This window comes from Prionailurus bengalensis, chromosome A2, assembly GCF_016509475.1.
Source record: "Prionailurus bengalensis isolate Pbe53 chromosome A2, Fcat_Pben_1.1_paternal_pri, whole genome shotgun sequence".
Lineage (NCBI taxonomy): Eukaryota > Metazoa > Chordata > Mammalia > Carnivora > Felidae > Prionailurus > Prionailurus bengalensis.
Window position 1 is genome coordinate 109,092,405 of NC_057348.1, and position 72,089 is coordinate 109,164,493.

General features: G+C 38.0%; 1 pseudogene; it reads right to left on the minus strand.

The window, feature by feature from the left end:
• Window positions 1-23,665: 23,665 nt before the first annotated feature.
• LOC122488279 lies at window positions 23,666-57,282 on the minus strand (annotated as a pseudogene).
• Between the last annotated feature and the right edge of the window lie 14,807 nt (window positions 57,283-72,089).

Sequence of the window (72,089 nt, forward strand, 5' to 3'; positions counted from 1 at the left end):
CTCAAGTTTTGCGATGACCACAACAGGTCTGAATGGCCACATCCGCTGAGAGATCTTTACTGGGAGAAAGAATGATAGCAAAAAAGGATGCTCTACTCAAAGTGGTTGGTCTTTTTTTTTTTTTTTTTTTTAATATTTTTGTAATGTTTATTTATTTTTGAGACAGACAGAGAGCATGAGCAGGGGAGGGGTAGAGAGGGAGACACAATCCGGAGCAGGCTCCAGGCTGTGAGCTGTCAGCACAGGGTCTGACGCGGGCCTGAACTCAAGAGCCGTGAGATCATGACCTGAGCCGAAGTTGGACGCTAAACCGACGGAGCCACCCAGGCGCCCCAGTGGTTTGTCTTTTTATTTCACCATAAGTTCTCATTTTAACTGACCAAGACATTTAGGGTTATCCTTGAAATGCTTGCTTTTGCTACTTAGCGTAAATGTATAGAATCTGGAAAATGAATTTATAGTGGAGCATCGTTCTTGAAGGAGCTGCCATTGCTTTTTAAAAAAATTTTTTTTCAACGTTTATTTATTTTTGGGACAGAGAGAGACAGAGCATGAACGGGGGAGGGGCAGAGAGAGAGGGAGACACAGAATCAGAAACGGGCTCCAGGCTCTGAGCCATCAGCCCAGAGCCTGACGCGGGGCTCGAACTCACAGACCGCGAGATCGTGACCTGGCTGAAGTCGGACGCTTAACCGACTGCGCCACCCAGGCACCCCTGCCATTGTTTTTTGAAGCAGCTGTCCAGAAGAAAAAATGCCAGGATTTCAGAATTTCACATCACATAAAGCGTTCCCCTGAAGGGCTTGCCTCTGAGATTGCCCTTCTTTGGGAAGACTTTAATACAAAACAAAGATAGAAAGATGACTAGTCATTACGTTTTAGAGTTTGAAAAATTTTAAACAAATTACCAAGGAATTTTTATGAAGATTTTAGACTGGTATTAACACGAGTGAAGCAAGAGACAGGAGTGTCTATGATGATTGGGTGGTTTGTACAGGTTATTTGCCAAATAGAAGTACAAAAGCAAATCAAGTTAACCTGCTCTTATGGTACACATCGCTTTACTCTGAATTTTTTCTTAGGAGACCAAAGAGTTACATGACTAATGTAAATAAAATTCTTAAGTGCCCCTTTAGGATTAATGCAATGGGAAGAAGTTACTTCAATATGATAAAAGATAATGTTTTTAGGTAGACAGGTGATTTTAAGATGTAGTTGAAAGCCCACTCTTGTTAGTATTTGGAACCTTTAGCGCTTTGAAATCTCCAGGTTTCCCTTGTTAAACATGGAAGGTCAGGTGGAAGTATTAATCACAAACATCTCGAGAGCCAAAGTTGCTGAAGTAAGGCTTTCCCCAGAGCCGTTCTACAAGGAGGGGCTCTGGATAGTAGTTGATGTTGAAGGCAATATGTAACTCCGGAAGAGGTCTTCAAGAGAAGCGAAGAATGCTACCGAAGGTAACCGTCCTCTTTACAATTTTCTTGTGCATATAGTGTATAAAGTAAGAATACTGGGTCATTTAGAGCAGGGATTTTATCGGGGGAGTGTGTTGAGGATATTGGAGTCCTGCTCTCCTGTGCCTCCTCTCATGTCCCCTACAATTCTCAGATGGAGCCTCACTGAGTCACCAAAAGCTGGCAGAAACTTGTCCTTGGGGTTGTTGGGGGTGGAATCTCAATGCTGGAAAGGGTGAGTGAGACTGCCTACGATTTTTCTATACAAAGTTAACTGAAAGCATGTGAACTGCCCTTCTTTTATAAAGGACATACTCTGAAGACTTTTGGTTGTGACACGATGTTAGTTTTGATTAAATACTGCATTTTTCACAATCTACAAATCCAAAGCAGAGTAGCATGGCATTTCAGGGTGTTGACTCTGGAGCCAGATGTGCTGGGTTTCACTACTGGCTCCACTAATTACCTGTGTGACTTTTTTTTTTTTTTAAACCTACTTATCAAACATCTTCAGGCCCTGGCTAACCCAGAAGTAAAATGAGGATAACAGTATTTGCGATCAATTAAGGAGATGGTCCAGGAACAGAGTTCAGCACAGCCCTAGAGTGCAGGAGCGGTTCTGTTCATGTCTGCTTTCATCATAACTGAAAGTACCAAAATAATGGCTCTTTCTCGGGGTGTGACTTGTGCTTTTGGATTAAAACCACAGCATTGGTTTTGGGTCTTTCATCGCACGACTTCATCAATTTTATAAACCGTCTTGGGTACTGAAATAACATTTCACTGGGCAGAAATGTGTTTGGAGGGTAGAATTGGAATCTCATAAACTTACTGTAAATAAACAACTCTTGCATTCTGGCAAGGCTTCTTGGTAAGTGCGTGACGAGAAGTTGTGATGTTTCCTTTGCAGTCTTGGAAATCCCGCAAGTAAGGGAGGGAAAGGCTAGAACCTGAATTGGCTTGCCATTGCTCTTGTAATAAAGTCCCACATATGGGGTGGCTCGAACAACAGAAATTTATTGTCTCTAGCTTTGGAGGCTAGAAGTCAGAGATCAAGGTGTTGGCAAGCCTGGTTGCTTGTGAAAGCTGTGAAGGAGAATCTGTTCCATGCCTCCCTCCTAGCTTCTGATGGTTCGCTGGCAATAGTTGGTGTCTCTTGGCTTCTGTTGTATGGCCAAGACTCTGCCTTCATCTTCACAGAGTTGGCTCTGTGCACGTGTTTGTGTCCAGATTTCCCCTTTCTGTAAAAACATCAGTGATACTGATTCAGGGGCCCACCCTACTCCATTATGACCTCCTCTTAATGAATTATTCAGTGACTATTTTTTAATGTTTATTTTTGAGGTAGCTCAAGTGGGGGAGGGGGAGGGAGAGGAGGACAGAGGATCTGAAGCAGGCTCTGTGCTGACGGCAGAAAGCCCAAGGTGGGGTTCAAACCCTTGAGCTGCGAGATCATGACCTGAGCTGAAGTCAGATGCTCAACTGACTGAGCCACTCAGGTCCCCTTTAGCAATTATTTCTAAATGAGGTCACATTCTGGCAAACTGCGGGTTTAGGACTTCAACCTGTGAGTTTTGGGAAGTAAAATTTTACCTGTACCAGTATCCTATCCTGGAATACTATGGTAGAGTTATAAAATTTACAGTAGCCAGTACTCAACAAAAATCAACTTGCTTGATTTCAAAGCTGTGGGCAGCATGTTTGTTTGTTCTTTTACCAAAAAGTGTTGATAAATTGGTGTTTGTCAAGTTAATCACTGCAAACACCAGGGGAGTTACACATTTAATAGCATCCTGTTGTTGATGCTTGCCCAACACTGAGACAATTTATTTTGTGAGTGGGTGTTGTGTGTGTGTGTGTGTGTGTGTGTGTATGCACGATTATGCAGTGGAGGGCAGGGGAAGACAGACTTAGGCTTTGTGCTTTCAAAGTCTTTCCATTTAGAGAGAGAGAGAGAGAAAGAGAGAAGACCTTGCATGAAAAACAATTTTTAAACACAGCAGAAAGGGCTTATGTGTCCATATTAGGATGTCTACGAATGTACAGACTGTGTAGTTTATATCAATTTATGTGCAGTATGTTCTAAGGAGTAGAACTGTAAAATATGAAGCAAATTGTACTGATTTCCATAATGGTGGAACACAGTCTTGTATCATTCAAGGTTCACGAATTCTGCATCTTGTGTAAGGACAGCTATACTTACAGGTGGGGCCATCCCTTCTCTGCTCACACATCATCCCATTACACCACTGAGTGAGTTAGTGGCCATCACCTGTCTGATCACTAGACTAGGAATTCCCCAGGAGAACAAAATTGCCTTATTTTCACCTAGTCCATCTTTTGGGCTGCAATACAAACACAGTAACTGATGAAACATAGAAATTAAATGTTTGAATAACTGGGAAATCTTAAATACTATAAAAGGAGGGTTTTTTTGAACTCCAATTGTGAAATTGATTTGAAATAGAAAAGAAAGGTCACCATTTTAGGCAAAAGAACAAAACAACAAAGAAAGGGAAAACAGTGGAGAAGGAGCATCTACTTTTTTTTTTTTAAACGTTTGTTTTTCAGAGAGAGAGAGGACAAGAGGGGGAGGAGCAGAGAGAGAGGGAGACACAGAATCTGAAGCAGGCTCTAGGCTCTGAGCTGTTAGCACAGAGCCCAATGTGGGGCTCAAAACCGGGAGCTGTGAGATCATGACTTGAGCTGAAGTCGGTCTGAAGTCTGTCTGAAGTTTTAGCTGAAGCTAAAACTCCTGAGCCACCCAGGTGCCCCCTTAGTAGTTTTAAACTGGGGTTGCCAATATTAGCAAATGAAAGTACAGGTCACTGATATAAGTTTGAATTTCACATGCACAGTGAATAAATTTTTAGAAGTATGTCCCAAATATTGCATAGACCTACTTGTACTAAACAGTCGTTTATTTCTAATTTATATTTAACGGGATGTCCTTTACAACCGTATTCTAATATCTTTTGGAGTATGGCATGTTTTTACTGTTTTATTTCTTTGAAATGCAAATAAGAGCTCAGCTCATTTATAAACCTGTCTGTACATACAGAATTGTGCACACTATTTCAGGTAGTCAATGTTAGTAATAATTAACATTTAGTGTGTTGAAGAAGGAATGAAGAATATTTTGGAGGTTATAAGGCTAAAAGTAATGGAAATAAAGTTATACATAAATATATGTATTCTAAGCCTAGTCTTTCATTTCAAAGCTAGGGATAACATTAGAAGCAATAGAACCTAAACCGCTAATTTTATAAAGGTTAAGAAATGAGATGAGATAGAAACATCAACCAGGATATAGAATTTAATTGTTAAAGTAGGTAGGGTATAGAAGGAAGCTAAATTTGTTATAGGCCACACCAGTAAAACTAATGATCAAATAATTATATGTATATGTATTTGAATATTAATATATTTATACTTATATTCATAATTATGTGTATTAAACTACAAAGAAACATTCATTTTTATGATGAAGAATAATTTATTGCTTAATAACATTTTTGCACCAATTGAAGAAAAGTAAGTGACTATCCGGTTTCATTTTTTAATTTTTAATTTTTAATTTAATTTTTTTTGGTTTTTTTTCATTAAAAAAATTTTTTTTTAAACGTTTATTTATTTTTGAGACACAGAGAGACAGAGCATGAACAGGGGAGGATCAGAGAGAGAGGGAGACACAGAATCGGAAACAGGCTCCAGGCTCTGAGCCATCAGCCCAGAGCCCGACGCGGGGCTCGAACTCACCGACCGTGAGATCGAGACCTGGCTGAAGTCGGACGCTCAACCTACTGCGCCACCCAGGCGCCCCTAAAAAAAATTTTAAAACAGCAACTAAGTTGTCAACTGATCTCTTTGTGTGTTGCAGACAACCATTCACATTTTTCACCTCTCTACTCTTGTATGCATCAATAGAATCAGCTATATTACTTTAGCTTTCATGTTAAATTTTTAAATCCAAGAATGTCATTTCACTCTGATATCTTAACATTTATTTTTAATAATGTTTTGCAAATAGGACACATGGATATCTAGTACTCATGGTCTTGTAATGCATTTATATCCAAGTAGATTAGTCGATAAAAGTCTACTTCAAAGAACAGAATAGGGATCAAATAAAACCTGAAAAAACTTATGAAACATTGAAACTAGTAAATACCTATATTAGATAAAGGTGTACTTTCATATCAAATTCAAATTATTTAATACAATTCAGCCCTATAGGTTAGGAAAATTTCTGCCCGTGGGAAGCATTCTTTCTTGGGAAAATTACTCCCAGCTGATGATGAGATTTCCATTAGTAATTAGAATTATTCCCAGCTGATCATGAGATTTTTTTTTTCCCATAAAAAATTAGAATTTTGGAGGGTGTTATTTAAAGGAATGAAAGACATGGTAGTGATCCTCCTGAAACTTGGTGTGAAGAATTGAGTTGGTGGTTGGATGTTTGACAATTTCAGAATGGATATAATCCTCTCCCGCTAGGCAATTGAAGAAAGTTTTTAATATTCCAAAGGCAGGTACATTTTTCCTAAAATTATCAAAAGTAGGAAATATCCACCCAATAATTAAGATAAATACGTAGTTAAAATTTTAAAACATACTTTAATTTGTTGTAATCAGTTTTTAAGCATCTACTTCAAAATAAGAAAAGACGTCATGGTTAACTCTGCCATACGCTGCTAAAGGTTCAGATAATAAGCAGAAAGAGAAGCCCTCGTTTGCTTTGGCAACATGTGGATCATTTAGGACGCGTAGTAGCAGGTTTGATACCGTGGAGGGGCAGAGTTAAGATGAGATTACTTGGTGGAGTGAATGAGAGGTGACAAAGAAAGAGCCAGTGTTGACCTCTCCTCTTCGGGTCTGTTTCTACCACAGCCCTCAGCTCATGACATGCTTTCTTTACTACCAACGCAGGCAGAAGTCACACTACTGAATTGTCATGCTCAGATCTTGACATTTGTTCTCAAACATTTACCTTCGTAAGAATGTTGCAAACACCTAAAAATCTATCTAAATGGTTGTGCTACAAAATCCATACCTTTGCACATTTAATATTAGTCAATTAACCAAAGGTTTTCAGGGCACCTGGGTGGTCCAGTTGGTGGCATCTGACTTCAGCTCAGGTCATGATCTTGGGGTTCGTGACTTGAAGCCCCACATCAGGCTCTGTGCTGACAATGTGGAGCCTGTTTAGGATCCTCTCTCCCCCTCTCTCTGTCCCTCCCCCACTTGTGTACTCACTCTCTCTCTGTCTGTCTCTGTCTCTCTCAAAAAATGAACATCAAAAAAAAAACCCACAAAGTGTTCTTCATGACTTTTGACCTTGTAAAAGTAATCCTCTACAACTCTGAATGTTTTAATGCTTTGTTCATGTTTTTTCTATCACTGAAATAGAATATTATCTATTTACTTTTATCAGTAAAAAGAAAGTATCAAATATTACCTTCATCTGAAACTGGCCCATTTACATTAAGAGCTATAAGAACATGGGAACTTACCCACAACATTAAAGAAGGTTATGCTAATGGCATACGTGTAAATTTAGCAATTAGACCATTCAGAGTTGATAATCAATTTTGTTTATGTTAAACAATTTTATCAGAGGGGTTTTGAGGGAGTATCTGTCTTAACAGATCATTTTGTACCATTATTGCTGGATCTGACTGGCATTATTCTGTTACTACATATACTTGATAGTGATAAAAAGATCGAATTACTATTAGTTCGAGGAAATCACATGTGACCTTTGATACCACAAGAATGGACTGGCTCTCTTAAGGTTTAATTCCAACCCGTGCTCTATTCTTTTTGGTGGTCCCAAATTCAAACGTCATAAAAAGTATTGGATTTCTCTGTTAAAAAAAAAAAATTAGGAGGTGTCTCAGAAATTCTCCACCACGACCACTAACTCCAGTGATGGTGTTTTGTGAGTGGCCGGTGAGTGGGGCAGTACTGACCCTTCTGTCACAGTCCAGTACTAGCTTGTGGCCCTGTTTAAGATAACTTGTGAAGACTTAGATACTGTGAGTCCTGAGGTTCACATGTATATAATCTATGAGAGTATCTTCCAGTTATATCAGCTCTGATTGTTAAAGAAAGGTCTGCCAAGAAAAAATAAGCCACTGATGCGGTATTTAAAACATTCCTAAAATTGTTCTTGCCTCTTATTCTAAACAAATGTTAGGCCAGTATATAAGCAAAATCAGTTTTCATGCATGTGAATTCATGACGCGTTAACCTGCATCCTCTTCGATTGTGTCCTGACTCCTTCACTACAATTTGGGAACTAGACTGAAAGTACATTGGGATATTGATTTGATAGCATCAGTTAATGTAACATATATTTGAAATTTGCACATTACAGACACAGTGAATTTTGATTATAGAACTTAAAATAGCTGTTGATGACTGGGTTAGTAATATCTTCTCTCCAAGAAGAAGAGCACTTGAACTAGCATTTAAAAATGTAAAAAAAAAAAAAAAAAGCGTGATGCTACTGAGTTCGTAAAACTGATGGAATGAGACATCACATACATAACTACAAACATGATTCTACGCACATATTGTCCATCAGGTGATAAATTCTTATCAGCGGTCTCATGCTAGTGGGAGAAGGAAAACATGTTATTGGATTGGATTGTTTTTGACAATTTATTTTGAAAATATTTTATGTGAACAAAATTTTAAGTAGATTGTATATTTTGACCATTGACAATTATAATTGTCATTCTGTATTAACCCACACTTTGTATCTTTTTGGGGGGGTTTAATAATAGCAAAACATTTTTCAAAATTTCCATTGAATTGTGATATTAAGAAAAGATTGTAGAGGTCATGTATCATGATATTCAGCATGATGTTGTTAATCTGAGCCATTTCTTGTGTTTCTTAATTTTGGGCAAACATTTTTTTTAGTGCTGTGGAGAGAAACAAAATGCCAGTTAGTTTTCAGGATAAGGATACTTTCAATATAACAGGAAAATAAAACTAGTATTTTGCACTTGTTTGCATTTAAACTTTGACATAAAATTCTAAGGACATGCAATATCAATACATTGAATAGATTGCTAACAATCATTGTAGTCTTGAGGAGGCTTAGTAAAATGGTCGTATTTTAGCGTTTGCCATTTTTCGGTGGTGGTGGCGGGGGTTTGGTGAGGGTCTTCTTAACAATTCTTATGAGGTTACTTTTTCCAACTCATGTTGGAAATCCCATAAGATATAAGGAGCTAAAATGATCTTGGGCAGTATCGACAAGCCGCCAAGTGGTGAATAACCATTAGTGCCTTCTTATTGAACCGAGAGTATAGAATTAAGCAATTTGAGTCAAAATGTACAAGGAAGTTCGATTTTAAATTTTTGTACTTCATATAAGACATAAAGTAAAATTTGATTGGCACATGATAGCAATGTAGTCTGTTGTAGTGGTACTCAAAACATGGCCCCAGAACTGGGAGTTAACACCACACAGCTCATCAGAAATGCAAGTTCCCTGGCTCCATTCCAGACTCACCCAATCAGGATCTCTGGAGGAAGGATCTAGGGATCTATAGCTTCACAAGCTCACCAGGTCATTCCATTTATTTATTTATTTAATTTATTTTTTTTATTTGTTTATTAATGTTTATATTTTTGAGAGAGGGCAAGCAGGGGAAAGGCAGAGAGTGAGCAAGACAGAGGATTCAAAGCTGGATCTACAATGACAGCAGAGAGCCTGATGTGGGGCTCGAACTCATGACCCCTGAGATCATGACCTGAGCCAAAATCCAGAATCAGACACTTAACCAGCTGAGCCATCCAGGCACCCCTCACCAGGCACCCCTCACCCCTATTTTTTTTTTAAGTTTATTTTATTTTGAGAGAGAGAGAGAGAGACCTAGAATCAGAGGCAGGCTCTACACTGTCAGTGCAAAGCCCGATGCAGTGCTTGAATTCTGAACCATGAGATCGTGACCTGAGCTGAAGTCACCATCTTAACTGACTGAGCCACCCAGGCACCCCAGTCATTGTTTAGTACACTGTAGTACAGCTAAAAAAAAATAAGAGTCAAATCTGTCTCCAGAGATGAAAGGATATGAACAAAATAATCATTTTCACTGAACATCTGGTGTAGGATTTCAAGAGTCAGAGTTTTTATTTGGGGTTTTAAAAAAGTTTTTATGGAACAGCTGATGATTTTCACGTTTTCATTCTTGTAACAACTCACAACATAGAAGCAGTCTCAGTAACAGTTATTTCTCTAGACATTTTTGAGTATCCATTTGATTTGATTTTAGCCTTCTGAAAAGTTTTTTTTTTAAGTTTATTTATTTGATGGGGAAAGGGCAGAGAGAGAGAGAGAGAGAGAGAGAGAGAGAGAGAGAGATGCTAGGGACAGTAAGGGTAAGATGGTTAGCTGACTGACCCAACCAGGCATCCCTGAAGAATTTTTATGGTAGCTAACAGACTATCCTTCTCTTTAAGGTAACACAAAGATGAGAATTTTAACGATAGTGAATGATAAAGAAAGAATGATTTGCATATATAAGATGCTTTTTATTTTTTAAAAATTTACATGTATTTTGAGAGTGAGAGAAGAGGCAGAGAGAGAGGGAGAGCGAGAAGACCAAGCAGGGTCTGTTGCTGTCAGCACAGAGCCCAAGGAGGGACTCGAATTCATGAACTGTGAGATCATGACCTGAGCCCAAATCAAGAGTTGGACACTTAATCAACTAAGCCACCCACATGCCCCAAAAATGTTTCTTTATTTTTGATGGCATTCTGGGTACAAAAAGGGACTCTGGAGTATATATATTTTAAGCATAAGTCTTCAAAAATAACAGAAGTAGTCATAAATGACTTGTCATTTAGTAACCCTATTTTTTTTAATTTAGTCTAAATTTTTTTTAGTTTATTTAGTAACCCTAATTTTTTTTAAATTTCTAAATAAGAAACTTTGAATTCTTGATAATTAATTCTGTAACTTGGAGCAAAAATAAGTTTTAGTTAAGAATGAATCTTACAACTTAGCTTTTCAGATTTATGATGTAGATAGGAAGCTAGCATTTGCGGGGGCGCGTGAGTGGCTCAGTCCACTGAGCGTGTGACTTCGGCTCAGGTCATGATCTCACAGTTCTTGAGTTCAGGCCCCACGTTGGGCTCTGTGCTGACAGCTCAGAGCCTGGACCCTGCTTCAGATTCTGTGGCTCTCTCTTTCTACCCCTACCTTGGTCAAACTTTCTCTCTCTCTCTCTCTCTCTCTCTCTCTCTCTCAAAATAAACAATAAAAAAAATTAAAAGAAAAGAAAGCTAGCATTTGCCAACAATTTCAAACTTACTGGTGAAAAGCCTGGAAATCTGATGAATGACATATTATTCCTGCCCCCCCCCCTTTTTTTTAACCAAGCCTAAGAATATATATTGACGTTTTAGGCAAATAGAGAACTCAGACCTCCCAAACATTCAGTAGTAACCTTTCTACTAGATAATTCTTTCTCAAGTTAAGCTTTGGTAGAAACAAGTGTCTTGAGGCACAGAACAGTGTGATAGCATGGGGCTGTCTGATTCCTGAACTTGAGCTACCATTTCTTCCCATCACCTGCCCCATAGCCGGGAACACGGTGTTGTGTCTTGTGTCTTCTATACAAAGAAAAGGCATTGATGTAACTCTTGGAGAACTAATTTCAGCATCAGATTTCTGGGCAATTGGAGTCCAAGAAAAATTTATCAAGACCACGTCCTACTCACTCTTAAGAGTTCAACTGTGAATGGGTTGTTCAGATATTTAAACCTAGGCTCTATTTCATTTCAGGACAAGCAAGAAGTGCTTCTATTTCTGGTAGATATTGAAGTAGAGAAGTCTAAAAAATAGCTTAAAAACATTGTAAGTGGAGAAGCAGATAGTAAATATTTGAGCTTTTACAGGCCCTTATGGTCCCATTTGCAACTACTCACCTCTGCTATTATTGTAAAAAAGCAGCCATGAACAATACGTAACAACATGAGTGCTACTTTGTTATAGTAAAATGATTTGTTACACATGTACACAATGTCACATGTGTAACTTTGTGCCACAAAATACTCTTTTCAAAAAAATCTTAGATTTTTAAAAATTGGAGTGTAGCTGATGCGCAATGTTACGCTAGTTTCAGTACAACTTAGTGATGTGACAAGTTTACACGTTGCTACTTTGACCATCCGGGTAGCTACATCTATCCCATTACATTGCTACCACAATATCACTGACTATATTCCTTGGGCTCTTTTGATTTAAAAAAAAATACGGCAAAACTTGTCATTATCAGCTCACAAACTAAATAAAAATAGGTGGCCACTCATCTAACATCTCATGAATTAGCCCAGCAGATTGTGAGAAAGGGCAAAAATTGTTGGTGGCTGAACATCTGAGGGTCTAAAACTAGAGCTTGTCAAGTCTAGTTGCTTATCAGCATCCTTTGGTGAATTATCTGTTAAAATTCTTACGTGAAAAATAGGTTACAAATGCAGATAGTTTAAAATTCAAGTTAAAATGGTGAAAATTCTTCTTCCCATTCCTGCCTTCCAAGCGTAAGCAATGGTAACATTTCTTACAGTTCCTTCCAGAGGTTGTCAGTTCACATAACTGAGTGTACATATGGATTTGTATATATATAATAATGGATATGGGTGTGTTAATGTGTTTATGTAAATGGGTAAATTATGAGAAGGAATTGTATATGTTTAATGGGAAGGACGTTAATGTAGTTTTACTTTCTTACAAAAAACAGTCACTCTGTGATCCAGCAATTTTACTTCGGGGCATATATTTGAAAGAAATGAAATTAGGATCTCAAAGAAATACTCGCCCTCCATGTTGATTGTTCTTTGTTTGTTACATTCCTATTTGAAAATGACATGATTCTATAGACTTCTCCTTTTCCCTTCTGTAATGTTGTCCAGTGTTTTAGTCAATTCTCATTTGGAATCTATGCCTCTTCATTTATTGGAACTGGGGGGCACCTGGGTGGCTCAGTTGGTTAAGCGTCTGACTTCAGGTCATGTCATAACCTCACGGTTCATGAGTTTGAGCCCCATGACAGGTTCTCTGCTGTCAGCACAGGGCCTCCTTCAGATCCTCTTACCCCCCCTCTCTCCTCCCCTCCCCTGCTGGTTCTCTGTCCCTCAAAAATAAATAAATACACTTAAAGAGTATTGAAATTGATGGGGTGCCTGGGTGGCTCAGTCGGTTAAGTGTCCGACTTCGGCTCAGGTCACGATCTCGCGGTCTGTGAGTTCGAGCCCCGCATCAGGCTTTGGGCTGATGGCTCAGAGCCTGGAGCCTGCTTCTGATTCTGTGTCTCCCTCTCTCTCTGCCCCTTCCCTGTTCATGCTCTGTCTCTCTCTCTGTCTCAAAAATAAATAAAACGTTAAAAAAAAATTAAAAAAAAAAGAGTATTGAAATTGAGTGTTATTTGGATACTTGATAAATTCTTGGAGTTTTTAAAATGAAAGTTTCCTATCTCCATACCCATTTAATTGATCTTCAGGGATAAAAATAGTGTCACTTAGTCACTGAGCAGAGAACAGTGATTGGCACATAGCACTGGATACTCAGTAAATACTTGACTGATCGACCTACTTTGAGTATCAGAAAGAAAGCTCTCTGAATTGTTCTGATGATCAGACAGGCTTTTTATAACTGCTGGTCTGAAACTATTTTTCTATTTAAGCTTGCATAATACCTAATTGAATGATGCTGTCTTGTTTACGCAAATTATATTCAAAAGCTTGCTTCTTGGGTGTTAACTAGACTCGATGTGGTGATCTTATTGTATTATATACAAATTTCAATCATTGCTGCATACACCTGAAAGTAATATAATCTTATGTCAACTATACTTCAATAAAAGCTTGTTGGGTAATTAAGAAATCAATACAAATGTGGATAGAGAGCTTGTCTATAAAAAAATGCCAGTGGCAACTGTTAGTCAAAACAGCTTACTATAGCAGAGCAAATACCTGTATCCCTTTAAAAGTGGACACACTAGTTTTTAGTTGTTGTATGAGAAGATGTCTTACATCATCTACCAAAGATAACTGGGGGTGTTTTACCTTTTTTGAATATGAAAAGACCTTCTTCATATGACTATATCCAAGTGATGCCCTCTCTCCATCCTAAAACAGAATAGAGAACTAAATACATTAACTCAGGACCACGGCAGAGCTCTGAAATGGGCATTGTGATAAGCAGGTGTCTACCTACAGACAGTTAACTAAATTAGCAAGCAACTGTGTGATGGTATAGAGGATACATAATTATAACTAGATAGAAAGAGAGGGTGTCCTTGCTGATGACAGTGCTGAGGTTTTGTGACTTTTTCAAATCTCCAGGCCCATGTCAGTGCTCATTCAGTGCTGTTTTAATTAGTGGTGATTGAGAGAACATCTTTGGACCATGCAGAAGGTCTGACTTTCAGAATGTACAGGAAGAAATAACAGATAATCTTTGCATACTTGGCAAACATGAATGCTTAGGACTATACTGTACAGTGCCATTATATCTTGAGTGACAAGAGATTTTGGCCCTTTCAAAGTCAGAATAGAAAATGTTGAAACAAATTCCTAATTTTACTTTGAGCTCTGACATGGAAATAGTCTGGTGAGGGAATTTCATGGTTGAGAGACGCAATAAACGAATGTGCTTCAGAAGCCTCCAGAAGAATGGAGGAGAGGGAAACAGAACATAATGAGTAGAGAGAGAGAATCCACTAGGCTTTAAAAAAGTGAAACAAGTAGTTGGGAAAGTTATGAGATTAAAGAATAAAATCATTGAGGAGAATGCACAAAACATTAAAAAATATTGCACAGTATATTCAGGAAATGTCTCGAACTACAGATGAGAAACATTGAATTAATTTGAAAATAGAGTTGCAGACTAGTTTGGACCCAACTGTATATTTTAATTGTTGTCAAACTGTGGTTTATGGTTTTGATATCATGGTTGAAAGATGGCCAGGAATTAAGAAGCAGAATTAGGAAGCAAGGCAAACATGATTGCTTAACTTTGCTGATGGGTTTGTTTTTGTTTCCTTGTTTTTTTGGCAACAACTTTATTAAAATAATCATGCATTATTAATACAGTTCATCCATTGAAAGTATGTGCTTTTTTTTTTTTTGTATATTCACAGAGTTGTGCAACCATCACTGTCATAACTTTAGAACATTTTAGTCACCTTAAAAGGAAACGCTATACTCTTTTTTTTTAAGTTTATTTATTTTGAAAGAGAGAGAGAGGGAGAGAAAGAGAGGCAGAGAGAGAATCCCAAGCAGGCTTCATGCCAACAGCACAGTGCCTGACAAAGGGCTCCATCCCAGGAACCAGGAGATCATGACCTGAGCTGAAATCAAGTGTCAGATGCCCAACCAACTGAACCATTCAGGGGCCCCAGAAACCCTGTACTCTTAAACTATCACTACATAATCTCTGCATTTCCCCTGGCCCTAAGAAACACCTAACTTACTTTCTTTCTCTATGGATTTTATTTTTCTGGATATTTCATGTAAATGGAATCTCCCAAGATGAAGTCTTTTGTGACAGGCACTTGCAGTTAATAGAATGTTTCCAAGGTTTATTTGTGTTGTGGCTAATATTGATTTAATTCCTTTATATGGCCAAATATTCCATTATATGGATATACCATGTTTTGTTTATTCATTCACCAGTTAATGGACATTTGGCTTCTTTCCTGCTTTTTGGCTTTTATAAATCCTGCTTCTATGAACCTATGTGTACAAGCTTCAGTGTGAATATATGTTTTCATTTTTCTCTTGTGTGTATACCTACAAGGGAATTGCTGAATCAAATGCTAAGTCTACACTGAATCTTTGGAGAAATGAAAAGACCATTTTTCTAAGTGGTTACACTATTTTACACTCTGTTATTAGCAGTGTAACTGGTTCGTTTTACCTGATTTCAAAATCTTAACATTGCAAGACCTCTTCTATTAGTTTAGTGCCCCACCTTAACGAAAATTCCTTGCTACCTGTACAAATCCCAGAAGATTTTCTTCACAGCTTTACTTGAACCTTTGTAGTAACTTCACATCACTTTTTGCATTAGGTAAGCATTACTCTTGAAATAGCCTCTAAGACTGTGCTCCTACTTACTTTCCCTGTCCCGTTGCAAATCTTATTCATTGCTGGAACTTCAGCAGTGAAAAGAATTAATTTTCTCTGCTCCCTATTCAGCTTAGTTCCACAAACATTAAAGGAATGTCTGCCATAGGCCTTAGTCCACTTAGCACTGGGCGTACAAATGTAAAACAATATAATGTCTGCTCTCAATTCATTCATGGCCTTGTAGGGAAGCCATATTGTAGTATAATTATATTTATACACTGTATCTCATAATAACAGTAGGCTGAAAGTGGTACAGAGTTTCTGTTCTTTACCATAATTCTGTCTCCAGCTCTGGCTATGCTGATCTGTCTTCTGAGATGTTATTTATTTTCTAGTATGTGTTTCCTGAGTACCTGTTTTATGCTGGGCCGAGTGCTGAGCAGTTCTTTTGATTCAAAAGGAAGTTAGGATTTGGGGGCTCAATATTTTTTTTTTCTTGAACCAGTTATTACCTTTTTCCAATTAATCTTCCATTTTCTCCCTAACATACATAACTGTTGTGTGCTGTCCTCTGCACTGAGGGTCTCCATATGCTACTCTGTACACTATCTCAGACTCTGCTTTCTGGGCTTCATTTTGTCAGTTGTTTCCTACATGCTGCTAGATGGTAAAATGCTCAACCAAATGTAAACCAGCTTTTTTTCTTTTTTAAGTTTATTTATTTTGAGAGCGTGTGTGTGACAGAACATGAGCAGGGAAGGTCAGAGAGAGAGGGAAGAGAGAATCCCAAGCTAAAAGTGCCATTAGCACTGGAGCCTGACAAAAGGCTCAATCCCATGAAGCATGAGATCACGACCTGAGCCAACATCGAGGTGGACACTTAATTGACTGAACCACCCAGTTGTCCCAATTCTTTTTATAAATTAAAATTTATTTATTTACTTGGAGAGAACAAGAGAGAGAACACGTGTGGGAGAGAATCCCATGCAAGCTCTGTATTGTCTGTGCAAGCCCGATGCGGGACTCAGTTTCAGGAACTGTGAGATCATGACTTGAGCCAAAACCAAGTCAGACAGTTAACTAACTGAGCCACCCAGGTGCCCCCCTCACCCAAACAATTCTTAATGGAGTTTCCAGATGATGTCAGGCATTTTTGAAATAGCATACTCATCAAGTTGTTTAAGATTTATGGCACATTTTTAATGTATTACTCACAAATTTTACCAAAAAGTTTAATGGACATTTGAAAGTGAATACGCAGAATACTGGTGCCCTCTGTTACCCCATGCTGTTTAACTCTGTCCTGGGGGGTCTTTAAGGGTAACAACTAGTTTAATCTTTGGTACATTAAGGTTACTGAGCTCACAGTTTTAAAACTATTGTGTTCATATACAGAGATGCCTGGTAAATTATACTTAGGGAAGTATTTCCCTTTTTGAATTTATTTTGCAAAAGTTTATTGCTTTTTAAAGTATGGAGTTTCTGTGGCTGTTAAACTGAAGTAGAATTAACTTGGCTGAACACAGATGGATAATTGGCTTGTGATTAATACAACTGTGAAGTTGTATCAATGAATGAACTTGGAAAGAAAGTCAGTATTTTAGAATTTAAAATGATGCCATTGTTGTTCTCTCTTGGGTCCGTTGATGTTACCATTTCAAGGAGTGGTCAAGTGTTTTATGGTCATACTGCTGATTTTTGAATTGGCTATGTGGAGACAAATGATTCTATTCCTATTTCTGTTACATGGAGATGTAGGAATCAATTTTGAGAATTTTCTTTATATAATATCTCTTTATAGATGAAGATTCATGTGTTTGTTGCCTAGGTCAAGGTAAAACACTAAGTATAAAATAGAAGTGGTTTTTCCTTTTTAAAAAACAAGTGATTTCTAAACATAGAACCAATGAAAAATTTAGATTATGAGGTTGAAAATCACTGCAGCTGTTAACTGGAATCAATATAGCAAATACTTGATGAACTGAAATTCTTAGCAGGTGGATAAAGGATAATTCCCTGCAGACCCTTCTATAAAATCATTCTACAGTATTTTCTTAATAAATACAGGTCAGGGAATTGGAGCAGATTTTCAGGGGTCTTAGTTGGTTTTAGAATATCATTATGACCTGCCAGTCAATAATTATTTTCCAGGACTCTGGTTACCGAAGCTGTAGGCAAACAAATCAATTCTTTCCTATTTTTATCAAAGATGGAACAAACTGTTACTGTCTTTCAATTGTTGTTGATCAGTCCTTTAAAAACATCTGACTTCTGATTTCTGCCTCCCCCCCGCCCCCCCCCCCCCCCCCCATTTGGAGGTAGTACATAACACATTATTCCAGTTAATTTTCTTTTTAAGTAGGCTATGGATAAGAGACTAGGTATCTTCAAACAATCTAAATGACATAGCTGAGAAAATAAAATGAGATCCCAATACCACCTGAGAGTGTCAGGGGAGTTCTCTTTTCCTTACTGAGAGCAAAGGCAAAGTTAGAAGGAAGTGTGATGAGGACAAAGTGGAGGAAGGAAGCTACATGTAACATAAAATCTGGTCCAAAAATTTCTCACAAGAAGCTAGATGATAGCAAATCATTGTTAGAATCTAGTAGGTTACTTCAGGCTGTTATTAAAAGACATTGACTAAAAGTCAGAACAAACCTATGGTGACAGATGGCTCTGTTTATGTCCGTTGACATGGAACAACCAGTTAGAACTTGGATTCACATTTTAGTTAAAAAGTATTTAAAAAATATCATCAGCTCAGTTCGAGTCCACTTGGTGAAAAGCCGCATCCTGGGATTGCTGGGAACAGTACAATGAAATTGAAAGAGAACTGAACCAGGACACCAAAAGTTTGCTTCTGGCTGCAAGGCATGAAACTCAAATAAGATGATGCTTATTAAAGGCCTTGCAACTGTGAAGGGCAATGCAAAGGTGACTCCCGGCATGCAAAAATACTCTTTTGACTTTTTTTTTTTGATTCTTCTTGATTGAATAGATTAAAACCTCCTTTTAAATCTATGCTAAGATAATAAGAGTAGGCATGAGCAAACATTGCTTAAAATGGAATTCAGAGGACTGTCATTCTTGGTTCTTTTGTGGTCACTTATCTTTGTAAACCTTCCAACAGTTACTCAGCCTTTGCCTTTTCAACTTAGAATGCTGTTCTTCTTTAAAGTTGTTCTTCTCACTCTAATATCTCCCCTTGCCAGCAGTGGATCCCTTTAGAACTCCTCCAGATTGAACATGGTCACCACTCCAGATTGGCTCCATTTAAATTACTTCTGTCCCTAATCTGCAGTGGACCCATTTTTTTTTTTAAGCTGATTTAAGTCATCTTTATACCCAATGTTGGGCTTGAATTCATGACCCCAAGATCAAGAATCACATGCTCCTCCAGCTGAGCCAGCCAGGCACCCCTGCATCAGAGCCTGCATTTGAACATGATTTCTTTGTGTTAAAACATTGGAAAACCCTGTTAAATGGTAACCATGGCCCCTGATAAGAATCTCCATTTCGGCTTCTATAACCTATACCATACATTTCAGAATGCCATCTTTACCTTATGGACTGGTCATCTTATACCTTAAAGACAGAAATAAAAGGGTAGATTTAGTAGGGGGTAGGGACACTTGAATCTGGAGCACAAAGTCCAGTGTGAGGAGACCGCAGGCTCTCTGTCAAGTTTAAGTTGCCATGGAGAAAGGGAAGCAGTCATCAAGGGCAGAGTCTTTACCTGGATCCAGGGGACTTCTAGATGGTCTGTGTCAGAGCTGCGGTAGAAGGCTCAAAAAGCCCTGAAATTGTATGCAAATTTCATTGTCCTGGGGAATAAAGCTCCTAATTGCCTTAAGATTCTTCCTAGGGTTTTGTATGCAAAGAAGTGTTAAGAAAAAGTGAATGAGGCGAAAACACTTAAAAAGGGCTCTGATGGTAGAGTTAGAGCAAAGTAGGTGAAATTTATGTCAAATCTGTATTAAATCTCTATCAGAATCGATATATCAGAAGAGAGAAAGAATAATGGCACCATTTTCATATTTTAAAGATGCCAAATTTAGAGTTGAGTGGGAAACCATCTTTTTTCAAAATTGAAGTTATGCTGTATTATTGTCAAAGACTGTTACACTTTACAAAATTAAAATAGTGGTTTTTCATTTTATGCTGATGAGTTGTAAAACAGAGGTAAAATATGTTCTATGACCAAGCAAATCAATTCATATATTACTATTTTTGGGTTCATAATACCTCACTTGGTAAAAGAGAATGTTTATTCTGTCACTAGTATTTTACTTTTCAAAAGTATTTTAATACAAGCCATTTACTTAAATATTACATCTAAATATCTCTATTTTAAAATAAAACAATTAAAAAACAGGAACAGTTGTTATTTGTAGAATAGTTTTTAAAGGGTCATTTTGGCTCATGTCAGTTTATTATACTATCATTAATGAAAGTAGAGAATAAACATAGGAAGTTAACAGAGGAAATCCAGTTCAGTTAAAGAAGACTACTACAATTTCATTTAACTTTCCTCACCCACAACTGAAGACCTCACTTCGGAATAGTGACACATGGATCATTTAAACATAACTGAGCTTGACCAGAGATTAATTAATCTGGAAATTTTGCTTGCTTACCTGAACTAGCATGTGGTCTTGTTGGAAGTATATTCTGGATATTTCTGGTTAAAAATGGGTGTGCATTTATAGACACACACACACACACACACACACACACCTGATCAACAGCCCCACCTGCATTGAAACAAGATCACAGTCACCTGCAAACTTAGAAAAATAGGCTTGTCTGAAAAACCGGTATTACTTTGCAGTTCTCAGGATTCTTATACCAGAAAGCTTTTTTCTTTTTCTCTAAATTTAGATTGAATGTCGTCGTAAAACGAGTCTAGATACTGCCTTTGGGCTTTTTTCTCTTGTATCTTTTTTCACTTCCCAAGGTAATTTAATGTTTGGCTGGAGTTCAACACCAAAGGTGGGGGAAGGAAGAAAGGAACTTGTATGAATGTAGGTACTGTGTGTTTACCATTGTTCTTGTTCCTGCTGGAAGTTAAGTGAGGCTTGCAGATTAGATAGAAAGCACACAGAAATTCCTCAGGGTTCCTCTGTTTACAGGAAAATAATTAACAGAGCGCAGATCTTTTTTTTTTTTTCCTGAGAGAAAGAGAAATAAAAATGCTGTTTTAAAATTTAACACTTCGCTAATCTTATAAATTGATGACCTTACTATGCCAAAAATAGGAAAACAGGCAATTGGATGCGTTTGTTGATATTTATCTAATAGTTAGATTTAAAAAAAATTACAGTACATGATTGTGGTAAAACATTTTTTAAAGTACAGTGCTGGGTCAAAATAAAAAGTAAAATCCTGTTCCTCATTCACCAGCCCTGCCTTTGTCTGTTCAGCCCACCTCCAAAATACACCTCTGACCGAGTTCTACTTCCTTGAGTTAATTACTATTAAAGTGCAGGACAGGTTCACCACATCTGACCTACCTGTTTTGTTTTGTTTTGTTTTATACAGCTCAGGAATGAAGAATTATTTTTACATGTTTAAATCGTGAGGGAAAAATGATATTTTTTGACATGTAGAACTCAGATGAAGTTCAAATTTTAGTGTCTGTAAATAGAGATTGCTGGATGGAGTGCAGCTGTGTTCAATTCCTTATGTATTGTCTATGGTGACTTTGGAATTCTAACAGCAAAGTTGACTACTCTGACAGGGAGTGTCAAAGATAAAATATTTACTATATGTTCTTTAACAGAAAAAGTTTGGTGACCCCTAATCCAGGGTGGTGTTCCATGAGTTTTCCTCTCCATCTCCCTTTTTTCTTGTTTCTCTGTTTTTGTCTAATTACTCAATATATTAACAAATACACTGTTAAAGAGTGGGAGAATTGTTAAAGAGTGGGCATGAGTTTATCTTCCAACGTTAAAGTGTGCTTCTAGTATTTTAACTTTAGACCTAGTGATGGTTTGATTTACCATGTTAACAGAAACATTTTTCCTATACTGCATCTCTTGAAAGAAAGAATACTGGTTTTGTCCTACGAACATGGATATGAGGTTTTTCATTTTATATAGTAAATTTATAGTTTTCCTAATTGAACCTTCCTTGTGGTCCTAAGAGAAACCCTATGTAGCCAGGTTGTATTTTTCTTTAACTATACCATTGGTTTACGTATTTCTTCAATTGTGCTTTCTTTCTTACATGGGTTTCTCCGAGGTAATCTTCCTTGGAACATGCTTTTTAAATAGAATCCTTCTTTCCATACTTTGGGTGTTGTCAAATAGATGAACATAAGGGAAGGGAAGCAAAAATAATAAAAACACAGGGAGAGGGACAAAACATAAGAGACTCAAATATAGAGAACAGAGGGTTACTGGAAGGGTTGTGGGGGGGGGATGGGCTAAATGGGTAAGGGGTATTAAGGAACCTACTCCTGAAATCATTGTTGCACTATATGCTAACTAACTTGGATGTAAATTCAAAAAAATAAATAAACTATAAAAAAAATAGAATCCTGCTGAAGATGAAGCAACTTGACATACAATTTTAATTTTATTTTACCTTTTTAAAAAATTTTATTTTTAAAAGTTGATTTATTTATTTTGAGAGCATGTGAGTACCTGTGAGGGGAAGAGAGGGGAGAGGGGGAGTCCCTGGCAGGCTTCCACTTGTCAGCGCTGAGCCCAAAGACTCCATGACTTGAGGGAGCTCCGTCTGACTATGAGATCATGACCTGAGCCGTTCAGGCACCCCTACAATTTTAATTTTAAATCCAGCATTTATGAATCAAAGAAACAGATGGGCAGTGATCCCTAAATATTTTTCTCACCGAGAGTTGGAATGCTTTTACCTTGTTCTTGATGGCTAGTGATTTATGGAAAAATCTCAAAATACTCTGACATCGCTATTAAACTCCTCACATGTTATCTATCATAATAGATACGGAGATGGTGGTACTACCTAAGAGGTAACAAAATCAGGTCCCGTGTTATCTAAGCTGATTAATGGCTTTGGTTCTCACCCAGTAGTGTGATCATATACTATGTGCCCTAAACAAGGACGACACTGGGAATAAAAGGAAGTAATAAAAGCCATTGGAATTGTATAATTTAAAATAATAATTTAAAATGTTTGTTGGCCCAAATTGGTCTTATTGCATAACACATCACAAACTGTTCAGTTGATGATTTGCTAAAGTAAAATTACTTAAAATATATTCATGTACATTATACCAAAATTTTAAAAAATATTCTTTGTATATATGAACATTAACCAGTTTTGTTTTTTTTTTAAGTAGGCTCTACACCCTGAGTGGGTTTGATCTGATAACCCTGAGACGAAGAGTCACATACTTCCCTGACTGATCCAGCCAGGCACACCTACGTTAATTGGATTCTTAACAGTATTTGTCTCTTAACACCAGGTACCTGGTAGTTTTCTGAAGATTTCTTTTTCTGATATCATCAGAAATTATTTTTCAATGTGGTCTTTTTTCTCCTATAAATGACGGCAATTACCTTCAGTTTTCCTTGTGGTTAATACAGTTAGAATTATCATAAGTTTTATGTGGCACTTCTCTGTAGACTCCTTTCTTTCTTTCTTTCTTTCTTTCTTTCTTTCTTTCTTTCTTTCTTTCTTTCTTTCTTTCTTAGTTTAATGTATCGTAATAGCAAACTTACAGGAACAGCACAGAAGACAGACAGCATTAAAAACCTGTGCTTGCACGTAGGACAACTCATTTAGAAAAGTATAGTGAAAGGATGGAATCTACTGGATGATAAAAATGCTGCAGACACTATTTAGTTGCCGCCAAAAAGAAATTTACTTGTTTAAAAAAAAAAAATCCAAATGCTGGCATTGTCCAGAAAAATTTAACAGGTTTATTTATAATTGTTACAAATTTAAACTGCTGAAATGTGTTCACTGAAACATTTTGACTTGCCTGAATGCTTGATGTCCCCGCATTTATATTAAAAATGCACACACGAATGAAAATGGAAAAACTGCCAATACTTGATATCTCTTCCCTATTTTTCCGTTTGCAATCCATTTTTTTTTAAAAAGAATGAGATGTTTTCCATCAGTGTGGATGTTTAAGCACATTCGCCACGTATGCGGCATGCTGGCTGGATGTCTTTTGGCATAATTGTTACTTACATGTTTGGCATAGATAGCACACGGGTTGGTATCTTCAAAGAGGCTCACCAGGTAGGCCTCCCTTGCATCCTGAAAAGCCACGCTCTGGAAGCGCAGATCTGTTTTGCAGTCCTGAGCAATTTCTCGCCCCAGACGTTGGAAAGGAAGTTTGCAGATGAGAAGTTCGGGGGCTTCTGACTGATTTTGCGGAGTGCCACAAGATGGGGCTTGTAATGATGAGGTTTCTTCACCCTTCCAGTAGAGGGCGCACTCTTGCCAGCGGCTTTTGTAGCCAGTTGCTTCCTCGGTGCTTTACCACCGGTCGATTTGCAGGCAGTCTAGAGCCATGGTACAGAAACCTCCTTACTGACGCCCCCGTTCTTCTTTGCTGGAGCTCTGCGAGCTACAGTCGGTAGGCGGCGGCTGCCAGGAAAATTCGACTCTATTATTTTTAATTAAGAAAATACTCTTTCCATAGGTGCTTGGTTACCTGGTAAGTTTGAGAAATTTTATTTTAGTGGAGGATAATCTTTTGAATCTTAGAATCATAGTTAGTCTTACTAAGAAATGATCTCAAATACTTCATTTCAGTTAGAGTCACTTCTTCAAAAGCAAATTTTATCCTATGAAACATGTGGTATAAATGGTTTCTTTTTATAATTATTAAAAATGTTATATTAAATTTCCAAGCTATTGTAGGTTTTTCAATTTCTTTCCATTGGGGAACAAAATATAAATTTATCCAAGTAAATAAATATTTTTAAAAAATCAAGATAGTACCACTTAGGGTTCATTCTTTCCAGGGCAATAACCACATTTTTATAAAATTATTTGGTCACATAAATTGAATGTAGGGTTAGAATTACCTATCCATTTATAATGTGTGTATGTATTTGCATGCCTGTGTCCATCTGGCTGTTTGAGTTTGTCAGTCTTGAAGTGAGAGAAAATAAACAGTATGAAAGATGAACAGTGGAACATAGGTCTGCCTCTTACATACTGCAGGGCACGGGTCTCTTTCTTAGAGGCAATAGTTACTACCAACTTCTCAGGCTTTCTTCCAGAAATACGTTCTCTATATTCAAGAATGTCCCAATTCATCATTCACTATCATCTCTGTATATACCTACCTATGATAATTTTTTACTTTTTATTTTTAAAATTTTAATTCCAGTATGGTTAACATACAGTGTTAGTTTCAGATGTACAATGTAGCGATTCTATAATTCTATACGTTACTGAATGTTCATCATGATGAATGTACTCTTTAATTCCCATCACCTTTTTGGCCCATCCGTCCACCTACCTCCCCTCTGATAACCATCAGTCTGCTCTCCACAGACTCTAAATAGTTTGCTTTTTGGTTTGTCTCTTTGTTTTTCCTTTGTTCATTGGTTTTGTTTCTTAAATTCCATATATGAGTAAAATCATATGATATTGTTTTTTCTCTGACTTGTCTCCCTTAGCATTATACCCTCTAGATTTATCCACGTTGTGGCAAATGAGAAGATTTCTTTCTTTCTTATGGTTGAGTAACATTCCAGTGTGTGTGTGTGTGTGTGTGTGTGTGTGTGTATTTGTGTCTTGATTTTGGATACTAACCCTTGATGAGGTATGTCATTGCAAATATCTTCTCTCATTCAGTAGATTATATTTTAGTTTTATTGATTGTTTCCTTTGCTGTGCAGAAATGTTTTGTTTTGATATCGTCCTAATAGTTGTTGCTTTTGTTTCCCTGGCCTCAGGAGACATACCTAGAAGGATGTTGCTATGGCCAGTGTCAGAGAAGTTACTGCCTTTGCTCTCCTCTAGGATTTTTATGGTCTCAGGTCTCAGGTTTAGGTCCTTAATCCATTTTGAGTTTATTTTTTTATAGGATGGAAGAAAGTGCTCCAGTTTGTTCTTTTGCATGTAGCTCTCCAGTTCTCCCCACACTGTTTGTTAAAGAGACAGTTTTTTTTCCCATTGCATGTTATTTCCTTTGTTGTCAAAAGTTAATTGACCACATAATTTTAGGTTTATTTCTGGACTCGCTATTCTCTGCCATCGATCTCCGTGTCTATTTTTGTGCCTTTTGATTACTACAGCTTTGAAACCTGGAATTAGGATACCTCTAGTTGCATTCTTTTGATAGGGATTGCATTAAATCTCTAGATTGCTTTGGGTAGTATGGATATTTTAACAATATTTATTCTTCGAATCCATGAACATGAACATCTTGCTGTTTGTGTCATCTTCAGTTTCTTTCATCAATGTTTGATAGTTTTTGGAGTACAGGTCTTAAACCTCCTTAGTTAAGTTTATTTCTGGGGTGCCTGGGTGGCTCAGTCGGTTGAGCGGCCAACTTTGGCTCAGGTCGTGATCTCGCGGTCCATGAGTTCGAGCCCCACGTCGGGCTCTGTGCTGACAGCTCGGAGCCTGGAGCCTGTTTCGGATTCTGTGTCTCCCTCTCTCTGACCCTCCCCCGTTCATGCTCTGTCTCTCTCTGTCTCAAAAATAAATAAACGTTGAAAAAAAAAGTTTATTTCTAAGTATTTTATTATACTTGGTGTAATTATAAATGGTATTGTTACCTTAATTTCTCTTCTATCTCCTTATTAGTGAATAGAAATGCCACGGATTTCTGTATACTGATTTTGTATTCTGCGTCCTTACTGAATCAATTTATCAGTTCTAGTAGTGTTTTTGGTGACCTTTCAGGTTTATATAAAATTGCCTATTAAATTTTTGTATTAACACAAATGATGCCGTTCTGTCAATACCTCTGAACATACCATTTTCATTTACTAATAATATTGTACCATACCAGAATAGGTACTTATGCAACTATTCACTAAATGAAAGAGAAAGAATGACCTGGAGAGAATATTTATCCATCTCTATTTTCTAAATCCTGTAGAGCAAATAATTTGAAAACTAGTGTTTTCTGGAAAAAAAAAGACAGACTCTTTGGTTTAAAGGAGTAGATATCTCCAGAATTCATTAGTGAGCAGTGTTATTTTATATCAAACATTTTAAATGCATAGGGTTTTCATAAGCTGCTCATGTTCAGCATCTGCAACCTATGGATTCTTGTTATGTCAAGAATGATTACATTTTCCGGTACAAAATAATATCCCTCTCATTTCCTTTAAGCCTCTCAAGTTTCTAAGTCTTGAGGATACTACAACTAAACACTTGGTAAACAATTGTTTTTTGTTTTTTTGTTTTCAACAATATGGATAAAAAAGAGACTTATTCCTTGGTACTTGCCCTGTGGGCCCTGTAGTCACAGCATTTTTCCTCCCATACAGGAGACGAAGAGAGGAATAAGCAGTGGGTCTGGGGAGCAAATAGGGACAGGGCTCCTGGATGATGTGTGGGACAGCTGGCTCCACTGAATAACTGGAGAGAGTGTGGATTAGTAAAGTAAATAAAGTAAGATGACTTGGTAGAGGTGTATCAAGCCAGATATTAAACCTTAGGAGTGTCCTCTGTATCTTAAGCTGGCATCTTGGGCCAGATTTATACAGTGAGTGTCTTTGTGGCTTCCCACTCTATGAAGATTCAAAGTTTGATTGCATTTCGTGAAAACTCCAGCAGAATTTAAATTTACTCCCACCTACCATGTCATGACTAAGCCTATGTGCAGGACTTACTGCAAATCTCCTGGATGGGGGTTCCTTTCAGTTTTGCCTTGAAGGCACACCTTGATAATAGGCATATCAATCCTCTCTCACTCTGGTCTTGAGTGTACTTGAATTTTCAGCTTGGCTAACTGCACCTTTTTGTAGTTCCCAAGAAGGAATGATTTTTTTTTTTCCCTGTAGTACTCAGAGGAGAGTTTGGAAGAATGTGGACTTCAGTTGCCATCTTGATTTGAAAAATGTCATTTACCTCACTTTAAATTGAGCCTAAAATGGGTTCAGTGACTTGGCCAGGCTCACATTAGGTGGCTCAAACTTCTATCTTTTCAACCCAAATTTTATGTTTTCCCCATTAAGGGAGACATGACACATAGTGCTTAAGAGTGGAGGCCCTAGTGAAGAATAGACAGGTTCTAACATCTGGAAGAATGGGCCCATTTATGGGCTATTTTGGGGACCTCAGTCTCCAGGGCTGATTGGAGAGGGAGCAAAAACCTGCAAGGGGAATTTCCCCTTTTACTGATTTTACTGATTTTAATCATGTATTTGATCATGCTTCATCTAACATTCTCATCATTGCCTTAACAATTGTTATAACAACTGATGACTTACAGAACTCATTTGAGAAATAATGATCATGGAGCCGTATATCCTCTGTGCCCACCTTCCCATTGTCCTGCTCCAGGCCCAGAATGTCTAGGTTCAAATACCTCATTTGTAGCCACTGCAACCCAAGTTAAATCATTAATATAAGTAGCGAAGATGATAACGTTCATCTTACAGACTTGTAAGAATGAGTAAGAATGAATGAGTGAGGACCTGAAAAGTGACAGAAGGGGAACTCTGCCTTCCCAGACATGTTGTTCTACTGTGGACCAGGCTCCTATAATTGTTACTGGAGATGACATAGAAAGTACCAATGTCAAGTTGGTCTCTTTTTGGGAGAGATGATAAATGCATATAAAAAAAATGTTGGATGAATTCCCAATATTAGTTTCCTTACTTATTACTATAACTGTTCTTCACATGGGCCCACTAAGTCCAGAAACTAAGTAAGAAAACTCTATCAATAAAATTAGTGGATGAGAATTTTCAAAAATTCACATATGCTTAGGAATTTTCCAAAATTGTATAAAAAAAAGATGATTCACAGGTTTCAAGTACTAATTCCACTTCTATTTTAAGCAAATTTAACTGTGTCTTCATCATGTTTTCATGGCTCACCAAGTTACTTTAGTGAATGCTGTCTGCTGAGAAGGTAAGATTATAACCTGACCAGTCCAGGTAGTTGGGAAACTACAAAGGCTGAGCTGAATATATTCTCTGGTTCTGACATTAGGTGTCACTACAATCAAGGGAAAGCAGAGCAAGCAAAGGCGTAGCAAAGTAGAATTGTAATTTGGAGGGAGAAAGATACACATTTAAATTGTGGTGTGAAGTATCTGGAGAAGAACCTATGACTTCAAGGTTTGCATATTCACATTGTCATTGAAAGGAAAGAACATCCTAATAGATGTAAAAGCATCCATTTTCCTAAAACTCGTAAGAAATACTTGTTGACTACTTTGCATATCTTGCTATTTCTTCCCCTAACTGATGGTAAAACTGACAGAGGCTGCCAGGAATTTTCAAACAAGATAATTTTAATTTGTTATGAATGAGATTTTCATAGACCAGCTCACCTTAAAAGTCTAATTCTTAAAATTACTCAAAGGAAGATTTTAAGTTTAAGCTTTTTAATTTTTTTTTAAATTACATAACTTATTGGATATTTCAAAAGACGTTTTGCTTGATAAAGATGTTATCAACTGTTGACCTTAAAGATTGAAATTAAGATTCAATGACCTTAAATTAAAAATTTATGTCCTACTTGGAAGGTTTTTTTTTCTTCCACGTCACTGCCATTTGTGTGCTAAGTGTATCGTTATCAGATACATTCACATTTGTTTAAGGAAAATATTTGTAAACAGTTGGAGAGAATGGAGCCCATCTAATGTTTCCCTTAATTGTTAGGCAACACGGTCAACTGAAAAGTCTGAAAAGTTCATACTCCTAAGAGATGTATTAAATTAATTTTCCCATGTGTATGCATTGGCAAACACTGTTGGAATAGATTCAGAGTATTAATGACTCTAATGTCGTATGTATTGATGAGTCAAATGGATGCTAACTCAAGTGATGTCTGAGGGTTCTAGGGGGAAAAAGAGTGTTCCATTTGTATGTGGGGTAGGGCTGATGATGAGCCTTTCATGAAGCAGCTATTTATGAATCAAACTTATGAAGTAATTGAACATAGTAACAACTGGAATGGCAGTATTGGATTGAGTATCAGCTTCGTGTGTATATAACTCAACTTACCAAGGGTCCACAGGATCTCTGGTTTAGACTCCCAAAACAAGTACCAAAGTTCAGTCTTGCTTCCCTGTTGATAATGGTCTCTACTGACAGATTTTGAATGGGAGTGGTTTTAGTGATGGGGAGTTTGGACCTGGGGAAAAAGTGGGAAAGATCCAGAGGGAAGATTGGTCTGTGCATTTCTGTAACTCTTTCTTCCTCAAGCTGTGATGGAGGCCTGGACTCACCCCCTCTCAAGGTTCTTTTGGGCATTATGAGCTTAATGGTTTACTGAAGATTTAGAAAGATGAGTATCTGACACAAGTACATTACTTTGGTGATGCTGGGGAGTATATTGATGATGGAGATACAAGTGGGCTTCTCAGTGTTAGAGATAAACACAATTTAAGGTGTCTTCAACACTGCTTTCTTTGTCCCACTTGATAATATGCCAGCTTGCATTATATGAAAACTGTTGAAATTATTTGGTCAGAGAAAGAAGACCAGACGGTATGGTCTAGAGAGCAGGCTGCTGTCATGTGCAAGGTGTTTCTGCATCATTTGCAATGGCTAGATTGTGATCCTGTAGTAATTGTCCAACTCTTATTTGATATTTTATTGATGGTTTGGATTTTGTTGGTTTTCTTCTCTGAAAAGAAATGGATGTATGACATATCTCAGACTAGTGATTTTAGTATTGTTTTGAATCTGCTGTAATTATTGAAACTGTTCTTGTGCATCTCAGTATTATCTTGATGATTCACAACCAAACTTACAACTAAGTTATCCAGGTTATATTAATCTTTACATTAGCATGCCTTAGAATTGCTAATTTTTTATAACTGGAAAGAATGAAATATCTAAATATGTCTCAATCTGCTTCTGCCAAGCTGTTTCAATAATTATGTTCACAGCCAAAAGTATGGATGTGTCATAAAATGTTAAAACTATGAACATATACTTAGTTACTATTGCTTCAAGAATTAATGATTATCTTCATAATTAGGGACCTTGTCTACCAACATGAGGAAGCCACTGATGTCACAATATGCTGTATTTTACACTATACAAAAATTAATTTCTTTTAATTCCACAGTTTAGTATTCTTTACCCACATTTACTTAGTTTGTTTCTTTAAATTTCACTGATAGCTGCATACTTTTTGTTCAAATTCCTTGACAGTTTTATTTTTTATGATTGATACCATCATACATTTATGGATTTCATGGTATCAGTTAGTTGTACTCTTCTCAAAATGTGAAATTACCTTGATGCTATGGTAGTTTTAAGTATGATATCCACAAATGAGTTTAGAGGTCGGAGTATGAAAAGTGTCACAGACCAAACTGAGGAGCTCCTATTACATGGCTTATTGGATCAACACACAGAGAGAAGCAAGGGGAAAGAGATGTTATAATTAACATGACTTACATGGAATGCAAATGGAGAGGAAGGCCACATGCTTAAATCTTGTGCTATATATAAAATCTGTACTTCCTGCCCCTTTCTGCTAGATAGCTCGTCCATGCTAATAGTGGGTTTATGATAATGGAATTTGGAGATGGGCAAGGGGATCAGTAGAAGAAAGGTACCTGAGTCAACTTGTCCTATTGAAGAGAAATAGGACAAAACATCGGACCGGTAGCTCTAAACAAAGAGCAATGGCTTTTATTTGTCTGGGGTAGAAAACGTGGGGAGCCAGTATGAGTGTCATCCATAGGTGACTGATTTAAGCATGACATTAACGAAGGAGGCATGTTGGAACCTAGGAAATTGGCAAGAATTTTGGCACCTTAGTTGAGACTTGAATTCACGTAATTGTATGCAAATTATTTTAAGTTACACTTCAATTACTTTTTTTGTCTCCAAAATATCTTTATTATTTTTTTTCTCATTGACAATTCAATCAAGGGTAGTACATTACATTTAAGTATATGCCTGTAACCTTCTTTAATCTACAATAATAACCTCATGCCTCTTTAAATGACATTACAAGATATTCTCCAGTAAAGCCACCAAGGCATTCTTATTTCTTTGCGTGAAGGTTTTTCATTACAGATTCAATTTCTTTAAGGCAAATATTCAGATTTTCGATTTCCTCTTTTGGACGTTTTATCATTTTTGTCATCTTAGTCTTTTGAATCTGTCAGAAACTCTTCTTGTTCTGTTTTCTATCCAGCTTCTTCTTAGTGGAAGGGACATTCACCTCTAGGAGAAAGTGACCCAAATTCCAGGAGCACATTTTCTGAGTTTATTTGTCCCATCCCCCACCCATCTCCCTCCATTGACACTCAGTTTGTTCTCTGTCTTAAGAGACTCTTATTATTTGTTTCCACCCTCTCTCTTTTTTCCCCTTCCCGTATGTTCATCTGTTTTGTTTCCTAAATTCCACATATGAGTGAAATCATATGGTATTTGTCTTTCTCTGATTCACTTTGTTTAGCCTAATACCCTCTAGCTCCATCCCCATCATTGCAAATGGGAAGATTTCATTCTTCTTGATGCCCAAATAATACTCCTATATATATTTCCCACATCTGTATCCATTCATCAGTCGATGGACACTTGGTCTTTTTCCATAGTTCAGCTATCATTGATAATGTTGCTATAATAACACTACTATAAATATTGGGTGCATGTACCCTTTCGAATCTGTATTTTTGTATCCTTTGGGTAAATACCTAGTAGTCCAGTTGGATCATAGGATGGTTCTATTTTTTATTTCTTGGGGAACTACCATATTGTTCTCTGGAATGGCTGTCCCAGTTTACATTCCCATCAACAATGTAAGAGAGTTCTCCACTTTCTCCACATCCTTACTAACATCTGTTGTTTCCTGTGTTGTTAATTTTAGCCACTCTAAAAGGTGTGAGGTGATAACTCACTGTAGTTTTGATTTGTATTTCCCTGATGATAAGTGATGTTGAGCATCTTGTCTTGGGTTTGTTGGCCATCTGGATGTGTTCTTTGGTAAAATGTCAATTCATGTCTTCTGCCCATTTCTTAACTGGGTTATTTGGTTTTGGGTGTTGAGTTTGATTAAGTTCTTCATAGATTTTTGGACACTAACCCTTTATCAGATACATTGTTAACAAATATGTTCTCCCATTCCATAGGCTGCCTTCTACTTTTGTTGATTGTTTCCTTCGCTTTTTATCTTGATGAGATGAAAGTCCCAGGAGTGGACATTTGCTTTTGTTTCCCTTGTCTTTGGTGACATGTCTAGTATGAAGTTCTGGCCGAGGTCAAAGAGGCTGACACCTGTATTCCCCTCTAAGATTTTGATGGTTTCCTGTCTGACATTTAGGTATTTCTTCTATCTTGAATTTATTTTTGTGTATGGCATAGGAAAATGAAGTTGAAGATTAGTTGGCCATATAATAGTGGGTCCATTTCTGGGTTTTCTCTTCTGTTCCATCGATCTATGTGTCTGTGCTTGTGCCAGTACCATACTATCTTGGTGACTGCAGATTTGTAAAATAACTTGAAGTCCAGAATTGTGATGCCTCCTACTTTGCTTTTCTTTTTTCAGGATTTCTTTGACTATTTGGTGTATTTTATGGTTCTGTACAAATTTTAGGATTATTTGTTTAGCTTTGTGAAAAATGCTGGTGGTATTTTGATAGGGACTGCATTAAATATGTAGATTGCTTTGGGTAGTATAGACATTTAAACAATGTTCTTCCAGTGCACGGACGTGGAAGGCTTTTCCCTTTCTTTGTGTCTTCTTCAATTTCTTTCACAAGTGTCCCATGGTGTTCAGAGTACAGATCATTCACTTGTTTGGTTACGTTTATTCCTAGGTATCTTAGGATTTTTGGTGCAATTGTAAATGGAATCAATTCCTTGATTTTTCTGCTGCTTCATTTTGGTGTATAGAAATACAACAAATTTCTGTATATTGATTTTTACATCCTGCAACTTTGTTGAATTCATGTATTAGTTCTAGCAATCTTATGGTGGGGTCTTGTGGGTTTTTTACATAGATAATCATGTCGTCTGCAAATAGTGAAAGTTTTACTTCATCCTTGCTGATTTCCATGGCTTTTACTTCTTTTTGCTGACTGCTGACTTCCAGTACTGTGTTAAACTCTGTCTTGTTCCTGACTGTAGAGGAAAGGCTCTCAGTTTTTCCCTACTGAGGATTATATTAGCTGTGGGTCTTTCATATATGGCTTTTATCATGTTGATGTATATTCTACCTATACTTACTTTGTTGAGGGTTTTTATCAGGAATGGATGCTGTATTTTGTCAAAGGTTTTTTTCTGCATCTATTGACATGATCATATAGTTCTTTTTTTTAAAAAAAATTAATTTTAGAGAGAGAGAGGGAGGGGAGAGGGGCAGAGGGAGAGAATTACTAGAAGGCTCCATGATCAACATGGAACCTGATGTGGGTCTTGATCCCACAACTTTGGGATTGTGAGCTGAGCCAAAATCAAGAGTAAGACACTCAACTGACTGAGCCACCCGGGTGCCCCAGGATCATAGGGTTCTTCTCCTTTATTTTGTTAATGTGTTGTGTATCCTTGATTTATTTGTATATGCAGAGTGGTTTTTTTTTTTCCTTTTTTGATAAACACAGTATAGTACTGTAAATGTATTTTCTTTTCCTTTATGATTTTCTTAATATTTTCTCCAGCTTAATTTATCAAAACCATATAGTATATAATACAAATAACACACAAAATATGTGTTATCCAACTATGTTATAGGTAAGGGTTCTTGTCAACAGTAGGCTATTAGTAATTAAGTTTTGGGGGTATCAAAAATTAAATGCAGATTTTCGACTGTGCACAGGGTTGGTGCCTCTAACCCCTACTTTATTCAAAGATCAACTGTGTACTTATGTAACCATCTGCACAGTTAAGATATAGAATATTTCCATCAGCCTCCATCCTCCAAAATTCCTTTAGGCCATTTCCCACACCTGGTCCAAGAGACCACTAGTCAACTTTGTTACTATAGATTAGTTGTGTCTTAAAAATTTTTTTTTAAAAATATTTGTTTTTGAAACAGAGAGAGACAGAGCATGAGCAGGGAAGGGGAAGAGAGAGAGGGAGACACAGAATCCAAAGCAAGCGCTGAGCTGTGAGCACAGAGCCCGATGGGGGGCTTGAACCCACATACCGTGAGATCATGAACTGAGCTGAAGTCGGACACTTAACCAACTGAGCCACCCCTAATTTTGTCTTTTTAAAGAAACATACATATGATGTAGTCTTTTTTGTTTAGCTTCTTTTGCTAACCACAATGTTTTTGAGATTCATCCATTTTGTTGCTTCTATTGGTAAACCATTCTTAATGATTGCTGAATATTATTCCATTGTGTTGCTATACGTCCATGTATTTAGCTATTCATCTATTGTTCAACATTATGGTTGTTTGTAGCTTTGGGTTATTATGAATAAAGCTGCTGTTAGCATCCAAGTGCCAGGCTTTGTGTGGATATGTTCTTATGTCTTTTGGACAAACAACTGTTTCAGGGTCATGGGGTAAGTGTGTATTTAGTGTAATAAGAAACTACCAAACTATTGTCTAAAATTACACTAATTTCTATTGACATGACTTGTTCCACACAGTTGTCAACACCTACTATTGTGAATCTTTAATTGTAGACATTCAAAGGATGTTTAGTGATACCTCCTTATAGTTTTATTTTTATTTTTCTAATCACAAATTACTTAGAGCATTTTTTCATGTACTTGTCATGTGTATATCTTCCTTGGTAAAAACTGTATTAATGTATTTTCCTTTTTAAAAATGAGGTTGTTACTAAGTTGTTAGGAGTAGTTACATATGGTGAATACAACTTTTTTTTTTTTAATGGAGAATAATTGTCTTCCAGTGTGTAGCTTGTTTTCTAATTTTCCTAGGTCATTTTTGTTTTGTTATCAAAAAAAAAAATTTAATGTTTATTTTTGAGAGAGGACAGAGTTTGAGGGGGTAAGAGGAAGAAAGAGAAGGAGACAGAATCTGAAGCAGACTCCAAGCTCTGAGCCTTCAGCACAGAGCCCAATGCAGGGCTCAAACCCACAAACTGTGAGATCATGACCTGAGATGAAGTCAGACGCTTAACCAACTGAGCCACCCAGGCGCCCCTAATTTTCCTAGGTCTTACTATGAACAGACATTTTAAAAATTCCCTTTTCTAACTTTGTGTGTGTCTGTTCTAAGAAATCTTTACTTACTCCAGTATTGCAAAATATTCTTCCCTATATTCTAGAAACTGTATTGTTTTAGCTTGTAGGTTTAGGCCCGTAATCTACTTTATTTTGGTGTATGTTCCCCATGCACTTGAGAAGATGCATATTTTGTTATTCCTTGGCAGAGTATTCTATAAGTATAAATTCGATCAAAGTGGTTGATAGTGTTGTTTGTATTTTCTATATGTTCTTTCTGTTTTCTATAAAATTAATAATTTTCTGTCCTCGTATCTATTAGTTATTGCAAGAGAAAGTTGAAATACCTCATAATCACGAATTTATCTCTTTTGAGTCTGTCCCTTTTTTTGCCTCATGGGTATGAAACTCCATATATATGTGTATATATGTAGTATATGTGTATACACACATATACATACACATATAATTTAGGATAGTTGCATCTTTATGACAAATTGGCCTTTTGCCGTTATGAATTCTCTCTCTTCATCTATCCTCCAGTCTACTATTTCTGCCCTTATCCTGCAGTCTCTTATTTCTGATATTAATATAACACCTCTTTCCTGGGATTTATGTTTGTATAGCATATGTTATTTCTATCTTTATACTATAAACTTCAAATATTTATAGTTTAATTGAGTTTCTTGGATAGAGGAAACAGTTGTTTACTCTTTTAATCTAGACTGATTACCTGTTTTAATTGGGCTATTTAGACAACTTTCATTTAATGTGTTTATTGATATAGCTGGGTTTAAATCAATCATTTTATTGTTTGTTATCCATTTGATCCATCTGTTACTGGTTTCTTTTTTTGCTTTTTCCTTCCCAACTAAGGATTTTCCTTTATTGTTGGTTTCTTAACTCTGTTTTTTATATTAGTTTTTAGTTAGTTCTGTTCAAGTGTTGACAACATTTATCTAATGTATCACAGCCTACTGTCATATATTATACCACTTCCTGTGGAATGTAAGAGCCTTACATCAGTTTACTACCATTGCTTCTTCTAACTTTTGTTTTATTGTGGCCATGTGTTTTATTTCCACATATGTCTTAGTCACATAATACATTGCTATAATTTCCACGTCTTGTTGTTAAATCTTGTAACAGCTACTCCTTTCTGGAAAGAAGTGAAATTTCTGTGTCTTATGAATATTTAATGTTTACTAAGCTCTCCATTTCTCCTTATCCACAAGTAATGCTCTTGTTTTTTTCCATCCTCCTAAATCTTGGTAAAAACACACATGTGCTACTTGCTTATTCCATTTGTTCTATCTGTTTCACAGATTTCTTCCTATACTGGATACAGTTTACATGTTTTTCCATCACATTTGTTTTCTTCTCTTCAGCGATGCTATATGTTTTGCGCATAAGTTTTTCTAGTATGTATTAAGGATTGTGATGACAACTATTATAGAGCGATCTGTTCATTCACAGATGTAAGCAAGTGGCTTTGTTCTTAGATAGAAGGAAAGAAGATCTTTGAAACATTTTAGTTGATTAAATCCATGGCATGCTCATGGTACATTGATTTTTGGCTAAGCGTAACTGCCAGGATTTTTTCCTATAAGGGTTATTCAGGTTATTTCAAAGGTAAATTCATAAAATTGTTCTTGATTTATCAATTCTTTTTTCTGCTCTAAGTGACTTTCTAATGCTGGCTGACATTTAAGAAAAATAATTATCTGGCACCTGGTTGGCTCAGTCAGTTAAATGGCTGACTCCTGATTTCAGGTCAGGTCATGATCTCACAGTTCATGAGATTGAGCCCTGTGTCAGGCTTGTGCTGAGTGTGGAGGCTGCTTGGGATTCTCTCTCTCCCTCACTTGCACTGTCTCTGTTTCTCTCAAAATAAATAAATTATGGGCTATTGTACTAAATATGTGGGGATTTCTCTGTGAAGTTTAAAGAGGTTCTAAGTTTTTGTTTCCTCAAGGTACACTGTTTGGTCACCACCCTCCTGATGTTTACATGAAGCGGACATGGTAAAAGGGCCCACCGTATTTCTTCCTTGGAAAAGCCTTATCAAGGAAGACCATGAGAACTGGCTTAGCTCTCCCCAACTTAGTGCATTTTTCCTTGGATTTTTTTTTTTTTTTTAACTCTTGATACAGTGGCATAATGATAAGGGCCAAGATAAGGATGTGAGTCTGGACACTAAGAAGCCATTGGTTAAGACTTATCTAGGCTTATAAAGCACCAACACATTTGCACACCTCACTAGAGCTAGCTTTTTTATAGGAGACCATGACTTCAATGCCTTGCAGTAATAAACATATACATTGTTAGGCGTATCTACTTTGTGAATTTTCTTTACAAACCAGTGCAGATGGTAATGGGTTGATCAAAGTTTTAGCATTCCAAAAATCTCTTTTTCATAGCTTTTTTCCCCCATGGAGTCATGGGTAAATTGTGGTGTAGTATGACAGATTGCTATTAGTACGGGCAAGATCCACATACTTGAGAAGCAAAGTCCCTCATAGAGGTTAAAACTCCAGCATTGGAGGCAGCTTCTCTGGTTAATACCATAACCTACAAGTGTTTTAATTACTGGGTAGAATTTGTGAAATCTGGGCTGATGGAAATATTAATTCTTAACTCTTAGGTCAAACTCCCATGTGGAAAAGCAAGATTGGCATTGGAGAACATTTTGATTCCTGATTGTTCTTAGTGGAAAGATGATGCTAGTTAAATATTTGGGGGAGAGGACAGAAAAGGCTCATCTCAAAAAAGATAGCATGTAATTATGTAGGTTTTGGGTTTTAAATTAATGGTGCCACGATTGGTGGGTTGTACAGTATTTGCTAACCTGGGGTGTTCTGTTTCAGGTTTAGCTTCACTTTCCTTTATATCAATGTGATTGATTAGCACCTGCCAGCATCTAGGACCCAAGAGGCAGTCAAAGAAAGAATAATTTTCTAATTCCTCCACCCTTCTCCATGGGCTGTCAAGTTAATTCTGATTTCTTTCTTAGATATTTCTTATTTCTGTAATTGGGTATAGGAGTACAGGTGAACAGAGAAAAAAATAGAACCGACCTGTGGTGATCTGAGTGGTTTGATTATGTGATATTCAAGGATTCCATTTCTGATCAGGGGCCTTTAGTAGACATTTATGAAGACCTGCTCATGGTTGTCCTTTCAGGGACTCCAGAATGTAGGCCAGCCACTTAAGGATAATGAGGCTGATCAGTAAAGAGTTAAGAAGTGTGAGGGCATTTATACCAGCCATGTTTATACTACTTTGAGTAGAGGTAGAAGAAAAACTTGACAGATAGTAAACCTAAAGTTAAAAATTAAAAGTGGTTCTGTGGGAAAAAGAAAAGGAAGGAGGAGAAAGATACTTAGACTGAACCCACAGTATTTGCACAGTACAAGAAGCAAGTTAAAATATCTTTTACAACCAACTAAAGGCTTTAGGGAAACACTGGACTATCAGAAGAAAAGCTCAACCTTTCTGTTGAAGAAAAAGGAAGCTCATTAAGGTTGAGTTATGTCCCTGAGTCAAGTGGCCAGTACTCAAAATCAGAATTGAAGGGTTAAGGAAAGGCGAATCTTTGAGAGGGAACATATGATAAAGGTCAGTCTGGTTCTCATGGCCCATAACAAAAGAGGCTTGAGAGGGACAGTGTGGAGCCTACTAGGTTATCATAACTCTCTCTCTCTCTCTTTTTGAACAATATCTGGTAAAAACAGGGTAATCTGCTCACAAGAGATTGACACTAGATTCCTGAATGGAATCCACTGTTAACTGAATATTGAAGTAGTTGAAATCCAAGAGTAAAAGCATAACTAGAAAATGAGGAAATATTTTTAAATACCTGGAGTGGTGACTAAATACTGAGAAGGAAATTTGGGAACTGGGATCAGTGGTATCACCATTGCTAATTCTGACTTGAAGAGAAAACTACTATATTTTGGATGCCAAATTCTAAAAGATGGCAATGAAATTGTTTTTCTTGGATAGGTAAATGTAAAATCAGAGCGGCCCTGTTTACCTCTTGATAGGAGATTTCTCTTAAGTCCAAATTCATTCGAGTTTACAGATTGGGAGATTATGGAAAACTAGGAATTAGTGCTAAACTGACCAAAAATAAAACCATGGTCTTTTTTCCTTCTATTTTCTCTGTGTTTTATAATTTCTCTCATATAACACAGTCTGCCATTGTGTATGGTTGACTCAATACTCTACTTTCACGTCAGTTTTGGTAATTAGACTGCACAAGAACTACCACTCCTCCAACCCCTATCTCTGCAGACACTGCTCCATAACTTTAGCCTTTACTGGTGTAAGATGTTGGGAAGAACCCTCTAGCTCTGAGCAGTGTCTTTATCAAGGGAGCTGGGGCACTTAGTTCTGCTCAACTACTCCCCAATGTTCATTGATTTTTGCTGTTTACATTAGCATCTCAAAGATTCTATGATCGCCAGAAGATACTGCTGAGGTACACTTCTCAAAATCCCTATTTTAAGATTCTGATTATTAAGTGTCTAAGTTATTGGGGAAAGAAAGAGATGTGTGAACAATCCTGTAAACTAGAGCAGAGTTTAAACTGTGTTAACTTTGGTGAATGTTATTATTTGAGCTGAAATTAAGACATTTGCTTTACTACTCCCGTGATGTCATGAAGTAAATAAAAATAACGAAACCAAAACCAGGGTGATTTCAGTCTTAACTATGTCACTCCAGCAGTTTCCAGGAAGTCATGGCTATTTACTATGAGGGATTGTAGAACTGGTTAAAACATTTCCAAAAGCATCATCAGAAAGTGTTAAAATATGTGTTGTAACATACACCATATGCTCCAGGTACACAGTGGTCCAGAACCTGGTCTGCAACTCTGTAACCCTAGTATCTCATGAATATAAACTATTTGGATGAGGTCTCTGGGGTGATGATGAAACAAAGAGAGTTGTGCTGAACTCGGTGAGAACTCGACAGCCAGGTACATCTTGCATCCAGTAAAGCTGCCTGGATGGAAGCAACAACATACTGGGAGACAAGTTTGAACATTTAAGTGTCAAGGAAGGGGTTGCAAGTGACCACCCAACATGGTTGCATCTGCCTTTGGGGTGCCTGGGTGGCTCACTGGTTAAGCATCCGACTTCAGCTCAGGTCATGATCTCAGAGTTTGTGGGTTTGAGCCTTGCTTCAGCTTCTGTGCTGACAGCTCAGAGCCTGGAGCCTGCTTTGAATTCTTTGTCTCCCTCTCTCTCTGTCCTTCTCCTGCTCATGCTCATGCTCTCTCTCTCTCAAAACTAAAATAACATTTAAAAAAAAATGAGAGAGAGAGAGAGAGAGAGAGAGAGAGAGAGAGAGAGAGAGAGAGAGAGACTTCCTTAGTAAGAGGAATTTTAGGGAAGAAGTCACCAGTGATGAGCTACTCTGAGGAGCTTATAAAAGTGTCCCTCCAGAAAGAGCCCTAAATTTCTTCATAGAGTGTGGGATGCCAGCTTAAAATAGTACCATTTCAGGTAAATGATTTCCCATCCATTTTATTCTTAATTGTTTCTCATCGTGTACCTAGTCCTCTGCCCCCATTGCCCATGCTCACCCCTCCCCATCCTCAGGAGGGAGAAGAGAATAGCTAAGGAATAGGGAAGAAGACAAAAAGGAGATATGGGCAAGTGGAAGGAGTAAAAAACAATCCAGCTGTGCCCATCCCTCCACCACCTTTGCCAGAAGCTAGCCTAAGCCAGGGAAAGGAAGAGGTTTTGGTGGTTAAAGGAATTTTGATTCATATTATGGACTGAAAATTTAATTTTGTAATTAGTTTACAATTTCCAGTGTGTACAGAAATAGAGAACTGTGCATTACCTAAGAGTGAGCAAAAAGGCACCGGACCTGCTGTAGATCAGGAATTATCCTCACGAAATACATTTTGAAGTATGATAAGAAGCCAAAATGAAGTGTTTTGAGTACAACTAGAGGCATGCATGGTCAGCATACCACAAATGGTGTGGAGAAAAAAAACTGAGGGGCTGTGGTGTTAGGGGTGCAGAGGACACTGTGAGGAATGAATAAGTTAGAAGCTGTGCTTTTGTTGGCTGGGGCCTTTTGGGGTTGCTTTTGTCCTTATGTCCCTCCCTTTTGATTTGTGTGATCTGTCATGCATAGAAGGCCTCGCTATCCTGGGAAAGCCTGTGGAAGAATTCTCTCATCCTGGATACCAATTGGCTCCTGAGAAGGTAAATATGAAGGCCAACATTCAGGTGTAGCTTCTGGTAAAGGGAGTCATGGATTTTTTTGTGTTATGCCTGAGAAAGAAGAGAAATGACAAGATCCAGTCTAGCTCACTAGGATCCATTCCTTGAGGCCTGAAAAGAAAACCTTAATTTATTAAAACAGTGTTCATGACTCTGGAATGTCCTTTCTTCTGAAGGGTATGGCCTGAAATGACTGAATCGAAATACGAAGTGCTGTGTAACGTTGGTCCCCAATTTATCTTTACTTCAGAGATGACTTAACAATTTTTTTAGACTGATTTGTCTATTAGAAAAATCTGGAATGCTTACTCCTGTACTTACTTGCTTTTTCCTCAGCTTTTGCATCCTGTATCTAACTTTTTATTTAGAATGGTGCCATAACTATCAGACAAACCACAGATTATTCCCCTGAGCAGTTCAGGAAATTATCTGATCATGAAAATGTCACATTTTAAATGTGTCAACAGCATACTTCTTTCTCCTTTCTTTGCCTCTTGACAAAAGATCTCAGTAATTTAGATGCTTTTTGTTCACACATAAATGAAGTTTATATAGTTTTTGTGTTTTAGGTTGCCTTTTATTACAAACGTTGTTCAAAGGCCTTGTCCCAGCAAATGGACTCAATGGGATATCACTTTTCATTCTTAATTTTCTCAAAACAGAAATAAGGTCAAACTTGTTTTAAGCTTTGGATGAATTCCAGAAAAAAAGCAGTGAAATCCAATTAGCTTTCTTAATGATGTGAATTAGGGTCATCTGCGTGTTAGGTAATCTTAAACCACCCATCTCTGCATTCTTCTGTTAAGCCTGTCTTTGAAAGGTCTTTTCCACAATGCTGGGAATACTAGAGCACAATGTGTACTGTGGGGTAATGTGGGTGACATGGGCTTTGGGGGGCCAGATGTCATTTTGAAACCAGATTCTCCTTTTAAGATGGAAATAATACCCTTTGAGTTTGTTACTGTAGGGAAGGAAAAATTCTCCCTCTACCCTTCAAGGTCTTCCAGCTGGACTAGGAATTAAATTTACATGAGACCAGTGAACAGAAGAAAAACAACAACAACAACAAAGTTTTACGTGGGCAAGGAGGTCCAGTAATGAAATGGAGATCTCAGGAAATGACCAAGGCAGACAAGTTTTATGCTAAACAAAGAGACAATACATCTGTGAGAAGTTGACAAGACTTAGCTTTGAGCCCTTCCATCAATAAGTAATGATGAACAGAATTTGGGCTGGGGTTGTTTATATAGACCTCTTGGCCCTGAATTTCCTTTGTCTGGTGATAAGAATGTCTGTACCTCCTGATCCAGGGAGAGTACCATTCACATGGGAGATTTATTTCCTGCTCTCAGGGGGACAGAGGAGGGTCTGGGTGTCATTTTTGCACAGGGTATGTCCTGAGTAACTTGTAATTAAAATAATCAGTACGCCAAAGGGGTGCATTTTGAGACAGACTGCCCTTGGCCTCTACATTATGATTAAGTAAGATGCTTATGTGAACTCAGTTAAGTGCCTACTCCATAATAATACCCTGTCCATAATAGTTAACATTATTAATGATAAAGATAATGTTTTAAAGGTCTTTTCTATGTTTTAATTGAATTAAATATCTTAGGATTTCAGAAATTCGTAGGTAGCCAACTAATGCCAAGGGTAGTGAGCTTTATTATAAGTAAGGTATGAATACAAAAATTAATGAGTTATTTCAAATTTCTTGTAGAAGAAACAGATTAAAGAAAGTGGCCATTGTTAGGTTTTTTGATTTCAGTGGTAAATTGACAGCGCCATCTGCTGATTGGAAAAGCAACTTTGGGAATATGTTGAAAGACCAGAAATTCAATTTGGTCTCTTTTCTGTATTTTTTTTTTCCCAGCAAGGGAAGCCAACCTTTCATTTCCTCACTTGGGAAATGTAATTTTATTGAAGAGCTTGGTGACACAGAATATTCTCTTCAAGTATCTGTCACTGGCTTCAAGGAAATGATTGCCTAATGTTGTTACCTTCTTTAACCTTTACCTTCTTAATCCATTTAGTGACTGACTCTTATCAAGGAATTAAAGAGAAACAGAATTTGGCACCTAGAAATAAGGGTTTTTGACATAAGGGTTATTTTACGCTAGTTATTTTGAAGAAACTGCAGACCAGGGAGAAGCTTGAAAACTTTTCTAAGTGAATTTATATCTATAAAAGAAATCTCCATTTGTAAGGGTGTCTGCCTCTCTGTACTGGGAAAACAAGGATGACTCCTAATCTCTAGGAAATCTTACTGAACTGAAATCTGCATAACAACCTTCTTCCAGTTTACTGTCCTTTTCCTCATAACCCTCCATAACTGGCCTCCCTACCGCTTTGTATCTTTTTTTGTCTTTAGCTGAAGACAGGAGGTATACGTGTTATTAAATTTCTGTTTTTCTCGTATTAATCTGTCTTTAGTTACAGGGGTTGGGGGGGGTCTCAGCCAAGAACCTAGATGGTATAGGGAAAATTACTTTTCCTTCTCTTATTGGATTTTTTTTTTAAATGTTAACATGATATGATCTATTGAAATTGTGAAATATAACATCTTCATGAACCTAAATTTCAGGTAGGTTTTCTTGCTCACTTAGAGGCTCATCCAGGATCAGATTAATGTGGATAGATGCTAGTGATTGGCATTTTGCTCCTTTTTACAAAATGAGCTATGCGTTCACAAATAAGTAGGCTGCCTACAGAGGCCAGTGTGAAAAGACTCCTGGGTCTGACTGACAAATCGTGCAGAGATGTCTGTGTTACATATCCTAGACTGGACCCTTGATCCCAAAAAGATAACCCGAGTCCCAGGGTCATTTGGAGCAAGAGCATGATTTGGAGTGTCTTCTAGCATAACCATAAATTGAAATCTATAGATTCTTATCTATAAAAGGTGGCAAATAAACGAACATACCACACGACATACCTTTCTAGTTGTGTTTATTGGGGTAAAATTTGTAGCTGGGGTATAGGGGTGCAAGAGCATCTGGCTCTGGGGGTCCAAAACAAACCAAGTGCAGGCACTAACCCCTGACAAAATCTATAGGCAGAGAGAGCAGTGATGGTGAAACCAGAAAGGTATTTCAGTGAGGCCCAAACTAGCATCTCACGGACTGTCCCTGAGGTGCCAAAAAGACTTTTAGGTTTATATAAGGAAAATGTGAAACAGAGGTTGAGGGTATGAGCAGGTGAGCCATGAAGGTTAAGTTGAGTTGTCTTGGAGTCAGTCATGAGGGGACTTGGTGGCTCCAGGCAGTCTTTACTCCTTGAGGCAGTAGTTTGTATTCTTACCAGAGCATACTTGGCCCTCAGAGTCTTTTTCCTGAGTTAAGAGATATGCTGGAAAGAAGAACTTAATCAATTAGAAAGTTTGAGGTCAAAATGGAGGTAGTTGAAATCCTCTTTCAAAAAAATTTTTTTTTCAACATTTATTTATTTTTGGGACAGAGAGAGACAGAGCATGAACGGGGGAGGGGCAGAGAGAGAGGGAGACACAGAATCGGAAACAGGCTCCAGGCTCTGAGCCATCAGCCCAGAGCCCGATGTGGGGCTCGAACTCACGAACCGCGAGATCGTGACCTGGCTGAAGTCGGACGCTTAACCGACTGCACCACCCAGGCGCCCCAAAATCCTCTTTCAAAATCACTTAACATGAATTTATCATTTTAACCATTTTAAAGTGCACAGTTCTTTAAAGCATACATTCACAATGTAGTGCACCCATTCCCACTATATATTTCCAGAACATTTCATCACCTCCATTGAGCAGTTATTCCCATCGTTCTACAACCCCTGGCAATCACTAACCTTTTGGTCTACATGGGTTTGCGTACTATGGATATTTCATGCAAACGGAATCATAGAATATCTGGCCTTTCTTGTCTGGCATATCTCAGCATAGTGTTTTCCAGGTTCATCCATGCTGTGACATGTGTCATTCCTTTTTATGGCAAATAATGTTCCATTTTATCTATTTACCAAAATTGGTTTATTTATTCATCAGCATTTTTTTGCCGTTTCTGCCTTTTGGCTATTGTGAATAATACTACTTATCTTTTAGATTATTTTACGTGTATGTCTATGAGTGGAACTGCCGAGTCATGGGTAATACTTTTTAACCCGGTGAGGAGCCACTGCACTGTTTCTTGCGGTGATTACACCCTTTTATATTCGACTAGCAATGGAGGAGGGTTCCAATTTCACATTTTTACTGGTGCATTTTTGAATATAGCTGTCCTAATGGGGGTGAGGTGGCATTTCGTTACATTTTTGGTTTGCATTTCTCTGATGACTAATGACAGGGAACATCTTTTCAAGTGCTTGTTGGCCATTTGTGTGTCTTCCTTGGACAAATGTGAGGTCCTTTGACCTTAATGAACTTTGAAAAACATCAGACTAGGGCAGAGAGAATCATAAGTAGGCTCTTGAAAATTCTAAAGGACTGAACCTCCTCAGTTCACCTCAGGTAGGTTGTGGTTCTTGTTAGGCTACATGAGGAAACCAGCATAAGAACCAATCTCAACAGCAATCCAGGTCTTAGGAAGTATTGGAATGCAGGTTACCATTGGTTATCCATTCAGTACTTAATAACATTCAACACTTGGGGGCCATTGTGGGAGTGTGACAACCGGATCTCCAAAATTTGGTGTCTACTTGCCCCCTTTCCTGCTCACTCAGTCCACTTTGTCCCTGGCTTTTCTATCTTTTTTTTTTTTTTTTTTAATCTGTTTTGACACTCCTGTGGTTTTTCTTTTTTTGTACTATTAGAGCCTTCTTCGTGTCTTGCAATCAAAACTTTCTGGGAGAGGATCTGATTCCTTTGGTTGGTTGTGTTCCATGATGCAACATTCGCCAGGCAACCTGCTCACAAAAGGCTTCTTTGTAGCTTCGGCCCCCATTAGTGCAATTATAGGTTCTACTGTCAGAGATAGCCAGATAGCTTATACCCAAGGAACTCACTGAACATTGTTCAAAATATAGCTGAAGGTGAGGCAAACATAGAGGTTTTTTCATGGATTGTTAACTGTAACAGTTGACACTTTGCATACATGTACAGGTGGATCTGTTTTAGTTTTCTTGTGGCTCTGTAACAAATGGTCACATGCTTAACGGCTTAAATGGTTTACAACAACACAAATGTCTTGTCTTACTGTTCGGGAGGCCAGAAGTCTAATGTGAGTCTTAAGAGTTAAAATCAAGGTTTTAGAAGGACTGATTGCTCCTAGGGCCCCAGGGGAGATTTTTTTGTTCTTGGGTTCTTCCTGCTTCTAGAGGTTGCATATTCATTGGCTTGTGGCTACAAGATCTCTGCTTCCATTATCACCTTGCCTTTTCCTTTACCTGACCTGTCTGTGTTCTTCTTGCAAGGACCCTTAGGATAGCAATATCCTCGCACGGATAACCGAACACAATCTCCTTTTCACAAAATCCTTGACTAAATAACACCTTCAGAGTCCTATTGCCTTACAAGGTAATGTACACAGATTTTGGGAGTTAGGTGGATGCCTTTTGGGGGAGTTACATTCTGTCTATCATGGAATCATAATGAAGAAAAACTACACAGTTTAGACCAAGGGGGTTTGGTCTTTAAAACATTAAATGGAACAATTCAGGAGAGTAATATAATTCTAAGTTTCTAGTGTTTCTCTTAGTGTTTCATTTACCAGACTGTGGTGTGCAAATAATGTTGTTGCCTTAATGTTAACATTTTGGAAATGAGCCACGAAAGGTCAAACACAAAGTATTGCTTGGCACAATTAATAAAATGGATTACTTACAGGAATTAAGCAGTTCTAAAAAGTAATTAGGCCACCCCAGGGGTTCTTTATAGCTCACGGACTCATTAATATTTAACAAATCACCCTGCAGGAGGCACAGAGTCTTACTGTAGATCTTTCTGAAAGAGCTGAGTAGTCCAGGGTCTCAGAAGTTACCTTCCTAGGGGCAACTGGCTGTCTAAGTGGTCAGAGGATCTGGCTCTTCGTCCTGGAATTGTGAGTTCAAGCCCATGTGGGGTGGGGATCCTACTTAAAAAACAAAATGTTACCTTCCCACTGAGGTATAGTTTCTCAAGGAAATCATTGCCCACATGATCCCCCCCCCCCCCCCCCCCCCCCCACATAGGTGAAGCTTTAAGCCATGAAGAGATGGGGTCAAATTATATAAGGAGTACATGGATAAATATTCAACTAGTTAGACCTTTTCTAGAGCCAACTTATCTTGGAGAAATGGCCTGGAGTGTTACCTATACAAGAGAGATTAAAACACTTCTTTTTGTTGGTTTGTTTAAAATATTTACCAAGGGAGTAGGCAGGATATGTGTTTTATCTGAAATAGCTTATGACTTGAAAATATTTTTCTAGTGAAGAACTATTTTTTGTTTGTGTTTATATATCACCTCACCTTTACTCCCTAGAACTACAGGACTTGAAGTCCAATGCACTTGTTTTTTAGCACACTCACACACATGCTTTCCTTTCATATGGCTCACATTTGTCCTCTGCACACTTTTACCTGCCTAACCCCACACGTGTGCATGCAGAACTTTGGCCCTCTGTTCCAGGAGGCGAAATAGTTGGGGCCTTGGTTTGGTCTCTAAAGCCCTGTCTTTTGCAAGCAAATGGAAGCTGGGGTGCTTGGCCTGCCAGTAAACTGAGCATGACTTGTACGATCAGCATTTTTTCCGCTACTTCAGCTAGGATCCATTTCTCCAAGCAATGCAATTCACCCTCTGAGACACCCTCAATCCCTCCTTCACTTGACCCCAAACTTGTCTTGGCAAGTTTTTCACAAAATAAAGTATGGTAGTACAGGTCTCTCCCAAAGACTTCCCAAAGAAGTCTTTTAATACCTATCTATCTGCTATCCTTTCTGAGGTCTCATAGAGCCTTAGAATGTAAGTTCAAGGTGTGGGATTTCTTCAACTCTTAAAGACTTTTGGATGATAATTGTGGGTTCTAATAGACCCGTCCCAGGAATGGGAGCTCCACTTGAATCCCATTGTTTTTCCTTATCCAAGTACAGTTTATAAAAGAGGTGATGGCAATGTGAGGGAAATTGCTGAAAACTCTAGTGGAAATAGGCCTAGAAGGATGCCTCCAATGACTGGCTTTCTGGATGTTTATCCAAAAGCTTCACTCTTCACATAGTTTGGGATCCAATCTTCAGCTTTGAAGTGTCAGAAACTTGACATCATCCTTGGAGCTGAATTTGAGAAGACCCATAAACAAAGCTCATGAAAGACTAATAGGCAAAACCAGAATGCCTGTGTGTGACTTTGCCGTGGGAAAAAAATAGTTTCAAGTAAGGCAGGTTAAGGGAAAGGCCTTTAGAATCAGACTGGTGGTGGCTTTGCGCGCATTAACAGCTTGGCTAGGCCTTAATTTAGTCAAATGGGGATAAGCATAGTACCTAGATAACAAGGTCATGTGCAGAATGATTGTAAGAATCTATGCCAGGCATTTGGTGGGCATAAATGGGGTCACTGTTATCATGTTCATTATTCACACCATTTTACAATTGAGTACACTGAGATTGAGAGTATTGGTTAACTCCCAAGTGGCAGACTCAAACTGGAACCAGGTTTGCTGACCGTGTTTCTGAAAGAGCTATGCAGTCTTGGGTTTTGGCATTGAGCTTCAGACAGAGGGTCTTTTCTTTGTCCAGAACTGCTTATCATTACCCTACTTTGCCTTACACAAAGTGCAAAGCTAACTTCCAAACCTGACTATTCATCAGAGGGGAAGACATGGTGCTGAAATTTCCATCTCTTCTGAATCCTTTCACTACTAAGTGTAAAAGGTTCTGGAAAGCTGGCTTTTTATAGACCAAATATATTTCTCAGGTCAGTATTTGTGAAAAAAACCCGAAGTAGCAATTGAAGTCTAAATTCACTGATAAGGTTTCACTCGTCCCTACTTCCCCCTACTTTATTTTCTCCTAACTCATTGCCCCTCACAGACATTTTTTTTTTTTATTGAGGGTATGACTTTTGTGCATTTTAAGCCTTTTTTGTGCTAACAATTATGTATAAATAAAAGCTGTAATGTACATAATCTTTTCTGGGCGCACTTTTTCTTTAGAAAATTTTCATCTAACTGTATTTCTGCATTTCTTCAGGGTCTCTACTCACTTCATCCTTCACTCTCCTGGTAGGTGACTGCCGGAATGTACAGGTAGCAGTAGAAAATAGTAGGAAGGAAACTGTGCACATTCTCAAGATTGCCTTCTACCCTCAGCTCCAGCTCTGCCTGACCTTGAGCAAATCCTTTCCCCTCCCCTTTTGATGTCAGTTTTTTTCACTTGTTAATTATGAATGCAGTCTGCTCTACCCATCTTGCGGCATTCCTGGGAGAAATAAATGAAACACTACAAGTTTTGAAAAGTCTAAGGTCATTGCAAATTATTTCTGACTGAAGCAAGCCTAGCATGGATCTAGACCACAGCTCACAGCCATTACTAAATCATTTCTTTCTCTGAGAGAATCACAGTCTTCTGAACTCAAAGTGGGGAAAGGCAATGCTTTTTGTGAGGCTCAAATGAAGGAGACACAAAGATCTGAAAGCATTCTGTAAACTACAGAATACCACATGAATGCCAAGGTGGCATCAGAGAATTGTGCCACTTCCTTGCTCGGTGTCCTCTGGCAAATTGGGAACCTTCAGGCCTTTCCATTTCTACTGGTGCCTGCTGGGACTTTTAATCACCATTGGTTTAAAATCAGTTAATACTCCTGTATGTGTGTGTGTTGCTTAGCAATGTTTCAGACTCGTAAATACTATGCAGGTGTGTTAAGATGTGTGTTCATCAACCATAATGACATTTGTTTTTTGATTTGTTTTTTGGATGACATTTGTTATGAATTGCTTCATGGAATCTTTCCTATTATAAGTTTATTTGGAGAGAGAGTGAGTGTGAGCAGGGGAGGGGCAGAGAGAGAGAGAGAGAGAGAGAGAGAGAGAATCCCAAATAGGCTCAGCACCCCCAGCAAAGAGCCCAATGCAGGGCTTGAGCTCATAAACTGTGAGATCATGACCTGAGCCTAAATCAAGAGTCAGATACATAAGTGACTGAGCCACCCAGGCAACCTAATTGCTTCTTGAAATCTTATATTTTTCCTTATTACTGACAGAAACAATTTCCAGACAACTCTCTGTGACCTGAAGATAGAAAAGGCCTAAAATATTGAAGAAATCAAAATTTGTTTTAATTTTGTTGGTGAAAATCGAAGTGAGGCAGGAATTGGATGGGCAGGGCTGAGGGTGAGGCGTTAGGAGCCCTTCTCTAAGGCACTGCTCTCAGCTCTTTTTACCTAACACCACCTGGCCTGCCCCTCCCCCTCTCCACAGGACACACTTTATATCCCTTAGCATGAAGGGATGGGGCTGTTGTATTGCCCTTTGGGTCTCATCTTCTTCAGGGTAGAGGACACATTTGCTAGTACTTCCAAACCTAGATTCTTTAATAGTTAAAAAAAAAAAAAAACAGGCAAGGTGTCAATGTGAAAAATCTTGAAATTTTATGTTCATGCATATATAGCACGGGAGATGTTATAATATGAAACAGAATATGGCCATTAATCTCCTTCTTGTTCCTAGGTTGAAGTTGTTCAATGAACCTGGGTCATGCCCCAGGAGCAGACAGGAATAGGATTCTACAGCTGTGTGTTGGGGAGGGGGAGCAGCCCACATCAGTAGAGAGAGAGATGTTCCAAAACTTAGGACTCATTTCTAGTCTCCTTCTCGCAGGGTAACAATTATTGATAATGTAGTAAGTTCATCACATACTGCTCTTTAGTGCTACATTTGAAACCTCAAATTGCAGCAGCAATTAAATTTGTTTTTTTTTTTTTAATTTTAGAGAGTGCGAGAGGGGCACAGAGAGAGAGAGAGAGAGAGAGAGAGAGAGAGAGAGAGAGAGAGAGAGAGATTGAGTTTCAAGTAGACCCCATGCTCAGCGGGGAGACCGACAAGGAGCTCAATTCTACTACCCTGGGATCATGACCTGAGGGAAGCCAAGAGTTGAACACTCAACAGACTGAGGCACTCAGGTGCCCCTAGCAATTTTTATTCTTCAGTTAAATTTGGGGGAATTCTAACCAATGGATGTTCTGAGTAATTGACTTCATTTCTTAGAAAGTATGCTTAAAAAATCAACAACGCCCATGTAAACAGCAGTTAGGTCTTTGCATGGAACTTTGCAGTCATGTGACATCTTGGCAGACTTGTAGGATCAGCACAGTCCACTTGGTGGTGCTCATGACAGGGCAACTGTCTCTTCAAAGAAATAAAACAAAACAAAAAAAGTCCCACCAAAACCACATCTTCACAGCTGTGACATTTTAGTTCTGCTTTGGTGAACAAAAAGTGGTTCAGTTCCAAATTTGATCCTGTATTCAAAATCACAGTGTGCTATAAAACATCGAGCATTCCTATGAAAACAGCCTGAGGTAGAGTGCATTTGTACAGTTCTAGAACATTCTTCTGTCAGCAGCCTCTTCTCACAGAATTGGAAATTTAATGTGTGGCTGAAAAGCATTATAGTATGTCATACCCAGTATTGACTTTCCATAGTTAGAGAAATGGTCAAGAAAATAATGAAATTCATAAGGAACAGGGAACTCACACATAGATTCAGGACTATGTAGATTCACTCTCACTCACTAGACTCAGGACTCGGAAATCCCAAGGAATACAGTCAGAATCTCTCTCTTGTAGGACGTCTGCTTAAAAAAACAAAATGAGCACAACCAGGGCAGTTTTTCTAAAAAAGTTTTGATTTATTTATAAGTAAATTCTGGACCAGGATTCGTGTATTAGGCAGGCATCTGTACGTTCCCACCAAGGCTATTTGCTTTTTCCTTACTTGATTTTATGTTGTGTAAAGAAAACGTAAGTCTTTAACACACCTCTGCAACCTCTTTGATATTTTCTATCAAATATCCATGAACCCTGAATTCCTTCCTCATGTAGAAGCAAAGTCATACTCTTTAAAAGCAAAACCAGATAATACCGTGAGTACATGGCTTTCCACTGATACATAATAAAAATCAAACTCCCTATTATGCCACCAGGACACAGCTTTTGCCTGTTTGTCTTATGTCATTTCTCAGGATGCTTCTCTTTATTCTTTGGGCCACAGAGTCACTGGTTTTCCTCAAGTGCTCCCAGTTGGCCCAGCTCCTTCTGCGTGCAGGGCATGAGTGCATTTTCTTCTCTATTCCTGTGCCCCCGCCCCAGTTCTTCTTCTAGGTGACTCATCTTCATCCTTCAGTGTTCAGGTGACATGTCTCCTTTGAGACTTTATCCTTGTGACTTTATCTTAAGTGGTTCCCCTGTTACTTTCAGACTTACATTTGTTTCTTTTCAACATTTATCCACTTACCAAAGCATGTCATTACAGTTGTTAGTGTTTGCTTCTTTTTAAAAGAGATTTTATCTTCATCTACCTGAGTTCAAATTGTGTTTCTACACATTATGAATGGTGGGCCTTGACCAAGCATGTGGCTTCTCTAGACCTCAGTTTCCTCATCTATAAAGTGAGCATAGCATTTATCTTACAGGATTGTCATGAAAAATAAACTCATTAATACATGCAGAATGTGTAGGATACTACCAGAAAGGTAATGAGGGCTTGGTTTCCTGTCAAGCATAATTAGTGCTATCGTAATCACCATGTCTGGGTGGTGGAACATTCTTCCCCTGAGGACTGTGTCTCTCCTCTTTCCCTTCCTTCAGGAACAGCTTCCCTGACAACCCTACATAAACTCATGCCAGAACGCCCTCCCAGAACTCCATTTCCTGTCCCTTTGTCCTGCTTTATTTATCTCCATAGCATTTTAACACTTTTTATGTATTTACCTTTTTATTGATGATATCTCCTTATCACTATAATTTCAATTCCATGAAAGCAAGGAGTTCATTCTGTTCACTGCTATATTTCAAGAGTCCATCAGAGGCACATATGAGGCTCTCAGTGAAGATCTGTTGCATGAGTGAATGAGAAATCATTACCATCATCATCTGTCTTGCTCTCTAAAATGTAAACACGGATTGCGTCTGCTTACGTCTATGTACCTGGTAGGAATCAGTTCCTAGAGAAATAGGCTCTGTAAATATTTGTTGATGGAAAGAGTTTTAAAATGTGGAAACAATATTTTGAGACTTTGCTCAAGTCATAGACACAATAGCAATAAATACCTCATGATTACCACCCTTTCATTTATTAGTGGTTCTAGTGATGTCTCGTGGTCAAATCAATTTCTGTAAAGAACTGTAGCAACTAAAAAAATCCTCTCACCTAAATGTTCTTTTCTTACCTACCCTTTCATTCACACGTGAAGACACAAAGAGGCATTCCCTGTCTTTTTATTACACGCTTGGGATGAGGGGAAGGCATGTTGCATGCAGTACTTACCATATGATCAATCACATGAGATTTACCAAGAACTTGGTGCTACATAATACCTGTGTCCTTACTTAAACATCCTAACTAGATTCAATCTTAAGTTTAGTTACTGGATATCCACTGAACATCGATCATTTTTGTCTTAATTTTAAAGCTGTCTTTATAAGTAAAATACAGTGTTCTTCATTCGTACTAAAGGGATACTGCTAACACCAAAGACACTGTTTTCCCTCTTTGTCGTACATAAAGTCTGATGGTTTAGAAATAGATAGCACATTCTTGGCTTCCTAATCTCCTTGTCTCTTGGTGGGATTTCAGACCCCTGTCCAAAGAGAGTTAAATATGTAAAGCATTACACTTAAAGGGCCTAAGAATTGGGGAAGAAAGTAGATACTGTTCAATTTAGAAATAGATACAGTCCACCAGTTCTACAGACCACAGGTGCTGACCTCAGATAGAAATGCCAGCATCTGGTATTTGTGTTCTGCTGTCTGCTTCTACCAGTTACAAAATTTCTTTTACAAATGAGATGTTATGACTTTCTGAATCTGCACCTGAAATTCTTAAAAGAATTAGTGCATTTAGTAACTTTGCCAGGTGTGGCATTTTGATTGTCCAGGCTAGTTTGCGATCTTAGGTGTTTTTTTTTAATGTTTATTTATTTATTTTGAGAGAGATAGAGCTAGGGAACAAGCAGGGGAGTAGCAGAGAGAGAGGGAGACAGATATCCCAAGCAGGCTCTGCACTGTCAGTTCAGAGCCCGATGTGGGGCTCGAACCCACAAACCGTGAGATCATGACCTAAGCTGAAATCAAGAGTTGGGCGCTTAACCCACTGAGCCACCCAGGTGCCCCAGCAGTTTGAGATTATATTTTTGAATTCCCTATGCATTATTCCAAGGAGAAGCGAGGTTTTACTTTTAAATTCTCATTAGGTTAGACACAACTGATGATGTCATAGAAACACCTTTCCAGTGATTTCTTATTACCCAGCTCTCTGTCAACTCCCTTCCACATGCTCTATTGTCCTACATACAAGTTTACTTTTCCCTTCCTTATTGCAAGTGTTGTATTGCAAGTCCCATCCTTTATTTTTTGCAAAAAACCCTGAGTCTAATGAACATTGCTCTTTTTACTCTTCCTAGAAAGAAACATCATGAGAAAACAATTCAATCATCTGTTTTCCCACTAAATCCTGTGACAGTGAAGACAGACTGTATTGACCCCCTTGTGAAAGTGATACATGAAGGAGAGAAAAGTTTTTGCAGTTTCTCTTTTCCCCAAAATATTTTTAGTTCATTTAGGAATCTCAATATTTAATAACCATTGTTTTCTGATTTTAACATTACTTTCAAAATGCTTTATGTTTGCCATGCACAGGATAGAGAATGTTTTTTTTAAAACCTATATAGTGACATGGCAGAGGCAAAACATCTTTTACATAATATTAAAATATTTTCTAATATGTTCTCTTACACGTATATTTAACAGTCTTAAAAAATGTTTTGGTATAGGTTGAGGTGGCAAATGCATTAATTTTCTTCTTTAGTTGAGTTTATGTTTTTACATTTTTTTAAATGTTTATTTATTTTTGAGAGAGAGAGAGAGAGAGAGAGAGAGAGAGACAGAGCATGAGTGGGGGAGGGGCAGAGAGAGAGAGGGAGACACAGAATCGGAAGCAGGCTCCAGGCTCCGCGCTGTCAGCACAGAGCCCAACACAGGGCTTGAACTCACGAACTGTGAGATCATGACCTGAGCCGAAGTCGGACACTCAACCAACTGAGCCACCCAGGCGCCCCAGTTGAGCTTATGTTTTTAACATCAGTCATGACGGGTATTTCTGAGTTTATACGTTGCTTATGAGTATACGTGATTGAAATACAATGAAGAATATGGCTTCTTTTGTATGTTAAGTATTATAACTCCGTGCAGAGTATTGTGAACAGGTGAGGCCTCCTTAGGGAAAGCTTTGCATGTCTCCTGCTATTCTTTGCAGCTGCCTAATTCTTAATAGTGGAAGGTATTTTCTTTGGTTGTTCCCACGCAGAGCTGGGTGAAAACCTGAAGGCAAGAGTTCTACTACAGTTATTAGTTTGGGAAGATTGTCCATGGGGGACAATTGATGGAAAAAGGTAGCATGGCATGTGTTTTGAGTTAATTTTTGCTTGCTATAACTTCTTATATCTTCCTGCCAATAGTTCTATATTGCTCTGATTTATTTTAGAAGCAGGAGCTAAAAATAAAGAATCCATTTCTTCTTGTCTCAGGAGGAATATGGCTTGTGTTTCTCAGAAAGGACAGGGTAGGTTGGTTTCCCCTTAAGCAAAAGTGAAAAAAGAACAGAGATGTGGTTTCTACCATAGAGGAGCAACAAAAATAACTGTAAATACAATCCTCAGTGGGTTGGGATAATGTAAAGTCATGGAACTTAATGGAACTTAACAACAACAACAAACAACCTAAAACTTAGGATGGTAAGACCACATGAGAAATGACTCCTCAGTACTAGGAGCCATGGGGCTTTTTATTTCTTGTGTTGCTAACTTTGAGAACCGCTGTGATGAGATTGGAATAAATACCCCAACTGTATGATCAAAGGAAGACTTAAGTGTGTTTGCTTTGATCCTGCCAACACTAAAATGGAACAACAACCAATAATGCCTACAATCTTTTACTTGAGGGCTCTTTCTTGTTGATTTTCATCTGAGTCAGAAATCATTGTCAACATAATAGACATTGTCATGGCGTTACTTTTCTCAGGTTTTAAACCAAAGGGGAAAAGAGCAGCTGTTTCAGCGTTGTGGGATAGGCCATGGAAATGGCGGATGGACATGGCGGCACTTAGAGGCAGCATCTGTGCCTCGCAATGTTTATCCCTCCACTGGAAAGATGTTTGTCTCTCAGGCAATGGTGGTGGGCTTGGCGTCTGGCAGAGCTACCCCCTCTGGTCCACTATGTCTTCCTGTACTCTTTCTATTCCTTATGAGCTGCTTCCCTTTTTTGATAACCGGCTTCCTCTTTGCTTCTGGCTCCTCCTCCTAACGTGTCCCTTTCCCTGTCCATAATGTTGTGACTGTATACTGACTCACATTTTATTAACATTTGAGAGATCATTTTTTGTTTCATCAGCATCCACACGTGTTAGCCGGGAAGACCATTGCTCTCACAAAAAAAACACTTAAGGTATTGATAAGGTGGTTGGCGGGACCCTAAAGTGCCCACTCACTTACATTAGGATGTACCTTAAAATAATGTACCACTTTTGCTGATACTGTTTTGGAACACGGCAGGTGATAAAACTATGAAATTGGGTGTGAAAATGGGGCCACATGCTAACTGTTCATGCACATTTACAGTTCGGCAGTTAGAAAGTCTTAGTCAAAACAAATCTCTTTTCTGCTCTATAAAGAAAAAAACTCAACATTTCCATATAAACCAAAAAATGCAAATATGTGCTATCCTCTAGTATTTTCCTACCCTGATACATGGCTAATCAAGTTTCTTTAGTATGCACACTGGCAGTCCTGAATTACCTGTGCCCCTCCTGGAAAACATTCATAAGGCGCTAATGCACCTGACAAGCAGAGAGGAATGGATTTTGCCTTTGTGCTTCTGTGTAGTTGATACTAAGGTAGAGACAGAAAGGGAGACGATGGCTTTCTAATTAAGAAATTGCCATTGCTGATGATGACCGGTACTTTTCTTCATTCCTGTCCAGGCTTACCCTTGACAAAGCCTAGACTCAACACTTACTCAGTCCCCATGAGCTTCTTCAAGCTTACATTGGCACACAGACAACTCCATTCAAGAGGCCTAAGGGCGTTGGAGCCACCAGAGGGTACAACTGTTATTGCCACTCTGTTTGCACTAGACAGTGAATGGTTGTGGACGTTTCATGCCAGGGTCTACTCCCAACAGCACATGAGTTGCTCAAGGCATTTCTTTTGCATCCCTTCCCCACCCCATCCCCGACAGTGCTTAATGATGCACACAGATTCTAGAACCAATGTGTCACCATGGGTGAACATGGTTAAAATGCAGATGCCTGGGAGGCCCATTTTTCATGGCCTAGATTTGGAGGAACTTCCTGGAAGATGACCTTGTTGCCACGCACCCCTTGTTGTTTGAGTCAGACCACAGTTTGTGAAACCTTGAGTAAGGAAAAAAAAACATTCAGCTAAAAAAAAAAAAAAAAGCCAGATTTTCCAGGGCCTAAAAAGTAAGCCAACCAATAAAGGTATATATTTAAAAGAAAATATAATGTGGACACCTCTTGTATATGTAAAAGCTTATGAAAGTCAAGTAATAAATTGATGTGCTGTTACAAGAATTCCAAAAAATTCCAGCGAATAATGCATGCAATTGGAATTAGGCATAAGATGATGGAAATCAGGAGCAGTCCCCAGACTGGCTCAGATATTTGCACCTTCCTCATACAGTTTAGCTTTCAAACGCTGTGGTGATGTAGACGTGAACCATGCCAAGATTCCTGGTGCCAGGGTCATGCCAACGGGTGCGGACATGTGTGGACCACACTTACCTGTACTGTAGTCTTTTGAGAGGCAGGAAGCAGGAAGCAATCAGACAATCAGACAATCAGATAATCACGTTGAAGGATAGATGACACCTGAACAAGGCTGAGCATAGAGGGGGTGCTCAGTTAGTGTTTGTTAAATATTTAAAAGGTTCAACACTTGAGTATATTTTATTTCATTGGGGCACCACTTTGCCTTTTACATTTTTTTCTCATTCACCTCTGTTGAGGATGTGCGAGGTTATCTCGGGCTCTTTGACTGTGCTTTTTCTCTCTAACCCAAACTCCCTCTAAACATCGGCACCAGGTAAGACCTCTAGTTTTGTGTTTGTTTTCCTAAAATGGTCTGCTTCCTACGTTCCTTGCCTTACGCCTATTCCTGTCATTTTGTTCAGAGAGGGAAAAAAGGGAGTTCCTTTTCTAAAATGTGAGGCTTCCAGTGTGGGGGCTTTTACCGGAGATTAAAACCTTCCCCTTTCTGGCACTGGGAGGAGCTTCCTAACCCAAACCTAGGTTTCCTGTCTAAATGCCCAAGCAAATGTAGCTAGTCCCAAGTCCTGTTCATGTTTATATATATTCCTATACACTGAAAAGAACTAGAGTTCAAATATAAATGCATATTTTAATAGGCCCAAGTAAAGGAAGTCAGCGCATACCAAGCAGAGGAAACTTATAAACTACTTGGAAATTAGAAACTAGGCCTGCATTGTCAAATTTGTTTAACACCCAAATATATAAAGAAGAGCAATGGTATGAAGGCGACAAATCAAGAAAAAATAGATTTCAGTAGAAACAGGGATAATTCAGTGAATAGAGGATAATGTAACAACAAAAAAATCAAGAATCTATGAAAAATTAGAGAACAAGAATGAGATTTTAGAAATTAAATACTTCTTGACTAAACTGCAATTTTCTGTACGAGAGTTTGAAGATAATATAGAAAGTTGCCTAGAAAATAAAGCAATGACAAGAATAAAGGAAACTTGGAAGAAAAGCTAACCCAGAGAAAAATCAATCTGAGATTTATAATAGAACAGGTCTAAAAATGAGGAACAAAGAAAAAGGGAGGGTGGAAATTTGCAAAGATACAAGAATTTCCCACAGCTCAAGAGAGAACTGAGTCTTTGGAGTAAAAGGCTGCTGATAGCCAGAGTAACTGAAATAAGACACAGCTGGATTCACATCTGTGACATTTCCTATCCTAAGGATGAACAGAAGATCTTAAAAGCTTCTAGTGAGTCAGAAGGAAAATATTGACATAGGTCAGGAATAATCAGAACAAGATAGGAATCATTGATGCCAGACAACAACGGATGGCTAACATAAAAGGTCCGAGGAAAAACGGTGTGAACCTAGGATTTTATGTTCAGGTGAACTGTTTTATCATGTGGGAAGGCCAATGTCTCAAAAACAGAGACTTAGAAATTGTAGTTTCCATGTACCTTTATTCAGAAGAAGTTACTCACAGAAATAACCTAAGAAAGAAAGAAGGAACGGAGAGGGGAGGAAGGAAGGATTTCAAAGGGTGTGATAAACAGTGGTGCTAATCCAGGAGTTTGGAGTTAATTCTAGGATGGCCATTGTATTAGTAGACCTAGAAGGCAACAGTTATGAAGAGAGAAGGTCACCTTGTTTTAAAGGAGAAAATTCACATGGATGTCATTAAGATGGTGGATGATATTAATGACATAGTGACAAAAGTCTATGTCAAGTTTTCCACAACAAAAAAGGAGATGCCAATTCCCTGATGAACAAAGCCATGGCTCCAGTGGGTGTGATACTGAATAACTAATGAGTAAGGGAATATTCTCCTTTAAATGTCAAAGAGATAATGACATTGGGCCTATGGAGAAGAAAATGTACTCCTAACACATTCCTTGGCTCTTCTTTGAAAGAAATATACATAAAATAATCAGTCCGGTTTCATTGACAAAAAAAATACTGACAAAGTCTGAAGGACAATGGGGTTTATGGCAGGGAATTAGGTGCTTGCTTAACCATGGAAAGGGTTAGCAGAGTGAAAAGCCACCGCTAGCAAAATCTTTGGTGCTGCCTTTACTCATTGGATCTAGAGGTCTGGAAGCTACCACTGTTTCAGAGGGGAAAAAGCTGCAGAATCACCACAGAAGTTACTGGGCACTCTGCTGGTCCCAGAGGGCATGGAATCTACCTTAGCTACTGTAAACACTTAGGTTACTGAGGTCTAGGTATGCTAGCCACCACCTATGCCTGAGGGGAAAAAAAAAAGGCTTCTGCCTCCTTTCTGCCTTCCAACATTTTCCCAGGTGTATATCACTGGACCACTCTAAATTTATTCTGGAACTCTCTTGGTGAGGGAGTATCAGGGAGATATGTTGTAAGGTGTCCTACCCTTGCAAAAGTAGGCACAGTGTAAAACAGATTGAGGATATGTGTGGATTTCCAATAAGCAAAATCATTCCCTAAGGATAACAGACGTTAATTTATTTTAAATTTTTAGAATCAACCTACAGGCAAAATATGGAAGATGTAAAAAAAAAAGCTATAGTACATAAGTATTACCAATGTTTAAGGTAAACAGAATAATGCAGTATTTAAGTATACTATTAACAGATTTAAATGTAACAATAAAATATATAACAGGTTTAGCAGATATTACAAATGTAACAGATTAAAATATAAAAGATGTGAACATAATTAACAGAAATAAACAATGAAATAAATGAAAATTCTTTTTTAGAGTAGAAGTAAATAGATGATGCCTTAAATGCTTAAAAAATGTGTGTTAAACATATTATTTTGAGTGGGAGGGGGAACCATGACAAGAAATAACAGAAACAGAAATAGGAAGTGGTATGTGAGGTTGGGTGGGTAGGGGTGAGGCTTGACACTATCACTTTTCACTTTAAAATCCTTTTACAGTGCTTGCTTTAAAAAAAAATGCCTATGTTGCTTTAATAAAAAATTAAAAATATAAAAGACTGTTCTTTTTATTATCATCCTCAAAGATACGGCTTGAAATTAAAAAAAAAAAAACTGAAGAAATGTTATGCCTTTAATGATATATGTTCTTGGCTGGATTACTAAAGCTACTTGGCTGTATTTGGATCAAAGTGACCAGGATTTTGTTTTTCATCAGTGTCGCAAGTGATTCCAATTAGTTAACTCTGTCTCCTTTTTACACCACCATGTTAGGCACTTACCTGAAGCAGGTGTGTTACTGACAGTGATTTGCAGTTTCCAGGCTCTGCCTCCCTGGCTATTGGTTTCCAATAAGGCACATATACCATGTCTGGGTAGGGCCAGGATCCAAATGTATCCAGTTAGATCAGATACTACCTGAAGGTATCTGGGGAAGAGAGTTTAGTCAGGAATCATTAGTTGAAATGAGTGTGCTTGAAGTGTTTTAAAGTGGCATGTATTAATTTATAAAGATAGTAATGAGTAATGTGGAGAAAAATAACAAAAGTCCTCCATGTGCTAATACAATGTACTTACTGCTGTTTTCCTTTTAAATAAGACAGATTGGATTGATTTCTGCCTTCTCCAAGCTGTTAAATACACTAGCCTCTACAAAACTAAGTTAAATAGGAAAGAGCCATCTTTCTCAAAGTATGCACCAAAAGAGAGTTGCAAGGTCAAGTAAGTTAAGGAAATGCTGGTTAAACCTACCTGAACAGACTGAATCCCTTACTGAAGAATTTCTTAGTCAATTCTAACATGCATCATGAACATCTAAGACAAAATATGTGTCATTCCCAGTTTTTGTTTCACTGAGTGCAGATATCTTTACAGGATTAAGATCCTATGAAATCAGATTTGAAATTTGGGAGTTTAAATCAGGCAGTTATGAGAAAAAGAAAGAACAGTAAAGATGGTCTGTTAACATTTAGGCGGAGGTATTGTTATTGGGGGAATTACTTAACAATTCTAACATTGTTGGGAAATAGTCCATTGTATCTGTCCCATCTTTCTATTCATCTGTCCACCTATCATCTATAATTTTTTTTAATTGAGATAAAATTGGCGTATAACATTATATTAGTTTCAAATGTACAGCATATATATCTATATATATATACATAAACTACAAAGTGATCACCACAGTAAGTCTGGTTACCATCTGTCACCATGCAATTGACCCCTTCCACCTGTTTTGTGCGCCTAAAAACCCCCTTTCCCTCTGGTCAACAATCTCTTTTTTTGAATCTACGAGTGTGGTTTTATTTTATTTGTTTTTTGGAGTCCACATGTAAGTGATATCATATGGTATTGGTCTTTCTGTGATTTGAGTTAGCATAATACCCTCAAGGTCCATCCATGGTGTTACAAATGGCTAGATTTCCTTCTTTTTAACGGCTGAGTAGTATCTCTCTCTCTCTCCCCCTTTCCCTCCCCCCTCTCCCACTGTGTGTGTATGTGTGTATCACACCTTCTTTATCTGTTTATCAGTCAATAAACACTTAGGTTGTTTCCATATCCTGGCTATTATAAATAATGTTGCACTGAAATGAATTTTTCATTTTCATTGAATTCGTGTTTTTGTTTTCTTTTTATAAATACCCAGAAGTGGAATAGCTGGATCATATAGTATTTCTAGTTTTAATTTTTTGAGGAACTCTCATATTGTTGTCCATAGTAGCTATACCAATTTACATTCCCACCAACAGTGTATGAGAGTTTTTCTCCACATCTTCAGCAACACTTTTAGGTACTTTATTCTTTCTGATGCAATTGTAAATAGGATTGTTTTCTTACTCTCTTTTGCCGATAGTTTGTTATTAGTGTATAGAAATGCAGCAGGATTTTGTATATTGATTTTGTAGCCTGTCACTTTACTGAATTCATTTATTCTGACAGTTTTTTTGGTGGTGTCATTACGGTTTTCTATATGTAGTATCAAGTCGTTTGCAAATAGTGACAGTTTTACCTCTTTGTTTCCAATAGGAATACCTTTTATTTCTTTTTCTAGACAAATTGCTGTGGCTAGGATTTTTAATACTTTGTTGAATACAAGTGGAGAGAGTGACATCTTTGTCTTGTTTCCAATCTTGGAGGAAATGCTTACAGCTTTTTACCTTTGAGTATGATGCTGACTGTGGGTTTGTAACAGATGATCTTTATTATGTTGAGGTGCATTCCTTCTGTATCCATTTTGTTGAGAGTTTTTGTCATAAATAAATACTGAATTTTTGTCAAATGTTTTGTTTCCATCTATTGAGATGATCATATGATATTTATCTTTCATTTTGTTGATGTGAGATATGGTGTTTTACTTGTGGTTGTTGAACAACTCTTGCATCCCTGGAAGTAAAGCTCATTTGATCATGATGTATGATCCTTTTGATTTTTTAAAAAAAAGTTTACTGATTTTGAGATAGAGAGAGAGAGAGCACCCATGAGTGGGGGAGGATCAGGGAGGGAGGGAGAGAGAAAAACCCAGGCAGGCTCTGTACTGTCAGCACAGAGCTTGTGAGGGGCTTGAACTCGTAAACTGTGAGATCATGATCTAAGTCTAAATCAACAGTCAGATACTTAATGGACTAAGACACCTAGGCATTTCTGATGTATGATCCTTTTAATGTATTATTAATTTTACTTTGCTAACATTTTCCTGAGGATTTTTGCATCTACGTTCATCTAGTATAATTGCCTGTAATTTTCTTTGTATGTGTGTGATATCCTTGTCTGGTTTTGGGAACAGAATAATGCTGATCTCGCAAAATGAGTTTGGAAGCATTCCCTCCTCTTCAGTTTTTTGGAAGAATCTCAGAAGGATAGGTGTTAAATCTTCTTTGGATATTTGGTAGACTTAACCAGTGAAGTTTTTTGCTTCTGTATTTTCATTTGGGAGAAGTTTTTTGATTATTGATTTAATCTCCTTTCTAGTATTAGTCTATTCAGTTTTTTTTTCTTTTCATGATTTAGTATTGGATGATTGTATGCTTCTAAAAATCTTTCAAAAAGTGTTTTTTTTTTTAAAGTTTAAAGTTTATTTACTTGAGAGAGACAGAGACAGCATGCAGAGGGGAGGGGCAGAGAGACAGAATCCCAAGCAAGCTCTGTGCTGCCAGCACAGAGCCCATTGTGGGGCTTGAACTCACGAAACTCTGAGATTATGACCTGGGCCAAGACCAAGAGTTGGACACCTAATCGACTGAGCCACCCAGTCACCCTGTATGTTTCTAAAAATTTGTACATTTCTTCTAGGTTGTCCATTTTATTGGGGTATAACTGTTCATTGTAGTCTCTTACAATCTTTTGTATTTCTGTGGTATGATTTGTAAATTCTCCTCTTTGATTTCTGATTTTGTTTACTTGAGCCCTCTCTTTTTTTTTCTTATGAGGTTTAGCTAGAGTTTGATAATTTGTTTTTCTCAAACAGCCCTTAGTTTTCATTGATATTTTCTATTCTATTTCTCTACTTAATTTATTTTTACTCTGATTTTTATTATTGCCTTCCTTCTACTAACTTTGGGCTTCATTTGTTCTTTTTTCTAGTTCCTGTAGATGGAAATTTATAATGTTCATTTGAGATTTTTCTCTTTCTTTTGAAAGAGAGAGTGTGTATGAGTGGGGAAGTGGGGCAGAGGGAGACAGAGAATTACAAGCAGTGTGGAGCCTGATGCAGGGCTAGATCCCAAGAACCTGGCTGGGATCATGACCTGAGCAGAAATCAGGGCTCAGGTACTCAACTGATGTAGCCGCAAAGGCACCCTGAGATTTTTCTTGTTTCTTGAGGTAGTCCTGTATCACTAGAAGCTTCCTTCCTAGAACTGCTTTTGCTGTGTGCCATAAATTTTGGATGTTGCATTTCCATTTTCATTTGCCTCAACGTATTATTTTGATTTCCCTTTTGATTTCTTCATCGACCCATTGGTTGCTCAATACCATGTTTAATTTCAGTGTATTTGTGATTTTTTTCCAATGCTCTTCTTACAACTGATTTCTAGTTTCACACCATTGTGATCATAAAAGATGCTTGGTATAATCTCATTTTCTTTAATTTTTTTTTAATGTTTATTTATTTTGGGGAGAGAGAGAGAGAGAGAGAGAGAGAGTGAGAGAGACAGAGATAGAGCATGAGCATGGGTGGGGCAGAGAGAGAAGGAGACGTAGAATCTGAAGCAGGCTCCAGGCTCTGAGCTGTCAGCACAGAGCCTGATGTGGGACTTGAACTCACAAACCGTGAGATCATGATCTGAGCCGAAGTCAGACCCCTAACCGACTGAGCCACCCAGGTGCCCCTAATCTCAGTTTTCTTTAATTTATTGAGACTTGTTTTGTAGTCTGACATGTGATCTGTCCTCCTAATCTGGAGAATGTTCCATGTGCACTTGAGAGGAAAATGTATTTTGCTGCTTTTGAATGGAATGTTCTTTATATATGTACCAAGTCTATGTGGCTCAGTTTTCCACATGAATTTGTCATTTAAGGCTCATATTTCCACATGGCTTTTCTGTCTGCATGATCTATACTTTCATTTAAGTGGGGGTACTGAGCTCCCCTACTATTCCAGTATTGCTATCAATTTCTTCCTTTATGTCTTTTCAATGTTTCCTTTGTATATTTAGCTGTTTCTTTGTTGGGTGCATAATATTTACAAATGTTATATCTTCTTGTTGGATTATTCCCTTTATTATTATGTAATGCCTTTTTTGTATTTTTTTACATTCTTTGTTTTAAAGTTTATTTTATTTGATATAAGTATAGCTACATCACCTTTCTTTTTATTTCCATTTCCATGGGTTATTTTTTCTTAATGTTTATTTATCTATGTTGGGGGGGTGGGTGCACAGAAAGAAAGGGAGACAGAGAATCCCAAGCAGGCTCTGTGCTGTCAGTGCAGAGTCCAACGTGGGGCTCAAAACCACAAATTGTGAGATCATGACCTGAATCAAAATCAAGTCAGTAGCTCACCTGACTGAACCACCCAGGGGCCCTTCCATGGCTTATCTTTTTTCAGCCCTTCAGTTTCGGTCAGTGTGTGTCCTTAGGTCTAAAGTGAGTCTTTTCTGACAATATATAAATGGGTCTTGTTTTTTTTCATTTGTTTTTTGTTTTTATTCATTAAGCCACTCTATGTTTTTTCATTGGAGTGTTTAGTCCATTTATATTTATAGTAATTATTGATAGGTATGTACTTTGCCATTTTCTTGATTGTTTTCTGACTGTATTTGTAGTTCTTCTCTGTTCCTTTTTTTCTCTTTCTCTCTTCCCTTGCAGTCTGATGACTTTCTTTAGTGTTAGGTTTAGATTCCTTTCTCATTATCTTTTGTGTATCTACCATAGGTTTTTGCTTTGTGGTTACCATGAGTTCCACAGATAACAGCTTCATATTCAGTCTATTTTAAGGCAATATCAACTTAAGTTTGAACACACTCTAAAACCTCTACGTTTTTACTCTGTCTCCCTCAGGTTTTGTTTCTGAAGTCACATTTTACATCTTTTTTATTTTGTGTGTCCTGTACTATAATTATAGTTAATTTCACTCCTTTTGTCTTTTAACCTATACTTTGTCTATAAGTGGTTAATTCACTATCTATATTATATGTTTGACTGTTACAGTGAGATTTTTACTTTTATATGGTTTTGCCTAATAAAACCTTTACTCTTATATGGTTTGTTGTTACTAGTTAGTGCCTTTTTTTTTCAACTTAAAGAAGTCCCTTTAACATTTCTTGTAATGCTGGTTTAGTGGTAATAAACAAACTCCTTTAGCTTTGGTTGTCTGGAAAATACTTTTTTTTTCTTTTTTTTTATTCTGAATGATAGCCATGCCATGTGGAGCATTGTTGGTACGACTTTTTTTCCTTTTAGCACATTGAATATACCATACCATTCCCTTCTGGCCTGAAGTTCCTGCTGAAAAATCAGCTCATAGTCTTTTGTGGTTTCCTTCATACATAGCAAGTTGGTTTTCTTTTGCTGTTTTTTTTTCCTTTTACTATTATTTTTTCAAATACATTTTCTGCGTCTTCTCTTTCCTCCCTCTGTAACCCCTGTAATGTGAATGTTTGTGTGCTTGATGTGGTCACAGGGGTCCCTTAAGCTATCTTCACTTTTTAAAAATTGACTTTTCTTTTTGCTGCTCTGTTTAGGTGAGTTCCACTGGCCTGTCCCAGGTGGTTGGTTCATCCTTCTGCTTCATCTAGTCTGTTATTGAACACTTGCGGTGTAGTTTTAGTTCAGTTACTCGGTGCTGCAGTTCTGTGACTTCTGTTTGGATCTTTCTTTTATTTCCTTTCTCTTTGTTGACTTTCTCACTGTTTATTCAATATTCTCTTGAGTTTGTTGAGCATCTTCATGACCATTCCTTTGAACCCTTTATCATGTAAGTTATTTATGTTCATTTCATTAATAGTTCTTCACCACCCCCTCCCCCAGGGGTTTATCTTTTTCTTGTGTTTGAAACATACTCTTCTGTTTCTCCATTTTGATTTTCTCTGTTTGTTTCTATGCATTAGGTAAAACAGCTACCTCTTCCAGTTTTGAAGGAGGGCCTCATGTAAGTGATAAGTCTTTTTATTGGGCCTTGCCCTAGTTCTTTGTTGTCTCTCAAACTTTTGGGATTTTTCTAAGCAGCCTGATTTATGCTTGATTGGTCCTAGTTATTGAAGTCCTGCCAAGTCACGTCCATATTTCAAATAAAGGGATCTCTCTCAGAATCTAGTTCCTTACTGATTTGAAATCAGACCCTCAAGCAACACCTTTTACAGTTTGCAAATATATACTGTCCTGTGACACCGGGCATAAGCCCTGCTGAGCTGTAGCCCAGGTAATTTGGATGTGTCCTCTTAGTGACAGTTGGAAATATCAGGGCACCAGGATGGTGTATAAGCTCCTTTCCAGGAGGTACAAGCAAGGTGTAGTGTAGCCACAGGAGAGCATCAAGCTGCCATCCCGAGGATTATATTCCCTGGGAGTTTCTCCATAGTTTCTTGATGTGTTGCATATCTGAAGCCAGACCCTCATGCTGAAGCTCCAGGCCTGTTTCACAGGATGAGTGCAAATGTGTTTAAGTTTGCTATCTATGACATGCCCTGGGATTGGTAACTTGCCAAGAATTATCTGTCTTAATGACTTGTGGGGCCCTGCAACTCAAGTCCCCCTTGTCATCAGAGTCAGGCATTCATGTATGTCTGCTGGGTGGACTGTCTGCATTGGCTGACTTCAGCAGGGCCACAGAGGAGCTTGGAGCTGAAATGAGCCTGCTGGCTGAAGCTGGTCTACAAGAATATGTGTAGTCAGGGCAAGCCTGTAGGCTGCAGTGGGGCCATGTGAGCCCATGGGGGCAGGACAAACCTGCCAGTGTTACCAAGATAAAGAGAGTGTAGAAATGACACCTACTTGTGCTAGCAACATGAAGTAAACATGCAAAAATGGCACCTGCCAGTGCCTCCTTCCCTGGAGAAAGTCCTACCAGACCCTTGCATCTCAGGCAGATACTTAAGGATAAGCTACTGAATCTCCTTTGCCCGTGGTCTAAGCACTTTTTACACTGCTACTTTTATGCTGGGTCCTGGGGTGATTGAGCCTGCACACAAATCCTTTAAGACTGGACTTTGCACTCCTCACAGCCTTTGGGTCTCTTGGACATAAGTCTTACTGGTTTTCAGAGCCAAATGTTTTGGCTCTTTTCTTTCAAGTGCAGATCTCAAGGGTTTGGTTTCCAGATATGGAGTACGAGCCCCTAACCCCTCAAGGAGAAACTTGTATTTATGAAATCCTTCCTGGTCATGGGTTGCATGTCTCTGCCTCTTCTACAGTCTCACTGTGGCCCTTTTTTAGTGGAGGAGCTCTTTAGCTGGTTTTCAGGTCTTTTTTGGAGGGAATTGGTACATACATAGCTGTAGTTTTGGTGTGTCTGTGGGAAAAGGTGAGTTCATGATCTTCTTACACCTTGAACACATCTTGAAGTGTTTTCTATTTAGAAAAATATCGTGGAGAGGGGTGCCTGGGTGGCTCAGTCAGTTGAGTGTCTGACTCTTCATTTTGGCTCAGGTTATGATCTTAATGATCGTGAGACTGAGGCCAATATTGGGCTCCACTTTGGGCATGAATACTGCTTGGAATTTTCTCTCTCTCTGTCTCTCTCCCTCTCCCTCACCCTTTGCCTCTTCCCTGCTTGCATGCGTGCTCTCTTTCTCTTTCTCTCAAAATGAATGAATGAATGAATGAATGAATGAATGAAAGAAAAAGAAAAATGTCCTGGAGAAACTGTCACAAAACCCCCTCCTCAGTGGCCAGGGACATGACCAGGAAGGTTTTTCTTCCCTGTGAACACAGTCCCAAGATGTCTCACCAGTGTCTCCTATGTCCTGAGGAAATGCAGCTCTTGTCCTCACCCTGGACATAGCACTGATATCCTCTAGAGCTGTATATCATGTTATTTTTATTTATTTATTTATTTATTTATTTATTTATTTATTTACTTATTTATTTAATTAATTTATTTTTTTAATGAAATTTATTGAAAAATTGGTTTCCATACAACACCCAGTGCTCATCCCAAAATGTGCCCTCCTCAATACCCATCACCCACCCTCTCCTCCCTCCCACCCCCCATCAACCCTCAGTTTGTTCTCAGTTTTTAACAGTCTCTTATGCTTTGGCTCTCTCCCATTCTAACCTCTTTTTTTTTTTTCCTTCCCCTCCCCCATGGGTTCCTGTTAAGTTTCTCAGGATCCACATAAGAGTGAAACCATATGGTATCTGTCTTTCTCTGTATGGCTTATTTCACTTAGCATCACACTCTCCAGTTCCATCCACGTTGCTACAAAAGGCCATATTTCATTTTTTCTCATTGCCACGTAATATTCCATTGTGTATATAAACCACAATTTCTTTATCCATTCATCAGTTGATGGACATTTAGGCTCTTTCCATAATTTGGCTATTGTTGAGAGTGCTGCTATGAACACTGGGGTACAAGTGGCCCTATGCATCAGTACTCCTGTATCCCTTGGATAAATTCCTAGCAGTGCTATTGCTGGGTCATAGGGTAGGTCTATTTGTAATTTTCTGAGGAACCTCCACACTGCTTTCCAGAGCGGCTGCACCAATTTGCATTCCCACCAACAGTGCAAGAGGGTTCCCGTTTCTCCACATCCTCTCCAGCATCTATAGTCTCCTGATTTGTTCATTTTGGCCACTCTGACTGGCGTGAGGTGATACCTGAGTGTGGTTTTGATTTGTATTTCCCTGATAAGGAGCGACGCTGAACATCTTTTCATGTGCCTGTTGGCCATCCGGATGTCTTCTTGAGAGAAGTGTCTATTCATGTTTTCTGCCCATTTCTTCACTGGGTTATTTGTTTTTCGGGTGTGGAGTTTGGTGAGCTCTTTATAGATTTTGGATACTAGCCCTTTGTCCGATATGTCATTTGTGAATATCTTTTCCCATTCCGTTGGTTGCCTTTGAGTTTTGTTGGTTGTGTCCTTTGCTGTGCAGAAGCTTTTTATCTTCATAAGGTCCCAGTAATTCACTTTTGCTTTTAATTCCCTTGCCTTTGGGGATGTGTCGAGTAAGAGATTGCTACGGCTGAGGTCAGAGAGGTCTTTTCCTGCTTTCTCCTCTAAAGTTTTGATGGTTTCCTGTCTCACATTTAGGTCCTTTATCCATTTTGAGTTTATTTTTGTGAATGGTGTGAGAAAGTGGTCTAGTTTCAACCTTCTGCATGTTGCTGTCCAGTTCTCCCAGCACCATTTGTTAAAGAGGCTGTCTTTTTTCCATTGGATGTTCTTTCCTGCTTTGTCAAAGATGAGTTGGCCATACGTTTGTGGGTCTAGTTCTGGGGTTTCTATTCTATTCCATTGGTCTATGTGTCTGTTTTTGTGCCATATTTTTATTTTTTAAATGAACTGATTTTAAATTCTAGATTGACTCAATATATGTTATCCAGTTAACTAAATGGAATCTAGGGATCAGCTTTTCAAGTTTCTTGATTACTAAAAATAAAAAGTAGCTGTTTTTAGTATCACTAATTATTCTAAAACTGTTTTTCTTAACCACGTTTCAGGAATAAGATTGTAAGAACTGCAATATTCTAGCTGAAATTTAAGCAAATATATTTATAACATTAACAAGAGGTAAAAAGAACTGTTATCTTTTAATTTAAAAAATCT